This window comes from Lepisma saccharinum, chromosome 1 (genome assembly GCF_977018435.1).
Source record: "Lepisma saccharinum chromosome 1, izLepSacc3.1, whole genome shotgun sequence".
In the NCBI taxonomy this organism is placed as follows: Eukaryota; Metazoa; Arthropoda; class Insecta; order Zygentoma; family Lepismatidae; genus Lepisma; species Lepisma saccharinum.
This window is the reverse complement of record NC_139229.1, coordinates 144,620,095-144,692,183: the sequence shown is the minus strand read 5'-3', so window position 1 is coordinate 144,692,183 and position 72,089 is coordinate 144,620,095. Positions and strand designations below refer to the sequence as shown.

Below are 72,089 nucleotides of genomic sequence, written 5' to 3'. Positions count from 1 at the left end.
TCTTCCTTTGAATACATAAATGTCAAAGAAAGATATGTTGTAATATGTGAAAATTCAGAGTTAGAGCATCGATTTGTATAGTTATTAATGTAAGTGTAGCCACAACCAGCCATTCTAAGTAATTACATAAATTTCCTGGAAGAATATGACTGTACTTGAGAGACCCAAATTTATTTCTTGCTGACGCGTACTTTACGATTTTGTTACGCCACTGCGTCAAATATTTAATATTACAAGAACATTAAGACATAACAAAATGAGATTCACAATTATTATTATCATCTAAGACCTAAAATTCAAAGTTAACTGGTACAATTAATGTGCAACAAAGTCAAAACTGCAAATTACAAAAATGTCAAATTAGCTGTATCAATTGAATACACCCAAGATTTCACACTTATGGTGCAAATGACTATCGTTTTAAGATTTGTTGATGTTGAAACAGATTGTGTCGAAAAGCTTGTAGGTAGATACTTTGGGCCCCTAGACAGGATTGTGGTTTAGCGCATCCCTTTCCCCCCGCTCTATCAAGCACCAACATTTTATGTGCGTCCTTCGATATTTTCTACTTAAGCCATGGTTTGTGACATTTACATCCTACAAAATTTGAAATGAGGAAACAAAGAAGGACTCATTAAATAATATATAGGTTATATTTCAAGATTCTTACTTTGTATTTCTGATTTTTTTAAAAAAAGTTTAACACATTTAAGGATATTTCAGTTGTCTTACTGACTAAAGAACATCGGGACTGGGCCTATAGTTTAAAGTGGGATCCGAACCACCATGTGCTTCCACCGGGTATCGAACCTGGTACCCCTTGATTACAAGGCGACGACACTACCACTGTGCCATAGGGGAGCACCCTCCAAAAAGTATAATGTAGAACCACCACCAGTCACACAAAGTTCCAAAATATTTACGATGGCACTTTTTGCGAGACTTGGTTCATACTCCTTTACAGGTGACAGCAGTGGCAGCAATTAGGGGCGGGACCGAGAGAGTGCAGTTGCCCCCACCCCACTTTTTGCCACTTTTGCACAATGCTAACCTCATGTACCAAGGGAAATTAAACTGTCCTTGCCTCCCCCCCCCCCTACTTTTGCACGTTGGCCCCCTAGTTTTGGAACCCAATCGCCGCTACTGGGTGTGAGTGATACAAATGTTTTCTAGCAAGGAATAAATGTCAAATTGATAAAAGTGATGCACATTTTAAGTGCTACTTGACCATTTTAGAATCTAAAAGTTGGCAACGGTGACTGCATGACTCATGTATCTGGAGACGGTGCAAAACCAGTATGAGTATTCGCTGAAGATAAGCAAGCTTGGTCTTGCAAGGCCTTCCAGTTACCCATGGGCTTTCGATGCTTGATGGGTCAAAACCCAGGTATATAGTTTTACTTGCCCGCCCGACCAACCAGGCGGGCCTAGTAAGTAATTCTGGCCACTGTGCAGCTCTCTGAACAAGAAACACAAACAAAATGAAGTAAAATATATCACAGAGCTTGATGTTATGAGACAGCATTAATTAAAGCCCTGCAAGCCATTACTTTCTTGATTATTCACATTTGCCAAGTTCCTGCGGTACCTGCATATGGTATCACCGCAAAACTTCTGAATTTCAACTTTAAGGCAATGCATAACTAGGTAGTGGTGCTATCTGAGATTTTCCACACGGAAAATCCTACTGTCTTTCTGGCATTCTCCCCTATATTTCAAAATCAAGTAACATAACCCGTAGCGAAACAGGTCGTGAGGGCCAGTCTCTACCACCTCACGCCCACCTGCTGAGCTCATCCAACCAGTTACGAGGTGAAGTGTGGTCAGCAGGGTGAACTCCCAGTCATTATTGTAAGTTTCCGTGACCAGGTTATGTTACTCGTTTGGAGCTCCCCAATTTCCTCATGATGGTGGGTTCCATACATAGGCCGAAATCTTAGGAGAAAATTTGTTACACTTCCTACCAGGAGACTTGAACCTGCACGCATCCCGTAGACGGACACCAAAGTATTACATCTTAGATCACACGGGCATGGTGTGGGACTTCAAAAGAATCAAATGCTTTTGTTAAATATTAACCTGTAGTAAACAAATTCTTGGCCAAAATTTACATCTACATTCCTATTTTTTTTTTAATTTTCTTTTTGCAATCATGGAAGGAATGAATCAGAAAACTATTGCAAATAAAATTTTTGTCCTCATGTCCACTAGGTATATGCTCACTACTACAGTCATTTATTTTTATTTAATTAATTTATTTACGCATTTCTTCAGTGCAAGAAAATAAAATTGAAGTTGATTACAACATGTGGACCAGTATCAATGATATTTCGAAAACAGTGAAAATTGCTTTCAGTTTGCTTGAAATACTCACCTTTATAGCAGCATAGCTGACATCCTTGCTCTACATGTATATTAGGCAACAATGGTCCGAAGATAACATGTTATTCAGGGAGTGGAAACTGTATCAGGACAAATACTCTGACCAACTTTCACAATTTATTAAAAATTTCACAAGATTTATAAAATGAACTAGAAGCACACTACGCAGCAAAGACAATACTAGGTAAATTGTACATCACCATGTTAATTTCCTTTGTTGTACACAATGCAAGGTTTGAGAATTGAAAGAAAATCACCAACAAAGCACAGGAAAACGTCTGCTTCAGCAGCAGTACAATTTCTTCATCTAGAAACAAGCGGCAATGGTCACTTTGCAGCCACTTGTACTTGAAGACACAAGTAACTTTCCAATGTGTACATTGTAAAAAAAAAAGTTGAGAAACACTGACTTACACTAACACACAGCCAACCTCCATGATGGAGTGGTTAACAGAGTGTGCTAGTGTTACACATCCTAGCCTGAGCATGGGTGTTCTTGTGAGTGCCCCTTCTTCAATTCCCCATCATCACAATTAGACAAAAGTGGAAGAAAAGTGATGTTAGTAAAATAATTAATTCAATCAATCAATCAAACAGTAACATACTTTAGTAAATTAACAGAGATTGCAATTTGATTTCACATACCTTAGACTTTAAGCGACTCATGTGTTTTATTTCATCTATAACAAAGTGTCTCATGGTTACACCTGGAAGCTGGGGAAACAGAAGACAGGAAAAAGATTCTTCATTTTCAATTTCCATCGTCACCTGACGATCGCTCGAAGTTCCAACAACACCTGGAGAACCAACTCCTAGAACAGTGCATGACTTTGGCAATTTGCATTTAATGTAGTTTATCACTGGAAAGTAACAAAAAACAAAGATCGGAAAGATTTTCATAAAATCAGATCTATTTGTAAACCTAAGCTTTGCATATTGCTTGCTGAATCACAGTTAAGCATCAACAAGCTATTTTCTTTGACAGTACCTCACTTTTGAAACTGTTGTTGATAAAGGGAATTGTTGAATGTAAAATATCGCCATGATGAAAGCACAATGGAAAAACACACACATAGAGGTTCCTAAATTATTATCTCCCTTTGTATGAAATTTTCAAACCTGTTAAAAAAAAAGTCATAATATTCATATTTGACCAATCACTGGTCACAATTATCAAATTGTAACTTCTGATACAAGAATTCAGTGAATAAGGGAAAAAAAATCGACTGGTTCCCCTCAAATAGTCCTGAATATCCCACAACATAGGATTAAAACCCTATGCACACAATACTACTACTAATATATATGTATATATATGAAAAAAATTACATAAAAAAGAAATTCCTTGCACTAAAGTTATATCAGTGATGTAACAACAGGACTCCCCATTTGGGCACAACCTGTTGCTCAGTATTGCCCCAATTTGGGCCTATTTATTATTTAGTGAAAACATGAAGTAATAAATAAACAAGAATATTATATTGAGCACCAAAAAATTGTTGGCATTGTTGTTGTATGATAGTTATTTCAGTGCACTTTTCTATGAAGATGAATTATGATTTTATGAGTAATTTAGTGGAAAGGACCTTTCTGATATGGGTTTGAATCCTGAATGCTGGATGATTTTCACAAGATTCATGTTAGGATTAGGGAAACGCTTCAAAATAACTACAAATTTAACACTTTCCGTGGCAACCCTTTTACACTGTAGTAACCTAAAATGCATGCAAACAAAAATTGGTAACATTATAGTATAGGGGTGACAGATTTCTTCAAATTTACAGGACAAAGTACTTACAGAAATAATTTTCTGTAGCAAGTGCGAAATATATGATTTATAGGTGTCACCCCCATACAATAATAGTACCACTTTCTGCACGAGAGCACAATGTTCCCCGTAGTCAGTGTTTTCACTAGACGTGTCTAGTATTTTTTATTTTCTTTTAACTATGCTTGCCTAACCTAACTTAACCTAACCTTACGGAAAATGGTTTTTGGGGCTAACGTGAATGGTTTTTGGGGCTAACGTCAATGGTTTGTGAGGTATTAGCATAATTTCAAATCTGGGCACGAAAGTAGGTATTTTTCGGTGAACGAGGTTGCAACACTGCATAAATTGACAGAACACTTGTATCATGCGCCCTGAACCAGTACGCTATCGCCCGCCATAATCTGTTACAGAATCGAAATAACAAGTAACAGTAAGTACTCGTAAATGTAAGAAATAGACATTATCTTAGTTAGAAATGCATTATTTCACCGTAGGAAATGTTCCGCATTCCAAAATAGTACGTTAGCAATGTAAAAAAGTGTGAAATATATGATTTATAGGTGTCACCCCCATACTATAATAGTAATGAGTTCTATTCATGCAGGGCCACTAACAGCGAAAATAAGATTAAAAGGTACCTTATGCAAATATTCACACTTCCCATCGACAAGGCATTCCACAGACTACAGCCGACAAATGGCTTGAAGGGGTGTCGTGCTTGAGACCAGGTCCAACATGATGAGATGGTGAAAGCTTTTAGGGAAATTATTGTAATGCTAAGAGTCCTAAACCTGATTTGCCTAACCTAACTATGAAACCCCTTTGCACCTCACACATGTGACCTAGATGGCAGCAGCAGTTCAAGCTGGTGGCAAGAGAAGAATCATATGAGACTATGGAAGGTGAAAACCATTCTAAAGCTCCGAAATATGTGCTAACAGACATTAGTAGAAATCGAACAACGTAAAAAATGGCCATGTACCATGATAAAATCTGAAGTAAACAATTAGAACTTGGGCCGAGAAAAGTACATACCATAATCACGGGAAGCACTTCCTTGTTTGGGGGACAATCTGTACTGATCTTCTCCTCCAAATCCATTGTTGAACATGAACTGTTCCTGATTATCCAGTAGTGTTGTAGATGCAAAAAGCATACATAAATTAGGTTCACTGTACACATCACTCAACATGTCTTCAACAAATTTATTCACTGGTACAACCTTAAAAGACTCTGTCTCTTCATTTTCTCCATTCCCACTCCTAGATTCCTTTCTGGTTCGGCCAGTCTTCTTTTTTTCTTGGCAACAAATGTACCAGTGTAACCAATTCATGGAGTGACGTTCCCTTTTGATAACTTTACATGCCTCGTACCAAGATTTGCACACACATGCCGCACTGTTCAAGTCTTGCATTGGTAGACAACTGAGGATAAGATACAGCAATTCATACTGTGTAGTCAAAAAACCAAAGTTGCTTGAATGCTCTGACGATGTTGCAGTGTCAGTCTTTTCATCTGATGATTCTTCCATTTTGACACAGTGTATTACCATTCACTATCACCCAGTCATTCAAGGATCTGAAGAAAGAAACATATCATACAAAAATTAAACAAAAACTTCACCCCTTCAACTTAAGGTTATTTTTGCATATGCCAGTTGCTTCCACCCCATTTGCAATGTTTATGACGTTAGGCAATAAGATTTGGTATTCCTCCAAAATCTTTAATAATTTCTTTGGTTGAAATGGTGCTTATGTTCAGGAATCCTTATTAAATTATAGTTATGAACTTAGGGTCTTGTATACATCCTCTCCATTACATTTGCGGGCAACGGTTTCAATTGTTTTATGATTTTTTTTCAAATTCTCCTAGCAGAAGGACTAATTATCATAGAAGTTTGCAAATCATTGTCACACAAAATTTGAACCTTACTTAAAGTACTGAGCACTGTTTGGATTTCGAAAAAAGTTACTTATGTTGAAAAAAAAACTTTAAAATTATCTTACGCAAGCATGCACGCTTCCCATGGACAATGTATTTTTCATTGACAAGCGACAGTAAGTATCGTAGACTAGTGGGAGTGAATGTAGAAGTAACCTTAGTAGAATGCATTTAGGAAGTTTATTTTTATGCCAAGAGAACCAAACCTGACCTGCCTAACTAACCACGAAAGCATATATTGAAAAAAATCTTAAGGAATCGCTAAAACTCCGCAGTATGTGTTAACAGACATAAATCGAAATCGAACCATGTAAAAATTGCATTCGTAGCAAGATGAAACCACAATAAAAGAAAAGGAACTTGGGCCCATTTGCGATTTTCTTTATATCCATAAAAAAACAAAAAAAACATGACATATGACAGTCATGCTTCAGATTCAAGTAATATTTAATAATCCTTTGTGCAACAGCCCTGAAGGGCCTTGGCTTACCTACCGACTGCTGGTCTCCCTCCCACGCTTTCCTTCGTCACCTCTAAGTGTGGAGATCTGCAACCAGTATTGGAATAGACGGGGGGGGGGGGGGGTCAGCCCGACGTATCCCCAGCCGTTATAGTAGATTTCCGGGACCAGATTACGCTTGCTCATTCAAAGCTCCCCAATTTCCTCACGATGGTGGGTTGCCACCGGCCCTATACGTAGGCCGAATAAATTCCGACCAGAGAAATGGAAATTTTCCACTTTTGTCATGTGGGTAACAGTTATGAATGTTTAATGATTTGTTGGGTTTTTTTTTCAAATTTTATAGGAGTATTGGGAAGTCCTTTAGAATACTGGAAGCAATTGCAGAAACCACAGAGAACATAGGAAAGTAGCTATGCTGGTATTCGTACACAGGGTTCAGGCATATTTTCATGCTTCAAACCAGATATTATGCGCGATTAGGTGTTGGAAACATGTAGGAGCATTATATTAATTCCAAGAGTTCACTTAATGCACCTTACCCAAGAATGAAGTCATTTATGAATATTTTATTAATGCTGAGTCCCTCAAATTTGACTCGCCTAACTACGTGAAGTAGACGGCAGCAGCAAATTCGTATCCAAGACAAAAGCAAATGAAAGGCTGCTCACAATGAAAGAACCATTGAGGGGTATACCGAAGGATTAGTTCGTACCTTAGTTCGGAATTAAACAATCGGAACTTGGGCCATTATGTGTGTGTATAAATTGACGGGCGATCCTTGTTGCAAAGAAAACTTATTTCAGGCTAAAAATCCAATTGTGTTGGGAGTCAATAATATTTGTACCACACGAAATAGTTTTCTATTGTAATATGAAGTATGTCAAATTAATGATCAATTCTATTTGCAAAATGCATTTAGGACATTTCATATGCATATCAACAAAAGTTGGAAAAAATGTATTTACACATCCTGCAACCGTGAGTATCCCGAAAACATAAACACTGCTATGATGTCTACACTTACTTAAACAAGAATACTCAATTACAGGTTTTCGTTAATAATAGAAATAATAATTTGGTGAATTACTTTGCAGCAAGTTTCCAATCTCTATTGACTATCTAGTTTCTTCTCGTCACTAGCGTAACCAACAAGCACATTGAATTGAACCATAGAGTAAGATCTATGATTGAACTGCCATAACAATAACTTTCCTGCTCCTGGCCAGATTGCATCAAAGCGCAAAATGTGACTACGTTGTTAGATTAGGTCTGTTACGTTTGGTTCTATTAGCATAAAAACACTGCAAATTTATTATTTATGCTAAGAAAACTAAACCTAACCTAACAGCTTGGTCATCTAGCTTAAAAATAACATTAGTCTCTAGCACAGATCAAGTGACGTCAGAACGCAAGGTTGCACAAGTGTTGTGCGATAAAGGAGACACCCAAAACGGGGCCATGTTCGTGCGGCAACAATTTTTCGGGGCTCAAGTCTTTCCGATCGGCTTTTATTGAGTGACGCGTCATTCCAATTGACCTTGTGATGCTGGATCAACATCGATTATCTAGCGGCCTGGTTCAACTCACAAAACTGAAATGGTAAGTTTGCCTGAATATATTGTGAGCGATTTCTGCTTTGAATCTTGATCTGGCGCAGCCAAGGGACTGAAGCCCTAACATCCTCAAAGTCCAAAAGAGGAGTGTTTACTCTCCTTTAAAAAAAATCCACAAAAACAGTATTTGTTTTAATATCTGTGTATGTAGATGTCTAACCTATTAAAAAATATATATCAAAGCGTTGTAGGCAAAATAACATGCATAAAATATTTAGCCACATAAAGCTCCCCCACCCCCCACCTCCTCCAAGAAAGAATCCTGGCTGTGCCACTGCGTTGAAGTAATAGAAAATATTTCCAATTTCCCCTTCCAGTTATTTATCAGAGATTCAGAGCCTATCATGTTTTACTTTTCAGAAGCTACTACACTGATATGTAAGTCGATAACAAAAACTAGGAAGAGAGGGTATTTGAGGCAAAAGTTAATGCCTCAAATTTCTTGTACAACTGTGTGTGTTCAGGCGAGGAGCGTCCATGTAAGCCGGGCTTACACTTTATTAATTCTAGTAAAATGTATGTAATTATATGGCAAAATTCGTAAAAACTTCAAAGTTCATCTCGGCCTGATACCAGTCTTCGAGATCCTGTTTGTTAGATTGCAACACTTCACACCAGATGGCACATGAGAACTCCCGCCTTTTGCTTGGGGAAAGTTGTAAGCCGTCTGAATGTTGCCTTACAAATTTCTGACCGCGAAGGAGCAGTGCCTACCGTCGCCCACCGTATCTGGAAGGAGAAGAACAAGGAATATAGGGAGAAGAGCGCGTCGAAACCCTAGGTGTGTAAACCTACGGGCAGAGGCTTACAGCAGCGTTGCAAACCTCATGTTTAGAAAAAGTGTTGTTCATGGACGTTCGCAGTATTTCTTTCCACCAGGGAGGATTAAGCAAAGTATTTTTTCAGGGGTTGGGGTAAACTAGGTATATTTCCCTTCTCAAAATATACTAATTCAATTTGAAGTTAACATTTTTCTGCAACGCCCTTACAATAATTAACAATTTGATGTGACTGAAATGAAATTATATGTGTGAAAATGGTTGACATTCATTTTTCAGGAAGTGCCTCCTCCCCTTGCCCCTTCTGGACATACATGGTGTCTTTTAAACTCCGAAATTATGCTACATACTACTAAATTGTTCTGGGATTTTCATATTATAAATATTAATTTATAACAAAAACAAATATAAATTTGAATGGTTCAACCAACGACATGGGTTCCACGTTATGTGAAAAGTTTGAGAAAATTCAACCACAACGAAAAGCGGCCCTGTTGTTTTATTTATATCTCCAACTTACAAACAACTTTTTAAACTTGTGCGAGATTTAGCACCATTATGCTTTGGTTGGCTTCACTGAATACGTGCCAGCGAGACACAGGTCCTGTAAGAGGAGGGGCTCCAGCGTTGTCCGGTATGAATGGTTGACTGTAAAGGAAATTTGAGCCGGTGGTACTTCAAGGAGGGTTTTTTTTCCCCAGGAACAGGGAATTCTGAAGCAAAAAACTAACAGGAAAGGGAAAAAGGAGAAACCTAGAAATGAGCGGGATACGGGAAAACTAGATACACATTGATGTGCTAAATTCTTGTTGTTTCTGTTTTTCGCTTGTAGGAGAGCATAAACATTAGACATATTAAGACTCTGTTTTCCGTTTATGTATGAACTCAGCTGGTAATAATTGAGCTAAAAAGTGAAATAAATAAGTAAATAAATAAATAAATGTTAATGAAAACTGAAGATTGAACCAATTTTACAAATTTCATGTCAAATGTGAACCAAATATTATTAATGACATAGTCCGTGATTCAAACACTCTTCGAACAACGTACGAAAAGCCTGTTTATGATCTTTTAGGTGCTAGATTTGCTTTTACACTATCCTAAGAAAACACTTACATGTCCTTTGATAGAAATTTCTGGATATATCCCTACAATTTGTGAGCATTTCTTTTATATTTCATATTGTATTTTTTTTTTTTACTAAATATAGGGAATTTTAAGGCAAGAGAGGGAATTTATTTATATCCGAAAGGGATATTCCCCTCACAGGCCGAAAGATCACTGCTTTGAGCAGTGACCGATTTTGGATCTGGTTTCTTTTTGTTTTCCCCTTCTTGCTGTGTGTTTGTTAAAGTCTCGAGGTATTGCTTTTGCTAATTCCATCTATTGAAAAGCGGACTGTCGTCCCTGTGCTGTGGTGTAATACAGTAGTGAAGTGCATTATGGAATAAAATTAGTGTGATTGTGCGGTGGAGGGGATAACTTGTTGAAGACGCCGTTGTCCAGCAAGGATTTTGCTGCCAAGAAGAAACTTGTGGATATAGGTAGGCCCACCCCTTCCTTCTCTAGCAGACATAGTAACAGAAACGAAAAATAAAGTGCGCCGATTTTGCGATTCATGATACGGAGCTGATACTTGGTTATGCGGTTGTAAAAAGTATTCAACACTTTTCTGTTTCCTTCTGTTTTCGTTTGTTTATTATTATTATTATTATTCATTTTATCTAACTTTGCATATTTTTTATCGTTACGTTACTCATTGTGATAGGAATAACACTGACTTAATTATCAGATATCCAGAATTTTTAATTTGGTGAAAAATTCCAGGGAAGTGTTCTGAAAAAAATTGGGGGGGCGGGGGTCGATGTGTGTGGATAAATCACTAACCATGTCAGCCCAAAAATAAGCACAACGGGAAATAGCCTTCGTCATGCTAGGCTTACACTGTTGGAAAGGTCACGCTCCGCCACTGTGTGTATCTATGGGGGGGGGGGGGCTAGCTTACTATTTTACGCCCGGACACCACTCTGGCATTATCGACGGCACGTAAGTTATGGTATTCTCTTATATATATATATATATACATATATATATATATAACAGAGGGATGCAGGCAGTCGAGGGTAAACGCCATATAATCTCTGGTTAACCTTACTCGTTGGCTTCATCTATTTCATCTGTTCATCGTCATCGTCGCGATTAGACTACGAGGTAGAAAATGGGCGTAAACTAAACATAATAGAAGTGGATGGAAATACTTGCTTTACATTTACAATATCATAACATAATCAAAAATTTGATTTCGCAGTTTTTGCACTTTTCACCAGGTACCCATTTATTTAAGGCTCAATGATTGTGCTTGTTGCAATGATTCTATTGGAAACTAAAATTTGGTAAGCTCATAGTATGCATATAAATTTTGGAAAAATTGGGCGCAGTTCGAGAAAGAAAATCCATCTCCCAACAATTCCTGCACTGATGATCACTAAAACCCAAAATTTGTCAGGACATCATGTGAACAAATTTCTCAACTTCGCAGAAATAGAAAGGTTGATGTGGAAGTGATCTGATTAGCATTTCGGAGAAAGGATACTGAAGTTTCCTGTTTTTATGTCAAGAGCACGTAGCGCACCCTTATCTGCTGCTGCATTCCTCTTTTCCTGTCCTAGATTAGTTTTCCACTGTTCCCTGCTGGAGCGAACATGGCGAAGAAAACCTACACCGTCCAGCATGGTGTGGAGGGAGACTCTGCAACTAATCCTGGAAGTCCGTATGGAGCGTATCTCCTGGCCGTGATGGTCATCTTATTCCTGTGCATCATAATTCTGACAACGACATTGTTTGCTAGGCAGAGGGAGGGGCGTCGTGGAACATCGCTTAATGTAAGTCTGATTCTGCTTTGTAACAAGTGGTAAGGAGCTTTTTTTTTTTAGCATACGAACTTGAGAAATTGAAGAGAATTTTGAGATTAATTTAATTGGTATTTCTAGTTTGCTTAATTTGCGTCGCTTTTCTACCTCTCTATGCTTAAAATCGCGACGATGGGAATGAATAATACACAAAAATATAGACAGTTTTACGGCTCGTAACTCACCAAATTTCGTTATTTTGGGCTGTGATCAGTCTCGAAGTGGGCAGAACGTGGAGGAATGTAATCCCCCAGTTCAAGGAAATTTTTGTAAGGAATTTCTCAAGCTAGGATAATTTGTATAAGCATCCCCCCCACCTGCGTCATTGTCTATAAGTTAAACCATACAAGCATCTCCCCATCTATCCCCAAACTCGATCACAAGCATCCTCCCAGCTAGAAATTTCCACTTCGAGCACTGGGTGTAACTGATCTGAAATCATCCATAAAACTGGTCTGGGTTTTGAGGAAAGGAAATTTATCCTGAAGTAACAATGAACGTAAGCAAAGTGAAATAACACTTTAGTTTAGAAGGATCCACCAACGTGACTCACAATTACTCTAATTAGATAAGTTTGAAGCAGATGGGATTTTCGAAGATGTCAATACGCAGCGTTCCAGAGGGCCGTAGACATCCATGACCTCCACAAGAGTAAATTATATGCTAAAAACTTACTGAATGGATGATGCTATGCATCTGAGAGAATTTTGGGGGAAGAGGGGGAGTTTTGTTTCCAGCAACTCCGATGTCAGTGCATATCCAAATGAATTGGGTGAAGATGTAGCGACGAATACGTTCACAAGATATATAACCACAAAACTACATGTATGTTTATACTTATGGACATAAATCCAAGATGACGATTATGGCACAAAACCGGAAAGAAAATAATGGATTGAAAGCAGCAATTGAAAGAGAACTGGCCCAAATAACATAAGAAATCATTCGTAATGTTTGCAATTTCATTGATTAATATCATCAGCAGTGCCTGAATCAGAATGCCCATCACTTCAAACATCTCTGAATTACTTTTTAAAAATACATATGTTTTCTTTTAGTTAGAATATAAAACTTATGTGTATGGTCATAAGTATTGCCTTTGTGATTATTCAAAGTGCGTATATATTTTAGTCACACCGTGCATGATGATTTCTGCCACTTTTGGCTAATCGTGAAGATGAAGATGAATGGTGATAAGATGAAACGGATGAAAACACAATCACAAACACAGAAGGACAGCACACAACACGAACCTCACGGAGGATTATACTACGTGGAAGAGAGTTAGTGTACTGAAATGCATAGCGGGGAGGCTATAGTTGGTCCCTAATATTTCCACTTAGAAATTTAGATCTTCTTCGCCGTTAACCAACAATATTATACTCTTTTCTTTAAAATTGAAGTTTTTTCAAGCCCGTCAAAGTTCCAAGCAACGAGGGGATGGGGGGAGGCGCATTACTTCTTATGTAATAATATGCGTCAGTGACAAAGTAGAGGTGGTAACAACCTTTGTGGTGTGACGTGTATCACGAATTATTACGCGATAATTTCGTCAGAATTTTCTTGGGCGGAGATCTCGATATTTCCGCACCCTCGCCTGTTTGTTTAGCACGCTGGCGTAATGAAAGTACGTCTGGCGAAAGCAAAAGCAGCATCATCTGGAAAGGTTTTGGAGGTAACTAGACTTTCGAGCCAGTGAGTACCCGATCGACGCTTACGCGAAACAGACTTGTAGCAGCCGTTCCCACTTCAGAGTCGACGATGGATAATGGTCCAGTACTGGGAAAGTGAAACTTGGTCGAATGAATACGGAAAAGTGGTTGGCGATCTAGAAGTTCTCAGCCAAGAGTGTTTCAGTCCGGAACGAGACCTCGTGTGTTGTGTTATGACGGGTAGATCCTTATCAATGTTATCATATCAGCGAGGAGAATGTGTAAAGGACTGATGATAGGTGAGTTTCACGTGACGTCGGCATGTTTGGGAGTAGACTTGTAAACAAAGAGGAGGAAAATAAGTATGCGTGCATTACGTTTGCGGGCTTTAGTGCAAATTGAACAGCCGCTTTACTTGTGTGTGCGATGTTGGGAACCTTGAATGTAATAGAAAATATTTGGTCAAAGGTTGAAATGACAGCTACGTGTACGTGTGTGTGTGTGTACACACACATAAATAAACATATATATACACACACACACACAGCACATACACATGCGCACAATAATCTCATCCATTCCACTTCCTAATGTTTATTATTAATTACTATTATCTTACTGTTCTTGAAACACTAATTTACATTACGTTCATCGTAAAAAGAACACTGTTTTCATTTTTTGCCTTATGGTGTAGCGGTAACGCCGTCGTCTTGTAATCAAGGGGTCTCGGGTTCGATACCCGGTGGAGGCACAATGCACAGGAGTTCGGATTCCACTTTAAACTGTAGGTCGAGTCCCGATTTACCTATCCGTGCATAAAGTGGACTTAACAACAATAACCCACAATCTTTACCTTTTGAAGTAATTGATATTAGCTTTTCAATAAAAATGAAATTTCATTTACATTTTTTGAACACGTTAATGTGTCCCACTTGCACTGGCTGACGTTCAAGAGAGAGCGAGAGTCGCATTCCTGTTTCAGACTCGAGGATTTCAGACAGCTGTTTTTCGACCCTGTGACCATCGTCAAAAAGGAAAGCGCCGACCGTGTCTGTTTCAAGAAATTGTAGAACTATTCCGGAGTCACCGAGGTCATCACCGCGGCTCTCCTCGGGGAAAGAAAAAAAACGGCCGATATAGATGCGGCAGATCCCGGACCAACAATTCCTGCAATCCAAAGAAAACCTGAATTGGATAGTGGCTGGCGGATGGGGTAAAAGAGTTGGAATTAACGGCAGGTAATTGCTCTGTTACAATACTTCGTGTGAACTAGGCGAATGACTATAAAAAAATCATCAAATGGACGGAATTTCCTCGAACTCTTAAGGGGTGGGAACAAAAGTAACGAACCCCCCCCCCCTTTTCATTGCTCAGTGTTGTTTAAAGACGGGGATCGGGGTACCGGCGAGATTTACTGCAGACGATGTTTCGGTTCATGTCACATGGTACTGGGATTTTGTTTGCAAGGTGGGCGTGCGTTTTTAGTGTGGTAAGTGCTATTCATTGAAAATGCATATTGGGGAGTGGTTCGACATTTTCAGTATCGTGGCGTTCTTCGGCCGGGCAACCACGTAGCAGAAAGTGCATTGTTTTAAGGTTAGTACGTTTTAAAATTATTGAGCCCGCGACTCATTAATTACAAGGTGACGACGTTTCGGTGGTGGTGTTGGGCAGGCACGTATCCAGAGGGGGGGCTTAGGGGGCTCGAGCCCCCCCCGAAAGTTTTAGGTTTACACTAGATAAAATGAGTTTTTTTTGTTTCTTGTGGTGTGAAATAAAATAATGTGACAATAATTTAAGGAAAGAAATAATTATCGAGGCAAGACGGAGAATGTTCCGTAACCCTGTTATTGATAATAGCACGTATCCAAGATGGGGCACAGGGGGTTCGAAATTTTTCACTTTACGTTAGATAAAATTAGGTTTTTGGCTTCTTAAATAATGTGAAAATAATGTAAGGAGAGAGATAAGTATCGAGGCAAGACGGAGCATGTTTTATACCCCTGTTATTATTAATAGCACGTAGCCAAGGTGGGGATGAGGTGGCTCGAGCCCCCCCCCCCTCAGGAAATTTTTAAATTTACACTAGATAAAATTAGATTTTTGGCGTCTTGAATAATGTGAAGACAATAAATTTATAAATCTGAGAGAAATAATTATCGAGACAAGACGGAGAGTGTTCTATAACCCTATTATTGTCAATAGCACGTATCCAAGGTGGGAATCGGGAGGCTTCAGGATTTTTTTCTGTTTACACTAGATAAAATTAGGATTTTGGCTTCTTGAATAATGTCATGATAATTTGGGAGAAATAATTATCGAGACAAGATGGAGAATGTTCTATAACCCTGTTATTGTTAATAGCACGTATTCCAATCGACATGTATCGCGTGTCCCTTCGGTCTGAAACCTTCCTAAGTCTTGAAAATCCAAGTCACAAGGATGGAAAATTAGGGCCTTGTTAAGGTTAGGTGTGAAGGCAGGCAGACGACAGCACCCTAAAGGATCATATTCAAACCTGCAGGAAGAATGCATCTTACTTCAATCTCCAATACGATGATAAAAACTTCTGGTGAGTTTATTTTAAAAAATGTGTCCGAGATAAAGAGAGGCGTGCCCAGGATTTTCGGAAGGGAGAGGGGTTACGCATACTATTTTTGGTAGTCAGTCCTGATTTTGCAATTTTTTCCCTGTCTTTGACGTTCCTCTTTTTTTTTCTAAAAAAAAAAGGAATACTGGGTCAAATGGGGTTATTACCTCACCAACCCTCCCTTGGGCACGTCACTGGAGATAAATGAGTAAGCATTTCATCATACTGGGAGACGAAACATTAGATGTGTTGGGAACGGAAGGGTTTTCATTATGCATTAATTGTTTCGTGATCCACCTGTATTCGAGAAGACTTCCTTTGTTTCGTGCCGATATATGACAAGACAGCGGAAGCTGTGACAGGCATTTTTGAACACTTGTGAGTGCTAAGGCCTGAATCGGAACAATTTGGTGGGTTTCGGCTTTTATAAGAGCTGCAAACATGGGAGGACAAGACACGTTAGTGGTGTTCAGGCTCGAATCAGAGAGAAATATTCGAGAGCTGTCTGCGTCCAGTTCGCAACCCACAATTTGAATCTCGCGTTGTCGAGTAGATTGTCCATCCCGTGCATGTGTAACAGCTTCGTAAAAACACTCAAAGATACCATAGATGTTTTTATACCTGATGAGAAGAAATGGACAAACACACATACTGAGATGGTTCCGGCACACATTATTAATGCATGGAAACAGAGGAGTCGAGTGGTAAAAAATGTTCCGATTTCACGTACTGATTAAAATGATAGCCTTACAGTGGCAACGATTTAAGGAATAGTTGCTCCCCAATTTTTATTTTTCTGCTTCAAAATTATGGCCTCTTAATGTTAAGCCTTGGCTACCAAGAGAAAGTAAACTTTCCTTGAAACGCCCTCCGGACCCCCCCCCCCCGTTTTGGAACCAAATTGCCACCACTAGTCTTAAACATACAATTGTGAGGTTCTTACTATTTTCGTTCGTCCAACGTGTGGAGATTGTTTCTGCACTCTCTTTAGAGTTTCCCAAAAGAAACTGTCCGGGGTGTCAGATCTGGGGATGGAGGTGACAAGACTCCTTTAAAATTTAGTATGTTATTGAAGAGACATGTGAGGAATCGCACTGGTCTCTGAGAAATGCTACAGGTTGAACCATCTGCATGTGGTGGATCCATTCGCATGCACGTTTGTAGTACATGAAATACCCAATCATACATATGTACGTATATTAAATCTATGAATTGGATGTGATAGTTGTACCCAAAACAGAAATAGTGCCTATACATGCATTCAAATGTTTTCTTCGCATACTACTACTTGAAACTTTTTTGTTTCAGGAGGACACCCGAGATGGAAAATCATTTGGGGATTTTCTTGTTGGAGACGACGTTGTTTCTCAAGAAACCACGACGAAGCAGCAAATAGTCACTTCTGGTTCTGCAGTGGAAAGAACAGGAAGTACCACGGAAAAGCATATTTCACCGGATTTCACACAAAATGAAGAAACAACCGAATACCTGGAAAGTACAAAAGATGTCACACCTGCAAGCAGCTCCTCCACGAATTTGGAACGGTTTGATGGCGAAAGTGACGTAATAGGAACGGAATCTGAATTGCTAGTTAGCGGGTTCGTTCCAAGTGAACAAACATTGGGTTTATCCGAACAATCCTATCTTATTTACGAAGTAGACAGCACAGATTCAACTCAGGTTACAAAACAGAAAGAAGAAACGGAAGTTCAGAGGCACAGTTCAACCATAAAGCAGACAAGAACTTCGGTATATGTTCCAGAAACCACGGACCCATCAACAAATGCTTTTGATATATTCATAGAAACAAGTAGCATTAGCACTGAAACGGGCGCTAAAGTGGAATGGGGATCTTCCAGTACTACATTGAGATCAACTTTAGATTCTACTGAACGCACGCCAACTTCTTATATCTTCCGAAGCACTACAATCGGGGATTTAGAAGTTGAAGGAAATGCGAACACAGCAAATACCTTCAAACAGCCTCAAGATACTCAGACTACAGAGGGCTCTGACGACGAACGTTCCAATCGGGAAAAAGAAACAGGTAAAGAGGAGCAAGCAATGGTAAATATATATATATATATATATATATGGATCATTTTACATGTCAAATAATTTGTCTACAATAGTAACAAAAATTACTTGCTACTTTTGTATATGGAATAAATACAAAGAAGAAATAACTAACGAACTCTCACTATGATTAGTCTGGGAATATTCATGAATTAACAAGGATCGAAAAAGGTTTATTTCTTTAGTCTATTTTAATAGTTACGTTATTATATTTGCATTTATTATTTCGAGGATCTGGATAAGATCAAACCGAAACTAGAACGAGATTTATGTTTAGATATCGAGACAAGACAGAGAAAGAGATAGTACCACGGCTGGTTTAATTAAATGAAAGCTAACTTTGAATCTGGTGTTATATTTCAGAGCCAGTGTGCAGCAATCCTGATTGCAAGGAGCTTGTTTCTCGAATGCTGAGTCTCGTGGACGACTCAGTGGATCCTTGCGACGACTTCTATGCTTTTGCCTGCGGAGGGATACGGAGGATCGATTCGATCCCTGAGGATGACCCCAGTTCGGATGTGTGGCATAGGCTGTCAGGTATTTAGTGCAGGGTTGTTAAAGGTCCAGGAATTTTAAATAAATTCAATTCCAGTCCAGGAGAGAAAATCAGCAAGCGTAAACGGGTTCTGGACCGTAAAGAACCTTTTTATCTGTAACGTATTTCAATTCGGTCCAGGAACCTTTTTTCCCGATCAATTTCAATACGGTCCAGGAAACTTTTTTCCCGAATTAGTTTAAATAGGGAATGAAACAATACGCAACTTGGATCGATTACGGACCTGACGATAAACAATTATCCACTTGTGAAAATGAAAGAATAATCCAGGTGCTGACTGCCTCGAGAATCTAAGGTACAGGTAGAAATGAGCGAGACGCAAACGCTGCAGTTACGTTACCCCTCTCCATTTAGCCCCATTCTCTCGCGCGTGTTCCTTTACTTGGTTGTAGCAACACGTCTGGCAACACTACCTGTCCCTGTTGTGATATCTACTGGGCGGCTCCTATTGGCTGCAGTTCATGGATCGGATGCCGGAGCAACATTCGACGGGTTTGTTTGAGCTCAATGTGACGCCACGCTAATATAGTCCATTGCGTTATGTACAGTAACTCTTCGACAAGGGAGTTTTTGAACCTGGCCCACGAGAGAACAACAGCGTTATTATTTATTCCCTGTGCTACGCTTTCTACAACAGCAGCGTGACATTCCAATGTAAAATGTACTCGCGAAAAGTTTTAGAAGGCAACTTTTAATCGGTCAACCCTGGTCCAGGAATTGTAAATAATTTCAATTCCGGACTGGGAGAGAAAATCAGCAAACGTAAATTAGTTGTAGACAGTGTATAACCTTTTCATATTTAAAGCATTTCAATTAGGTCCAGGAACCATTTTCCAGATCAATTTAAATACGGTCCGGGAACCTTTTTTCCGGATGAATTTCAATTCGGTCCAGGAAATTTTTTCCCCACATCAATTTAAATACGGTCCAGGAACCTTTTTTCAATGAAACAATACGCAACTTGGACCGAATTTAAATTGTGCGAGAAAAAAGGTTCCTGTCCTGCAGCGGAACCCAATAGAACCCATTAGAATTTATGGGTTCATGGGCCTTTAACAACCCTGATTTAGTGTACACAGACGTCCTGAACTCGTTTTGTAAACTAGACTCTCGTCTCGATCTCGTTCGAAACTTAGGCTATATGTTGTTGTTGACCGAGATAGGCGTTTATAAATCGAGAAGAGAACGAGACACTGACAAATCTCGTCTCATCTTGACAAAATCCCTAATTTAGAATGTATTAATTATTTGTACCATATTTTAATACTGAAAGAGGTCATATTTACTCACATCCACCAAAGTTCCATACAAGTCCATACGAGATGAACCATCATAGTAATAGAGTGTGATGAGTCTTCGATTCTCGACAGTGCGATGTCTGTAGAGAGAGCTGAGAACCCTGTTTTAGTTCACATTTTGTGTTTTAAAAATACGCCATATACACGAAATATTGTAAAATATAACCCCGACTACTAAAAAGCAAACTGCAACTCTCTCCCTTACGGATAGGCTATATCATGAGCAGATTAAGGTAGTTCCTAGAGTTGACGAGCTGTATCTTTGCGGGTGCCTGCCCAAACCCGGCTGCGCAGTAGCAAGGGGGAGGAGCTACCGGCTGCGCGTCATTATCCTTGCGTTCTGTCCTTGTTGTCGACCACCCAAAGGGAGATTAGGTGGCAACTACATAAACGAATCTCTCTCTCACACTGCGCGGAGCAGCCACGGCGACCCGCAAAGATACAGCTCGTCAACTCTAGTTAAGGATTAAGACTGTCCTACGTTCGCGCACCTGTAAAGGCAACCAACCCTTCAATTCGTCTTACAGCTGGAGAACACGAGCACCACTAGTAACACCAGGAACATTTTAGGATGCGGTAGGGTGGTAGGTGGAGGTACATAAAAATTCTCAGAGGTTCGAAAGTCAATACAAAATACAATGGAATCCCGATTTTACGTTCCTGGATTTTACATTTCCGGCATTATACATTCAATCTTGATGGTCCCAACATCGAAAAATATTATAAAACATCCCTTGATTTTACATTTTCCACATTTGAAGTTTTTCCAGCTTGGTCCCCGGAAAAACGAGAAATCGAGGTTCCACTGTATGTATATGACAATAACGATTTCATTATTTATTAAGAGTCAAAGAATTTTTATTAAAACTTTTCAGCTTCTTCCCACACACAGAAGAACCCAAACCGTGTCAATTGACACAAATACATCTTTTTACTCAAGTAACACATAAAAGTACCCAAATTGCATGTGATGGTGGGGTGTAGGACGAAGGGCAAGCAGACGCTAAGAAACTTAGAACAAAACAAGATACAGGAAAAGGTAGAAATGGAACAAAAAGAAAAGAGATAAAGGCAGAAATTAATAAAAGAAAGAATGTAAGAAAAGAAAAGAACTGGATGAAGTAAAGTGGAGAGGATTAAAACAAACTGAAGAGAATTAGTTAAATTCGTCGCCTAACTTTCGGCGTTTGTGGGATAATTATTCATAATAAAAATAATCTGATATTTATTTTGGCACAAAAATTTTAAAAAAAATATCTTTATGCCGGAAAAACACAACAATGTATGAAACTCGAAGCAGGTCTTGGTTTTCTTTTTCAGCGGCTATCGAGTCGATAAACGCAACAAGTGCAGAGCCTTTCCGTAAGTTCAAGACGTTCTACCAGAGCTGCTTGGATTATGAGGCTGTAGCAAAGGAAGACAGGATAAAGAAAGGTTAGTTCAGCCCGTGTGTCGTGCTTTTGGATTTAGGGGAAAATCACTATATAGCACACACACATACATACTTTTTTATTTTTTTTTTAAAAAAAACTACATTTTATACGAGGTCTGTCGAAAAAGAAAACGAACTTTTGAAAGAAAGTGCCAATATATCGATACTGGCGCTGCGTAGTGGAGTTCTCTAGAAGTTTTTCGGTTTCTCGCATCACTCCGCGTTGTTTCATTTCATTTTCATTGCAGAAAAGTGTTGCGGCAATTTTCTGATGTAAATAAAATGAAGATTTTTGATGAGCAACGCTCCTTATTCAAGAGTTGGTGTTTTAAGTCCACTTTATGCACAGTATGGCTAATCGAGACTGGACCTACAGTTTAAAGTGGGATCCGAACCACTTGTGCCTCCACCGGGTATCGAACCCGGGACCCCTTGATTACAAGGCAATGATGCTACCACTGCGCCATCGGGGAGGCCCTCCTTATTCAAGAGTTTCTGGCGAAGCATACTGCGAACATCTATCTGTTTCCTATTATGAAATCCACACAAACGGCTCTAGGTGATAGATTAAAGAAAATTCGCTACGGGATCTGCAGGCTATTCCATAAAACGTGTACTAGAACGTATTCAGACAGTAGAAGAGACGCTGGGAGCGGTGTTTTAATCGTGGAGAGAATTACCTTGGAGAAGATAAATCGTAGTAATCTGTATAATAAAATGATTTTTAAAAAATCTGTTTCTTTTTCGACAAACGTTGTATTCCACTTCATATACAGAATAGCATTTTATGCTTTACTTTCAATCTCTCTGTCTCTTGCTCTTTTTTTTTTTTTTTTACAATTTAACTAAAAGGGGAAAAAGAACATTACTACGTTGTTCATGAGCATGTATCAGGAAGAGACAGTGAACAAAAATTCAGATAAAGAGAACGGAAGCTGACATTGCAACCCACCGGCTCCAGAGCAAAAGGCATATGATGATAATTGGTGGTCGTAGGTTAATGGAGATAACACAAGTGCACAAAACAATTTCCAAGGACAAGTTGTGATGAAAAACAAGCCGCTTCCGTTCGGCCAAATTTACAAAATCATCCTGGGTAGACACGTCCTTAATTTGTAATTTTTAATGGCCTACTGCAGTGGTTCTTAACTTTCTTGAACCTCCTTGAAAGATCTTCAAGCTCGATCGTATTTAGCTCATAATTGTATTTTTCTTCTGCCAATATTTCTTGCATTTTCTCTCTTAGTTCCTCTGTGTTTGTGTCCTTACCTCTCTATTTCTCTTCCACTGTGCCACCTCGTTCTTTTGCTTCCTTTTTCTCTGCTCTAATCTCTCTTCTTCTTTCTCTCTCTCTTACCACATTTTTATTTCTCAATTTCCTCTTGCCTTCTAGTCTGCATGTCTCTTTCTTTCCCTTCTCTGCACCTTTCACTTTTCTCCTTTTGTTGCTGTGCTTTTTCTTCAGTGCCTCTTTCTTTTGGTCTCTCTTTTTTTGTGTGTATGCCTCTGTTTTTTCTCCTTTTCTGTTGCTGTATATTTTCTGCTGTATTTCTTGTCTCTTTCACTGTCAATTTCTCGCTCTCACTCTTCCTTTGTCTCCGTTTTTACTCCCCACAGTTTCTCCTCAGCTTCTTCCCACACACAGAAGAACCCAAACCGTGTCAATTGACACAAATATACATTTTTACTCTCAAGTAACACATAAAAGTACACACATTGCATGTGATGCACTTTTGGTTTGTCCATACACATGTGCACGAGGAGAAATTATTAGAGAAATGCGTCAAAGGGTGCTTTTTTTTTTTTTTGGCTGCTGTTCCGTTTGAAGTAGCGAAAATGTGTCAGTTGAATACATCAGATATGGACACTTCAAAGAAATCAAAATTACCTACACTATGATAAAAACTTAATGTCTTCATAATATTTCTGAATTATGTGTCGTGTGTTCGTCTCTCGGTCACCTTTGAAGAGTTAGAAATCATGTTGTTACGTAGGTGGACTAGAGAACGCAATGCTTAACTCCAAACAAGGAGTTAATAATCGCTGCAAACCATAAACCTAGCTGTAGGCTTTTCTACTCTAATGAAACACCAGGTGTACATTCAAAGGGGTGCAGAGGAGCACACCCTCTTCCACTGCCAGCAATCGAAAACTATGCATACATTTTTAAGCCCAAATATGTATTTTTATATGGTGCTTAAGAGGAGAGTGACTCTAGGCAGTAATATTTCCAGCTACATCCATGCACAAGCGGCTTTGAAACCCCCTCAGAAAATATTCTCGCCCTTCCTCCCTTTCCCTTCACCCATGAATTACTTAAGAATTGCTCGGCCAATTCTCCATGACTATTTTCATTAACTTTTCTCTTGCATCCTACGTGTTTTTAAGGAATGTACTTTTACGTATGTTGGTGTAGATGTCGCGAGACTGTTTGGAGTCTTGTTTTAATTTTTGACTCTCATTGCGTGAAACAGAGAACAAACATGGTGATGGACAGGGACGGCGACAGGGGTGGGCACAGGTGGGCCAGCACCCACCCAAAAATTCCTGTGCCCACCCGATTGCCCACCCAATCAAATACAATTAGGGAAATGTAAATGGTTCTGTAAGTATAGGCTGGTCCTCACTCCATGTATATTTTACTTGTGAATATTGTAGATACTAGAAAGTTCACAAGTTTCATCCCATAACAAGCTTTGCTATCATTGGCGAAACTTTTCTCTAATAAGTAAGTTTACAAAGATTAGAGCAAATATCTTGTTGAATGAAATTAATTTAAGCTTTTCTTTCTGCTTCCTTAATTTTGTCATTGGAAAGCTAAAGGCACTATCAGAACTCTTTTTTAAAATGTAATCTAATGAACACTGCTATGATTACAAGCAATCAACAGGCTTAGTAAGTTTTATTGTATATTCACAATTATGAGGTATGCTATGTGATCAAGAGTTAATCAGAATTTAGAAAGAAGGATTTGGAGGGTTGCAGCTCCCAGCCTTCAATGGAGAAAAATTGCTTTGAAATCAGCCATATATTGAAGAAAAAAGATAGGAATGTGGAAGTATAAATAGTATAACTAACCATCTGACATGACTTGGGCTAAAGGTTATAAACTAACTGAAAATGTGCATAGATGGGAGTCAGTTCTTAATGTTGTCAGCACCGGACCTCTACATAAATCTCGGCCTGGGTATGATCAAAGTAATAAATAATAAACAAATAAAAACATCTTATTTGCCTTAATCGCAATGATGAGTATGAATGATGATGCTGAAAGTGATGAAGGAATACTCACAAAAACACCCATGCTCAGACCGGGATTCGAACCCGGGACCCCTGGCATCATAACGCACTGCGATAACCACTCCGCGGGTAATTTGATGTGCCACTTTCTTTATTCTATCATAGTTTTTTTACATAACTGTCATCTTCAAATAATGCAATGTTTCAAAAATTACAATTTTTAATTTCTTCTAATTAATAACGAGTAATCACAATCACTACCATACCGATGTAACCAAATTTTAATGTAACAGTTTTGTAGGTTTGGAAAAAATCTATAGAATTACTGAACTGATATTATTAGTGGATAGCACTATTTACAAGTTCTCTTCCAACATATACATTTTCACTATCAGTTATGCAGTTCTTATGATTAACTTGCATGAATTTCAAAGAAGATGAAGGAAGGGGTGCAAAGAAACCTTGACTCAAGGGTGTCACAGACCTATAATGAGGCAGCCAAATTAAAGAAAAAAAAATCAGGATAATAATCCAGGAGAGATTTTATTTGTTTTTTTTTTTAAAAAAAAAAAGGTCCACATGCTCAAATAGGCTAATCGTCACTACATCTTCAATTTAAGCTGTATTCCTAACGAGTGTATATTGGGCTTCCACTGGGGATTGAACCCAGGATCACTTAATTATAAGACGAGAGCTATATGCAATCGGAGAGACGATATACAGAAATAACTCCGTCAACCGTATCATTTTATCATAACATAAGATGCGTCCATTTAAGAGGTGGATTACACTATTATTATGATTGGCCCATGGACGTCCGTAGCATTTTCTCCAGGGAGGGACAAGCATGGTAATTTGTTCTAGGGGAGGCAAACGAGACATATTCCCACCCCGATAATAGTGCTGCCCCCTAAAAAAAACAAAGAAAACACACTTATTAAAATTGAATCGTGTTGCTGCAGCACCCTTCCAATAATTAACATAAATTAGTAAAATTACTGCGAACGAAATGAAATATATGTGTGCAATGTATAAGTTTATGGTAAGACCCATTTTCCAGGGGAGCGTGCCCCCTTGCACCCTCTCCTTCCGGACACCCATGAATTGGCCTGAGATTTAAACTACTTCTTTCACGTACGGACAAAAATATTTGAGATTTGGATAAAACCACGTCGTTGTTCGCGGAGCTATCTATTTTGATAAAAATGAAGCATTGTGGAGTTGAAATCACTACCTCAACTTTCAAAGTGCTATAAACTATTTATACCCTGTTTGTGGAAAGTAATCGAGACTGATTTGACTCATTGTTATATTTCAAGTCGATTTTCTGCTAGTTTTGATAAACGGTGACGGTGAGGTTGAATGGTAATTAGATGAACGTCATGAAGAAACGAACACACACACGCAAGGAGACACAAAATACCAAGAGGGTTATCTTGACTGCGGTTACAGGCGCCAGAGATTCATTTGTCTACAAGAATACAGTTTCCAGGGTGTACTATTCAGGAGGGAGGTTGACATTTGTGTGTGTTCGAAAAGGTCACACTTACAGCCCAAATGATCTGTAAAGAAGATACGAATTACTGGATACGATGATTGGGTTTGATGAATTCCTTGTATCCAAATCGCTTTCTACACAAGGTAAGAGGGAAATCTCAAGTGAAAGAGAGGGGGGAATACGTGTTAGTCAAACTCACCTAATGCCTTACGTTTGTACTGCCCACCCTAATTTATCAATATACAGCTTCTGCCCACCCGGTCGAAAATTTCTGGCGCCGCCCTTGGTGATGGACAATTTGCTTTGTAATATTTATGTCCAATTCCGCTACAATTGCGTTCTCAACAATTTACATGATATCCAAGATAGCTTAGTGGATATCACTGTCAAATTGCAATCAAGCTATCGCCAGCTGAAGCATGTTCGGATCCCACGTAATGATTAGCCTATCTGTGCATTACTTTCCAAACTCTGTATTACTGTTCACAATGTTTTCTTTCAGTTAGAGAAATAGTGGAAAGCGCTGGTGCCATGTATGATAAAAGCGAATGGAAGGAGGAATACTTCAATCTCACTGGCTTGCTCGTCCGGATGCTCAACTACCACAGGCAAGTATTTTAACTAGTGGCTACGATTATGGGTGGCGGTTGACCCCCACTTTTCGCCACTTTTGCCCCTGCACTATGCTAAATCTTATCTACAAAGGGAAATATACTGTCTTAGCACCCACCCCCGGTTTTGAAACCCAATCGCCGCCGCTGATTTTAACGGTCTGTAATCAAGTGGTTCCCGGGTTCGATATCTGGCCAGGGTGGAAGGATGGTACGAAAGCGAGACAAGACAGTTTTGTGAATGTGAAAGTTCGTCCCCGATCTCATTCTCTCACAAAATACACTAAACAGCCCGAATATGGTCAGTCGGTTAGGTATCAGATCCAGGTTCGACTCCCGAGACGAGTGATCCAACAATATCCCTGAACAAGCGCCTCTGTGGCTCACCCAGCCTCTCATCAATAGATACCTTGAGGGTAACTGTACAGGGTAGAGGGAGAAGTAGCGTTGTGCTGATCACACCATCTTCATAACGCGGCGCAATGAAAAGAAGAGAGGGAGCATTATAGTATTTATAAAAGAGCTGAACTACACAACACAGCAGCTTTCGAAGGGCCAAGGCTCCCAAGCGGATCTTCACTGCGCGACGCGCGGTCAGCGCAGAGTCCTGTCGCCCCTGTTTTCTGGCTTTCGAAACCAGATTCCGCCACCTCTTTGCAAGTAACTCTCCAATTGTCCTCTGCTGAATCAACACCAAAGATTTTTATGAGCTTCACCATTGATAGATAAACCCGGTACCGCTGGCACCAAACGCGAGAGCACCCACCACTCTCCTACGTGGGAGCTCAACATTTTAATGTATCTGTAAATAATCTTTGGCCGCTGTGGCTCAGTCGGTAACGCGTCTGACTACCATGCTAAAGGTCCCGGGTTCGATCCCCGGTCGCTATGTGTTCAAATCCGGGAAGCGGCCCCGGCGCCCACCCAACGTCGAATGACATGGGTACCTGGGGGGAAGCCCTAGGGGGTAAAGGCAGTCAGGGGCGTGATGCGATAACATCACCCCCACTCACGACCGGATCAAGAAAGTGTGGGGCGTTACCCCCGCACCCCCTATACGCCTTCATGGCGTGGTGCTAAGCACAGGGGAGCACTTTACCTTTTTTTTATACCTATAAATAATCTGGCAAGCACCCCCTTCTGTATGTCTGAAAAAATCTCGTAGTTCACATTTACGTTTTGTCGGTTTACATAGATCTACTAATGTCTCTCATCTACACAAACCTGTCTCGCTTGGACGTCGACAGAATTTTTTTTTGCATTGAAATAATAATAATAATGATAATAGTTTATTTTAAGTGTTGAGCACAGTATGAAACCTAATACAGCACTAAGTCAAATACAAAAGTACAAAGTTACACGAATAAAATACATAAGCTGCAGAATAACATAACATAACAAGTTAGCACATTTACACTTCAAGTTACAGTTTTCAATGAGATCTATTATATCTCTGATACTAATAATTGTTTATTGTTATATAATATTGTGCAATTAACTGTGTATTGTTCTAATAATAATAATGATCATATTTATTGAAGTGATGATAACGATTAAACAACCACTGTGTTATACAAAATTAAAAAATTGAATACATAATTATAAAATAAAACAGTAGATCCTACAATTTTATACATCAACATAAATTCAAATTGTAGGTTTCAACAAGATCAGCTACTAAACCTCTTGCCTTGTTTAGGCATGTGAGAATTGAGATATACCTATGTGAATATCTGGGAATTTTATAAGCTATATTTTTCAAAAAGTATTCACTGTCAACTTGGAAATTTAATATCTTCTCTACAAAATTTATCCTTTTCATTTTTCTTCTTTCTTCTAAGGAAAACATATTCAACTGTGATAACCATTCAGAGTAATGTTGGTCATAGTAATTTTTTTTAAACTTTGTGCATAATAACCTGATAAAAAGTTTTTGAACTGATTCAACTTTTTGAAGGTGACTGGTTGCAGTCAGAAACCATAATTCATTTGCATATTCAAGAATAGGACGAACTATCGTTTTATACAGGAATATTAAGGTATCTACCTTTTTAAAAACTTTCCATGAGAAAAATATATAACCAAGCATTCTCTTTGCTCTTTTGCAAATTTCTGAAATGTGCTCATCAAATATGAGAGAGGAGTCTATTACTATTCCTAAGTCTTTATGACTGTCGCACACTTGGATTTTATTATCATAAATAAAATAGTTGGAGACTATATAATGAACTTTCTTAGTACATCTTAAAACTTTACACTTTTTCAAGTTAATTTCAATTTCATTAATCTTGCACCAATATGTCATTCTATCGAGATCAGCCTGAAGTTGAGCGACATCATTATTTGTTAAAATACTCTTAAAAATTTTTATATCATCTGCATATAGTAAACATGTGCTAGATTTAAAACATAATGTAACATCATTGATAAAAACAGCGAACAGAATTGGGCCGAGTGGCGACCCTTGAGGTACTCCACAAAGTATTTCTTGTTTAGAAGAATTTGTTTCACCAATCTTAACAGAGAAACTTCTATTTACTAAAAAGTTGGAAAACCATTTCAGAAATCGTGGTGATAATCCCATTTGGTCGAGTTTGTAAATTAATAACTGATGGCTGACACTATCAAAGGCTTTAGCCAAGTCAATAAATAAAATATCGGTCTGGGATTGCTTTCTAATGTTAGATTTAAGAGAGTCTATTAAAACCAATAAATTTGTGATAGTAGACCTTTTTCTAAAAAATCCATGCTGATTTCCATCAATATATTGTTTAAAAGAAAAAGACAAATAGTCAGCAATTATGTGTTCAAAAACCTTTGCCATGGAATTTAATATAGTAATTGGTCTATAATTATTAAGATCATTGGCTTTCCCATCTTTGTTTTTAGTTACAGGTACAATAAACACATTTTTCCAGATATCTGGAAATATTCCAGAAGTAAGTGACATGTTGTAAATTTTAGTTAACAATGGCACAAAAACATCTTTGTTTGCTTTCAAAATAAAATTAGGTATGCCATCAGGGCCTATTGAAGACCTGTCTTTTAGTTTGTTAATTGTATCACTTACATCCTTTTCCAAGATAACAGGTACATCAATTAAGTTGGTGTATGAATGAAGAATAATATTTTTAAAATTTACATGACTTCTTTTTGAGAAAGATTTGTGAAAAAGCTCACTAAAAGCATTAGCAATATCATATTCATTGAACAGTACATCATTATCATAAATAATTTCAGTGATAGTATTTTCTCTCTTCTTTCTATTAAAGTGAAACCAAAAAGCATTCTTGTCACCATTAACATTGTTTTCTAAGGAGGAGTAGTATTGCTCCTTTACATTAGAATATTCCTTTTTAACATCTTTCCTTAATTGGGAATAAGTAGTGTAATATACACACTTATTTGTAAGTTTAAATTTATCATGATACCTTCTCTTTTTATTGATCATTCTCTTTAGTTTCCTTGTCATCCAAGGCAGTTGATTGTTTGTTCTTTTAACTTTTGAAGGAATATTGTTTTTTAATATTGCATACACATTTCTAGTCAGTTCCATAACAGATTGTTGTACATCATTAGATATTTCAACCATATATGGTAAATGCAACAATTCATTATAAACATTCACATAATCACCTCTGGCGAAATTAAGACATCTATAAATATTATTTTCCCTTGTATCTATATTGTCTTTTTTAGACCTATCCAATTCAAAATAAAATGAAAACGGTGGATGAAACTTATCAATTTTAGATAAAGGATGTTCATTAAAACTAATGTTACAAGTGGAAATGTTAGTAAGTAGAAGATCTAAAACATTAAAAGGCAGTGAAGGGTCATATGATACATTGTGCTGAATTAGATTAGAAAGTGTTGCGATTTCAACAATTTTTCAGCCTTTCTTTTAACATAATAATTAGAGCAATACAAATTTCCAGTAGCCCAGTCAATTCCACCAGCATTAAAATCTCCAACTAAAATTATTTTATTGTGTTTCATTAACATCTCTTGAACTACCCAATCAAAGTAGTTTGCAAACAAGTCACAGTTTAAATCAGGTGGCAAGTAATGCAATCCTATTATGGTTGGATCAGAATTATTTGACATTAATTTTACCCAAATTACATCCAATTCTGTAAAAGGTGATTCCAAGATCACAAACTGAACCTTGTTTTTAATAAATAAAAGACAACCACCACCACCAGATTTCTGTTTGTTTAAATCCAGGTTCCTATCTTTTCTTATCACCCTGTACATTGGATCTAAATCTATAAAATAATCTCTATCTTGTTTACACCAACTTTCTGTAAGAAAAATTATGTCATAATTTTCAATATTTATATTGCTTACTAATGTTTCAAATTTGGTGTTAATTCCTCTAACATTCTGATAAAAACATTTAATCATATTATTACTAAGGAAAGACAAACTTAGTTTTTTGAAGTTGAGTTTTCTCCAGACTTACTGTTACTATTTGTATCAGATACACTTTTGTTTTTGTTGGCAACTATATTGTCATTTTTCAATTCGCCATAAAACCTTGTTACTAATACCCCTTTAGGCCAGATATTTTCATCGAATAGTACATCATAGTCATCCTGGGAAACAGCTACATGAAAAGAAGAGTAAGAATCATATTTAGTTTTCAGCCTTGTACATACCATTTTCTTTACGGAAGAAGTTTCAGCAATATATTGCTGAAGGTCAGAATTTGAAACTTCAGGATGAAGTCGAGTCACAAATAGAGCTCTCTGAGGAAAAACTTTGCGTTGCACTGCTAACCTAGTAGATGGATTCTGACCTTGCACTGATTTCTTCACGTCGTTCACCTGTTTGTTTACATTTTGCAAGGTCGAAGCTTGATGAGTGTTTCTGGAACCAGATGCATTTAAAACCTGGTTGTTTTCTATCGAATGCACTGATTGACCCAGAAACTTATCAGATCCCTTATCTGTGTGAGTTTTGTGAGCTACTGTAGATAAAGGTAAACAAGGAGTACTGCGGGGCATTCCGATTGTGTTTTGTTTTTCTTTCGGAAGATTCGTTTGAATTACGTGTGCATAAGTGTTTTGTAGAATCTTTTTTTCTTCTGTTTTCATTAGTACTTCATTCTGTTCTTTCAATACAATCACTTCGGCTTTAAGAGATTGAATTTGATCACTTAAATTCTGCACTGTCGAGATCAATGTTGACATAATGTCTTTAACATGGCAGCAACTGAAACAGTTTACATTACCTGGCTTTTGTCCTCCAAATTGATGTTCTTGATCAATATCATCTTCATCACTATTATCACTATGTATTGCCATTTCTTCATTATTTTCTCTATTTATGTCCATGTTTTCATTGGCACAATCGCGAGCAGCTACACGATTCACCGGAACGGGTCGTGGCGTCACAGGCGTTTCATCGCTACGCAATAATAATAATAATAATTATTACCATGATTCGGATTATTATTATATAGTAATAACTATTATAAACTAATTAAAATAAACAAATTGTATTCCAAAATCATTATCATTATTATTATATTCTCGAAGAGATTTTTCTAGTGTTCTGGAAAAAGTTGTTACTCTGTTTTGTTGGTAACTTTTACATACTCATTCAAGAGAAATCTTTAAAAATTAAGATAAACTTTTAGTCTTAAAGTTTGTTGTTTGACTTCGCACATGAAACTCTCTTTGGAATTTTGAAAATTTCAATATTATATTTCATTGGTAAAATATGATATCACAAGCTGATTCCTGTATTTTACACTCAATTTTTTTCGATCTAATGCAGTACTTACTTTGGTTAATGTGGTCGAAAACTAACAGAACTTTTTTTCTGTTATTAGCAAATAGAAATAAGATACTTTCTGGTCTTTCGTAACTTGAAATGAACGACTTCAAATTCCGCGAAAGAACGACGGATCTATTTGATCTCCCCTCTCCTTTTTATCACAAATACTATCTCGTTCTCGCCTCCGTAAGTCTCGTTCTTCTCTCGATTTTTATATGTTGGTCTAAGTTTCGGTATCATCGCTGTGGGAGTACATTTCAGTGGTTCCGATACCCACTTCAAGGGATATATTTGAAATGTATTGTGGTTCTTTCAGTTCCCCACTGTTCAACATACTGCTGGACGTCGACGGGAGAAACAGTTCACGGTTTTCTCTGAAGCTGACGACTCCTCGCCATAACTCCTTCTTCCGCCGTGATCCCGGAACCCAGAGGTGCGCTAGCAACTTGGAAGACTCGCCAGAAGCAATCATAGACCTTACCAGCACCTTCAAAAAATACAGCCGGTGTAAGGTAAGTTTACGGATCTTCACATCCATCAGCAAGACAATTTTGCTTTTATTAAGATCTCTTGTATTAACACTAGAACAGCAGACGGTGCTGATTGATGTGTAAAACTGTGAACGTCGTGATGACATGGTAATGTTGCCGATGGCATACACCACATTCATTGTTAGAAAATAAAATGAAAATGCCACTGTTGAAATGCGAATAATGCCTACCGCTGTACATACTAGGAATGGCCAGATTCGGATCGGTTGGTTCCGGATCCTAGTGATCCGGATCCTAAAATTTTTCGGATCCGGATCCGCGGATCCGGAATTTTCAGATCCGGATCCGGATCCGGTACTTTCAGATCCGGATCCAGAACTTTCGGGTCCGGATCCAGAACTTTTGGATCCGTTTTGCCATCCCACATGCGCTTCTTTGGAGAGTAAGAATGTGCTTATAACATATTGTTACCTGCTAATATACATATATATATATACACACATATATATATAGTGTGTGTGTGTGCGTGCGCGATTTGTAATGGATTAATACACTTACAAGGGAGGTCTAAGTCTCCCCCTCCGATTTACATGAAACTTGGCAGGTGTATAGAGCCCCCCCTCAAATGTCAAGATGAGGAGAAATTGAAACGGGGATCTGACTCCGAAACCACTTAAATATGGCATAGGAAGAAACAGGGGGCATAAGGCCTCTCTATACACCTGTCAAAAATCATGGGAATCGGAGGGGTACACAGGGGTCAGATGATCCCCACGTCAATTTGTCCTCATCTTGACATTTGAGGTGGGTTTTGCCCCCTAAAATAGAATTTTAGCTGAAACAAAAAAAAAACACGCATTTCTTCCTTTGGGCGCCTCTATGCACCTACGAAGTTTCATGAAAATCGGAGGGGAACACAGGGATCAGATCCTTACTTCAATTTGTCCTAATCTTGACATTTGAGGGGGGGGGGTTGCTCCCTAAAACAGTTTTTTAGCCGAAACAAAAAAAACACGTATTTCTTCATTTGGGCCCGTTTATGCACACACCTGCCAAGTATCATGGAAATCGGAGGGGAACACAGGGGTCAGATCCTCACTTCAATTTGTCCTCATCTTGACATTTGAGGCGGTTTTGTCCCCTAAAACCGTTTTTTAGCTGAAACAAAAAAACACGGAATTCTTCCTTTGGACCCCACTACACGCCTCCCAAGTTTCATGGAAATCGGAGGGGGACACTTAGATAACCTCCCTTGTTAATCTTACAGTTTGTAATTATATAACACTGCATATATTATAATGTTTTATTATAATTTGTAAAACTGTAACTGTAGAACAATTGTATAATTTTTGTATAACATTTCTGTCTTGTTATATGTGTTAAAGGTTTCATCCTGGAATGGAATGTCTCACATTTATGTGTGTTTTCATTTCCAATACATTCGAATGAATACATATTCGTTTCAATGGCATTTACAAAATCACCTCTGACATTTTATGTTAAACAAGTAAGATTATTTTTGTGCACGAGTGTGTTAGCCGATGCGTAGCAAAGTATTTTAGGAACAACACTTGAAAAAAATTCTTGTAGGACTAACGAAAAATTTCTTTGTAATCGAAGATCATAATACCTTTTTAAGGTGTGGTAATATTATAATGGGATTGAGATACGAAACTTTCGGCCAGGATCCGGAACTTTTAGACCCGGGTCCGGATCCAGATCCGTAACTTTTGGATCCGGATCCGGATCCGAACGGATCCGGATTTTTCGGATCCGGATCCGTTTGGCCATCCCTAGTACATACTACGTATATGGTCGTCGATATGTTACTTTACGGTGTGGGACTAAGTCATTGACTGATTAAAGGGGAGGCCAGAAGGGGCGATCGCGCCCCTCCCCCCTCCCCGGAGATGTCTAACAGCACAAACAATAAGTTGCCAATTAACGTGAGGTTTTTTGTTTGTTTTAAACCCACTTTATGCACAGGTAGGGTAATCGGGACTTTAGTTACAGTTTAAAGTGGAATCCTAACCACTATGTGTCTCCATCGGGTATCGAACACGGGATCTCAACGTGAAAGTAAATTACAGTCGACCGATCAACCCTAACTGTTCCCCAGTGATGCTGTCAGAGTGGGCGGGGGTTTGACAACTCTCGATCGACTATTCGACCAATCTGACAAACAAGGAAAACTAGATAAAAGAAACCCTTTTTTTATCTAAAATATGCCCTCTCGGACTATGTTAAGGGGTATATCAAAAGGACATATTATTTAACCTGTAATTGCTTTATTATCCCTTATTTTTAATTTTACTTTTCGGAGATTGTAATTGCAAGTAAATCTTTGCAAGGAGTTGGTGTAACCACATTCATCATGTAATTAATAACTTTCCCCATAGTGGCTGAAATTCTTTAATATGCTCAACATTTCGACGTATTGCGCATACATTTTTTTCAAGAGGCGATAATACAATAAGATTTTTTCCAGATCAAGAAACGTGAAGGGGGGAGAGAGAAGCGGAGATGAGAAGAAAGGAACAAGACAGACAGCAGAGAAAGGAATCTTACAAGAGAGAGAGAGGGAGAGAGAGAGAGAGGGGGGGAGGGAGAAAAAAGGAAAGAGTGAAGAAAGAAGAAAACGAGACAAAATAGGAGGAAATCAGAAACAGAAATGATCCAAAAGAGATGGGGAAGCCCAAGAAACAGATAATAAGACATAAAAGAACATGGGAACCTTCAACAAAGATGCATGAAAATGTAACATAGAAGTTACAAGTAAAAAGGAGGATTGACGAAAAATTATTTGCCTCTCTTTGTAGGTATTCTTGTTATTTAGCTTCACATTTTACCACTTCTGGCTAATCGCGAAGATGAGGATGAGTGATATGATGAAAATAGTGAAGGGACACCCACAAAGAACATCCACGCCCAGTCCGGGTCTCGAATCCGAGAACGTAGGTGGAGAAATCGAAAGTCTGCCACTAAAATTTTATAGTTGTAGTGTATGTTAAAGCGTGGATTGCTACAGGTAGCTCTGGTGAGCTCTCGATCAGCACTCAATATTATTCGAAGACTGAAATTTTCTGCTGAAACCTCAGCAGATCTGGATGAGTTCCAGATGCTCCTACAACGCAATTGGACAGATTGCTCGAGCTTTGAGGACCTTAACAGAACGCCGCCCGCCTACGAGGGAAGGTATCATTGATAATCGCCTGGAGACGCTGCACAGTCGTCTGTGCAGAGAGTGCAACATCTACTCACGGAATCGATCTCCAACTGTTCATTACGCACATTCCATGTTTACCCTTGTTGCCTGATTAACGTGGAAATATCCACGGGGACTTTCAAGCCTTGATGTTATCTTTGGCATGGCACGACTGAGAGACTATGATGGATTATTTATCTGTCTGCAATGAGCAAATGATTCTTTTCTGACAAATTTGAGAGAAATATCCTGGTATCCACTGTATTTAAAATGTAACCATATCCCCTCTTTTCAATTTAAGAGATGGGAAGTCGATTCATCTCTATATTGTTCATTATGACATTCCGTACGTTCTTTGATTGATGTTAGTACTGTAACAATTATACACATGTTATATTTAACGAAATGTAAGACTATGTTGTGTTTAATTAGCCTTAATTACTCTATGGAAAGAAAATCTTGAAGAATCGACATTTTAGTTGGCTCTCGTAGAACAGTTTTTCAACTAATTTTTATGGTTATTTTATACAATGTTTTTTTTATTGCTAATTTGTGTGAAGTTTGGTGCATAAATGTGTATAATTTGCCTTTCAGAAAGATCCTAGATCCTACTTAAATGAAATAGAACATGTTTTGGGAGAATTGAAAATATTCCATAACGGGAATGGAAGGGCCGACGAAAACATAAAAAGAACCCGCTACATCATTGATCTGTATATTATGACTGCAATGGAGGTGAGTGAGCTATGCATTTGACAAGCAGAGATTTTTTGGACAGTCAAAATGTTAATCGCTGCGGTATCATTTAAAGATAAAGTAAACTTATAATTATTTTATAAAACAGATATATTTCACTTAAAATAAGTATATGTATACGATGATACCGTTTGGTATTTAAGGTTATTTTGTTGTTCCAATGGATGGAACATTGCAACGAATATTTCTAAATATTATTGGTAGGGCATGCTATTCAGTATTGTAATAAGTAATTTTCAGCTTGTTTTCACAATTTTATTAAAATGTTTGCACACATTTGTTAAAATGTATAAATACACACTCAAAGTAGTCTTTATCTATCAAGAAGATGAATGTAGGAATAATTAAATCTGTATTCTATCTACCTTGATTAAAAATTATTCTATTTTATTTTTCACAATTTTGTGGGTAATTCCGTATTCATACTACATGAACAACTAATCTCGTAAAGAGAGAGAAATTTGAATTCGCAGCGTACTAATGCGTGCCATCCAAATGACCTGTGTTAAATATACAATAGTCGTATAATATAAACTATTACTTGCATAGATATTATCGCCTGATTCTTAAACAGTGAAAAATTCTAAGGTTTTAAGCAATGCTCGAAGTGAGGGGGGATGCTAGTAAAATATTCACAAAGCATCCCCCAGCTGTTTCATTGCCACCATGTTAAACCATAGAAGCATCCCCCTAGCTAACCCCAAGGCTCGAGCAAACATCTCCCCAGCTAACATTTTCCACTTCAAGAGCTGATTTTAAGAATAGAATGACCACTTATAAAACGAGACAACTTTTTTTTACATTTTTTTTATTTTTTAGAGACATTTACATTGCTCCCTATGTGCAGGATCATGCTATTAAAACTGCACCATGTTTTTTTGGTCTATCACGAAATGTAGAAAAGGTCTTTAGTTGTAAGCAAATTTAGCATTTCTTTTATACTCTAGTCTAGTTGTGTGTTAGAACAACTCGTAAAATCTTATTTTCAAAATATATCTTGTCCATCCAACAAATTTAAGCTGAAAGTCACGAGAAAGTGTAACTGTGTTAAAGTGTAGACTGCAACATACACAACTTCCATGGAAAGAGCATTCTCGTGCTGCAAAGAGTCGTGAATCCTACTGAAGTACACTTTTAATAGAGCACATTTATACGTATTTCGTGGCTTACCGCTTAAATTTGTTTTTGGACAAGAGACGTTTTCAAAATAAGCTCATATCATAGACATGTAACTCATTGAATACTTTGGTTTGTTCTGTTGCAGAGACTTCCTAACAAAGGCCAGACTAGGAAAGCATTTGTTGGTAAGAATTTTAAAGAATATACATTAGAAGACATTCAACGGAAATATCCTCTGGTAAGGAATTTCATCTTTTTTATTTACATAGTTTTAAAGTTTATTTTCGAGATAACGAATAAAAGTAATTGGGAACTTATTTTCTTCTTGATTGTAGTCAATCATAATAAACATAAGCATAAGTACGAAAAGAGAGACAAAATGATAATAAAAATAGAGGGAATCAGCCAGAGAATTCTCGATAGAATCTGAAAAATAAAACCGAAAATGTTAGATTGAAGTTTAAGCACAGACAATGGGTCATGCTTTTCAGATCGACTGGCAGCTGCTTGCATCGGAGCTTTTAGGAACGAGAGTGGATCAAGGGACTATGGTGCAGGTATACTTCGAAGTCTTCTTCGACCATCTCTTCGCCAAATTATTTGATTTTTTACGTTCCGGTCTCACCGATGATCCTCACAGCAGGTTAGTAGTAAATTCAATTATATAGTAAATTGTTAAAGAAGGTGCGTTTTTCTAACACACACCATGGCTAAATAAAGCAGCACGTCACCATTATTTCAACAATTATTTTACAACACATCAATAAACTAAAATTTGAGTCAGTGTCTGAAGTGGAACAAGTTAGCTGGGAGAATGCTTGGTCGAATCTTTGAGTCAGCTGAGGGGAGGCTCCTGTGGTGACAATGAGACAACTGTAAGAAGGTTTTGCGAAAATTTTCCTAGCTTGGGGGAAGGGATGTGTATTGTGTACCAGCGAGCACTGATTAAGAGTTCTTATCAGTCCACTACCATTGATTACTGTTGACAGAGATTAAATATTCTTGCCTTGTCCTATATTTCTACCCCTTGTAAGCAATGGCTCTGAAAAAAAAATCACCTTCAATCATTGAGGCAGCATTTTCTGTACTAATATAATTGTTAGGGAGACAAATTTATGGTAAATAAAAACTGAGGAGAGCGGTAAATAAAATGTTACATCAGCGGTATATACCAGCGGTGAAAAAAAAAAAAAATTGGCACACACTTTTTCATCATGAGAGGAAACAACATACAAAAGAGCTATAAGTTGATAAACTACTTCATTTTTATATACTGTACACATACACAAGTACTTAGCTGTCCAACCAAAAATAAAACATCAACACAAAATAACTTCATTTCTAAATTGCATATCTCAAGTGATTTATTCATTGTATGTATTTAAAGGATATCCTTGCTGTCCAACAAATAAAATAATCACTACTGCACATACACAAACAAATGTTGAAAATCACATCATGACAAACAAAATTCATTCATGACTGAACACAAATGACACCATTGTTTCCCTTGATGTGCGGGAACAGACTAATCTTATCGCTGCTACAGCTAGCAAGTTCAATGAAACTGGAAGTTGAGTAGACATTCGGGGGAAGAAAGGAATGCAGCTTGACAGGGAGCGAAGTTTTCGAACTGAGATTATGTGCATGGGATATCCCAATTTGCAGCGTCTTCCTGATGTGATCGAAGATAAAACGTTCTTCAGCTGCAAGTGGTAGGAAAATTTAAGCAAACGTTTCGTTACAAATCGACAGTTTGCGCGCACAACCTCGATTGCCGGTTTTTGTGTGTTTTCTACTTATTTTGATGATATTTCACGGTTATTTCGCAAAAAGTTTTTATTTCGTTGAAAAGCACACATTTCGCATTACTTCGCGAATAAAACTCATGCATATTTCATCATTGGGGGTGTACTTACGTGCAGAATGTTCAAAATTGCATATTTTTTCCACATTTCGCGCATCGCGAAAATTCAATGTCCCTAATAATTGTTTTATTGTTTATGATTTGCTTTTGTTATTTAACGCCGATTTTCACATACTTTTGGCAAATCGCGATGATGAAACCAAACGTATGATGAAATTTATGAATGGATACTCCAAAAGATAAGCCATGCCTTTGCTGGGATTCGAACCTGGAACTCCTGGCGTCGTAGCGGGCTGTTACTGAGTTTATAAATTAAGATATTCCAAACACTCCTCACATTTACATGTACATAATATCTTTGAGTTTTCATGCACAGTATTAGAGTACTCACCAGTAAGTTTGGTTCTATTGGTTTATTTATTTATATGTAAAAATGGTGAATGATTTCTTTGTATTACACATACACTCTTGTATCTCTCACTGAGATAACTCTCAGCTGGGAAACAGTTGTCCAGACACTTAAAACTGAGCGTCGGTTCAACGGTTGCTTGAGTCAGTTGCGTGGATAGTCGAAGAAGTTGCAGTCGGAGAATTGTCGGCTAAGGTGAGACAAAAAGTAGTCCTTTGTAAAGGCAATCGCCACCAAGGCAAGAGGAGATCTGTACTGCTGAGGGAAACCAAGAGTGGTCAACTCAGCCATAAAATTAAGCGTATGTAAAGACATTGAGACAAAGGAGGAAGGGAAAAACACAAGGCTCGACTGACCGGTATTCTCTTGAAAAGTGTAAAGTGACTCCAGATCATTTCATCTAGTATTCACTTGACAATAGACTTACGGTCATGTGAGTAACTTAGGTAACGAACAAATCCCCCCCCCCCAACGCTTCCAACGTCGTGTAAATAATGTACTTAATTTAGTTGCAATAGCCCCGTATCCGAATTGTTTGTCTTCAGCACCCATTATGAACCAAGAAAACAGTATGTATACCCACCACCACCACTACTACTACCACTATTATTAGTAGTAGTGGTAGTAGTATCAAATACGTTATTATCCTCGTAAATTACGCAAAGGGGGAAAAGATGTCGGTGCTAAAGCATTTGTGTTCCAACAAACTATATTTGAGATTTTTTTCCAAAACATTCAATTTAACATTAATGATGAAAAGCAAGCACACAAACTGTATTTTTGAAAGACGGAAAATGCTTGATAGATGTATTCCGAAGATAATTATTCCGAATATAATTATTTTTTTTACATAAGGTCTATAACATGTATAACCTTAATGCATGATATGTCATATATGTTTTACATATATGACAATATGGAGCGACGTAAAATAAAAATAATACATATGCAACATGCTAACACTTAATTGCGTACGTATTCAAAGTTTCTTTAATTACATATATGGGCCATTCCAGCGTTACGTGTGTGAAATTCTAGACGTGATATTGGATTAAAATCTTCATAATGAACTGATTTCATAGAATTATGAAGTACTTCCTGGTGTCTACTAACAAGTGAAATAAACTTGAGTATAATGGCATAGGCTGAATGCATAAAAGCATTAACGAATGTGCGTTATGTGTGTGACGCTTTAAGAATGTAGGAAATGTTTACTTCATTTGTCTGTGAAGCATAAAGGCTGCAGGAGCTAGTAACGTTTATTGGTGAAATGTGTAAATTATATGCATTTACAAACATCTAAACCTTAATGCAATTAAAACAATAAGAATTTCCACATTAATTGATTGTTATTTACATTGAGTAGGATCACTTTTCGTGGAAGGCCCCATATGTACAACATATATTATTTAAATACATTACACAATCAATTCTTACATCTCATAACAAACCAGCAGCAAAAATTACATAAATTGTCTCTCAAATGTGCACGCCCCTTTTCCTCGAAACAATTGTTCATGCATTAAAGACAAAATCAATTAAGATTGATTGATTGATTTAGTTTATTTTACTTCGCGTTTTGTGCCTCTTGGCTAATTTGCGAAGATGGGGATAAGTGAAATGATGAAATTGATGAATGGACATTCACAAAGAACCAAGCCCGAGCGGGATTCGAACCCGGGACCCTTGGCGTCGCAGCGCGATGTGCTAACCCCTCGGCCACAGGGTCCGGCAAAAAAATCAAGAGAAGTCTTACTTCTCTCTCTGGTAATTTACAATGTTTTACAGAAAACTACGAAACATTACGAGCGAAGCGAGCAAGAAAATTTTTAGATCTAATTATTTTGCAAACTGAACACAATATTGATTTAATAGGGCTCAAATAATTCATGGAGCGCCATGGCATTCTCTCTTTTACAACTTTGGAATTCAGATAGTTTCTGAATGAACTCAATCTTTGACAATCGAGCTCCACAATTCCCAACCATATTCAAAAATTGCTTGTACATTGTAACATATACAGGGTGTTTCTAAAGGTCGTTTACAACGCTTGGGAGGTGATTCCTCACACGAAAACAAGCAAAAAGTGTTAGTTCCATTTTTACGACTGAGGCTTCGTTTCCGAGATAGGAGCCTCGCAAAAGGTGACAAAGTGAACGTCACACCTAACTGGGACGAATACTATCACAGATAGAGAGGCGGTTCCAAGGGAATCATAAAGGAATCGTATGTGCTTAGTCCGGAAGTCACTATGAAAAGTTCACTGCACGCATGCGCAATGGAGTCCTCAAAGGAATTGGGGATATCCAGCAAGAACAATGCATGGATAGGGTATGTAACGCAGCAAGGAGGACCGTGACAATGAGAAATGCGTTAAAGACAACACATCCCGACCTCAAACATGAAAACATGAGCATGGAACACAAAATCCGAAAAGTTGAGCACGGTTGCATACCCCAGTTACACGAGAGGAATGAACGAATCATGTCATGTGGCATACGAGAGACACATTACTCCACCAGGAGAAGGGAAAGAAAAACACAATATCAGATGATTGCGACAACGTGTATTTTTACACACGACAACTACGTAATATCCTCCCCCCCACACACACAACAAACAACAAATGCTCCAATGTCTTACGCACAGACAGTACGTGTCACTGTACACAAACTGAAGGTGTCAAGTTCACCACACAAAGGGGGTGGGGAGCAATACCAAGAGTGTTCTCACTGGGATTTGCCAAGGGCGATAATCACAGACGGTTTTCAAAATGTCTGCTGTTCACTTCTACGCAGAGATGACAGCGACGAATCAAGAATTGGCGAGTACGAGCAAACAAGCCAGGTGTATCTGCTACCGTCGCGGCGGCGACGTTGATGCGAGCAACGAGGTCCTCAGCTGATGTGACAGGTGTGTTGTATACGAGGGTTTTCATTTCTCCCCAGAAGAAATAATCGAGAGGGTTGAGATCTGGCGACCTCGGTGGCCAAGGCACAGGCTCATCCCTACCAATGAACCTATTGCGAAACACGCCATGCAGGAAATGTACATTACTATCGAAAAGAGCTGGTGCCCCATCTTGTTGGTACCACATTTCTTGCCGCAGTGCCAAAGGGACGGTCTCCAACAGTTCAGGCAGAACCTCACTAAGAAATGCATGATACGTGCGACCATTCAGGCGAACAGGGAGAATGTATGGTCCAATTAAATGATCATGTACTATCCCGCACCACACATTAACTGAAAACCTGTGCTGGTGATGGGCCACAAAAAGTGCATGTGCGTTGTCAAAATCCCAGACATTACTGTTTCTATTATTGAAGACATCCATCCTGGTGAAAATGGCTTCATCTGTCCACAATACCTTTGCCCCGAAGTGAGGGTTTGTGTCCAGCTGATGCAACAACCATTGCCAAAACTCCATACGAGGGCGAAAGTCACGAGGTAACAGTTCTTGTACTTTCTGCAGTTTAAAAGGGTGCATTCCTTCCTCTGACAACACTCGCCAAACGTTCACATGAGACGTGTTTCGTGCCAGAGCGAGCACGCGCGTACTGGTGCCAGGATGTTCTGCGACCGCTGTTAACACATCTTATGCAAACTGATGTGTGCGTACACTTCGGGGTCTTCCAACTTCTTGCCGCGGTGGTAACACTGACCCTGTTTCACGCAGTCGACTGTCCACAACCTGAAAGAAGGCGTGAGACGGTAAACGTCTATGTGGAAAGCGTTCTCCATAAAGACGCCTTGCCTCACGGCTATTACCGTGTGCCTCCCAATACATGAGATGCATGTCTGCTAGCTGCTGGGTCGTATACGCAGCCATCTGTGTAATAGGGAGCTGGAACCGCAAAATATCGTTTTTGTTTAACATTGGCACACTGCACAAATTGGCCGTATCACCGTACGAACACCACAGACCAATTGTTGCCATACTTGGCTTGCCCACTCCACCACGTCAACTTCTTTCAATACAAAATACTAGTACTCTTCAATGCGTATGGCAACCTATAGCGAACTGCTGATCATATCCCAGCACCTGCAACACGACTGGGACGACTGCCGGAGAGACCCTTCGAGCTCCTCTCGCCGGTACAGCAGTCATGAAAGTCAAACGTAGACTACGAGAGCCAGACTTGCCAGCGCAGCGCTTCCAAAACTGGTCTCTTTTACATCACAGTGATCGCGTGCGAACACTCTTGGTATTGCTTCCAACCACCTTTGTGTGGTGAAAGTGACATCTTCAGTTGGTGTACAGTGACACTAACTGTCTGTGCGTAAGACATTGGAGCATTTGTTGTTTGTTGTATGTGTGTGTGTGGGGGGGGGGGCGTATTACGTAGTTGTCGTGTGTAAAAATACACGTTGTCGCAATCATCTGATATTGTGTTTTTCTTTCCCTTCTCCTGGTGGAGTAATGTGTCTCTCGTATGCCACATGACATGATTCGTTCATTCCTCTCGTGTAACTGGGGTATGCAACCGTGCTCAACTTTTCGGATTTTGTGTTCCATGCTCATGTTTTCATGTTTGAGGTCGGGATGTGTTGTCTTTAACGCATTTCTCATTGTCACGGTCCTCCTTGCTGCGTTACATACCCTATCCATGCATTGTTCTTGCTGGAAATCCACAATTCCTTTGAGGACTCCATTGCGCATGCGTGTAGTGAACTTTTCATAGTGACTTCCGGACTAAGCACATACGATTCCTTTATGATTCGCTTGGAACCGCCTCTCTATCTGTGATAGTATTCGTCCCAGTTAGGTGTGACGTTCACTTTGTCACCTTTTGCGAGGCTCCTATCTCGGAAACGAAGCCTCAGTCGTAAAAATGGAACTCACACTTTTTGCTTGTTTTCGTGTGAGGAATCACCTCCCAAGCGTTGTAAACGACCTTTAGAAACACCCTGTATAAAAAATGAAATTCTCCAATTTCTTAAAACAATTCTAACTCTTAAAATATAAAACCTTTGATTATAATAAGTACAAGTGACAAATTGTTTTGAAAGGGACACAACTTCCTCTCTTCATTTGCAGGTTGCTACACAATTCTATTCTTGGAATGTTTGCCCACGACATGTATGAGGACTTCGTGATCAGTCACGGTGAGTTAGACCGACAGAGCTACTGCCTGGGCTTGTCTTCGAGTCTCATGGAGGATGTGTCTTCATCCATGTACCTCAAGACCTTCGGCAGGAACGAACTCCTGGAGTTTCAACAAGAGGTACGATCATCTCGTCAAGTTTAATGCCGGTTTTATTTACAGGACTCTAGAATGAATTTGTCTTTTTGATTATTTTACCTCGATTTTCTACCTCTCTAGGTTAATCGGCCCATGACGATTAATAATAAATTGATGAAGAAAGAACACAATGAAATTCGCATGTTTGATCCTGCACTCTAGCCTTGGTAGGCTGGTTCAGATGTGATTTGAGTAACCTGCGCATGCCTAGGATTTGTGACTTATTGATTTCTCTTTTCAGTAGTCAGATCCATATTTTGCACGTTCCATGTATATGTTGTTGTTGTTGTTATTATTTTGTTTTTAAAGATCACAATAATTGGGGGACTGTTAGTTTACAACTCTTATAGGTAACATCCATTTCTAGGTTAAAGTCTACATGACCTTTAACAGACATGATCAAGATATAAATAGGAAATCATGACTGCATCTGACAGAAAAGGTTTGTTTTCTTTGTAGATTACTCACCTGTACGTCCTGCTGAGAGAAGTTCTCCTGAAGGAACTGGCGGAGAGTGACTGGATGGACGAACCCTCAAGGGCTGGCGCTGTCCAGAAGTTGAAGGCCATGTCCTTAGAGGCCGACGGTGGAGCAAGGATCTTCCTCAATGAAACCTTCCTGGATTTCAAGTCGAAAGAGGTACTCTCACCTTCCAATAGCGAAATTAAAAAAAAATTGGAACATTCTTCTACTTATACTAACATAATTATGGTGTCTAACATAGCATTATTATATTAAGCTGACATACCAACGAATGACATGGGGAAACCCTGGGGGGTAAAGGCGGTGAGGTGCGTGATGCTGATCACATCACCCCCCCACTCACGACCGGATCAAGAAAGTGTGGGGCGTTACCCACACCCCCTATACGCCTTCATGGCGTGGTGCTAAGTATAAGGGGAGCACTTTACCTTTATATATATACACGTATATGTATATATATATATATATATATATATATATATATGTGTGTGTGTGTGTGTGTGTATATGTGTGTGTATATATATATATATATATATATATATATATATATATATATATATATATATATGTGTGTGTGTGTGTGTGTGTGTGTGTGTGTGTGTATAATATGGGGAAATGTATGGGAGAGGGTGGTTACAGAAATTTGCTCATATTGCTAAGAAATGTTGAAGAACAGCATTTTCTAACCTATATGTATACAACCATGTGACAAATATTTGCTGTTGACCCTGACATTTGTTTCTGTCAGAGAGCGAAAAGAAAATTGTAGGATATGGATAGACTGCATGTATGTATAATACAAACAATTCAAATAGTCTACGAAAAGCAACATATGTGTGTGGGGTTGATAGATAAGGGTTCACACCCATCTTGCAAAGTCCCTGACTTTTCCAGGTATTTTACATCTAAAATTAAGAGTTACACTTCAACTTTGTAAGTTAATCAAATTAATCACGTTTGTTGAACATTTTTTAAAATGAATGAAAGAACGTTTTTGTAAGCAATATTACCCAAAAAGGAAGATTGTTGGGAAGATAAAACGAAACGTGTTTCCGGTTACAAATTCTGCCAAGCAAAATTCATTTAATTCCCCTGACTTTTCAAAGCTTTTTTGGAAAAAAATCATTTGTTTCCAATGACCTCAGTCCTAGCCTTGTTTTTCTGACTCCTCCAGTTGTCCAGGAGTTTGGAGTCAGTGCGAACCCTGTAAATAAATTACCTGAAGGGAACGGCTAAATGACTTCATCCTGGCAGTGTGTCTGCGCTTTTAGAATCTTATTCGACAGTAAAAATAAATGCCAGTGGCAACCAAGAAGCTATTAAATGGGGTTGCATACATTACATGTGGGATAGAAAATGCCATTTTCAACGGCTTGTAGGATCGAATTTTTTGACGTTGATGTTCTCTGCACACTGCGAGAGTTGTCTGTTGTATGATCACACCACTGTGTATTTATGTTCAAGGCAATTAAAAGTAGAGAAGAAGAAAAGTTGCAGTAAAACAAATTCCGATTGACAGAATTTCGTAAATAATAATGTACTTAATTTCTTGGCTATTTTGGACAAATAACTAGGGTGTGCGGGATCCCGAAAAGTCGGGACCGGAATCGGGAAAAAAATTTACCGTCCCGATCCCGAATTCGGGAAATGACTTCCCGACTTTTCGGGATGCCGAGCAGTCGGGGAAATACCAAATGTTCATTTTAAAAAGTCGTTAATTTTCTACGTTTTCTGCATTGAAAGTATCTGGAACTTATCGGAAATTGTTAGTATTTATTCCAGAAATGCAAAAATAATCACTTAAAGTGAAAATGATCTGTAGAATTTGAGATTTCCAGAGCCTCGGGAAATTTCTATTTTTTCCCGTCCCGAAAATTTCCCGACTTTGTCGGGAAATTGGATATTTTTCCTGTCCCGAATGTCGGGATTTAAAAAATTTCCCGTCCCGACCAAAAACACTCCTACAAATAACAATATATGTTAAACGTACTTCAGGCAACTTTTTCCCCAAAAATCTAGCAACGATTCTTCTGTGAAGTGGAATCCTATTTACATAATATTAATTAACCCTTGGAGAAAGGGTTAATTAATATTATGGAGAAATAAGGGTTAGAGAAAGAAAACAAAGTTTTTTATTCTTCTGCTCAGTGGTGGCGAAAAGGGAACACAGACCTTACGGTGCGGGTGAAGAGCTAAATGCCCCTTATATGATTGGTTTTGTTGTATTGCAGTCATTGAGGAACCTTTCTTCTATAATGTAACGAGTATAGAAAATTCCCCTCTATTCTAATTATGTGAAACATTAGTGACACTGTAATAGATGAAACCATTCAACAATCAAGGGGTTCCTATTTGTCGAGTGTCAAACAACTGTTTTTGACTCATAAAAAGTTCATACAATTTTAATAATGTACACAGTATTCTACAGAAAGTCCTACATAACCAGTAAAATGTCTGTAGTGGCGAAAGAGTCTTTCTTTCCTTTAGCAAGCAGTGTCAGAGCAGAGACGAAAAAGTCGGGACATAGATTAAAAGGAATGGACTGTTCCGACCAAATTGGAATGCTGATAGCCTTACATCAATGGTTATAGAACTAAAATAGCCCAATATTGCAGACTGCAAACTTCTAGAGCCTGCCTCTGTCCAGAAACAACCTATTCATTTGCGAAGGACAAAATCGAAATTCATGCAAAATTTGAAAAGCCGTCAACGTAATTGTTGTAGGTTTTTATACGTTCAAATTAAATTTTTTCATGGCTCGAGGGGGCGCATGGCCGCCTGCACCCACTTTGGGTACGGGCCTGAATATGCAAGTAATCAGGGATTAGCTATATTGTTGTTTTGTTTACTGTACTTGATAAAAATATAACATATATATTCTGTTTGTTTCAGGTGAATATCACTGCAAGTTTCATCGACAACTCACTTGCTCTTGTGAAAAGATACCAAAGAATGATGTTTGAGGAGTATTTCTCGGACCCTGCGGATTCACAACAGATGTAAGTGACGTCACTCTTGCATGCTTTTAAACCATATGCATTTTTGTTTATGCTATCCTCTCAAAGACGCATACGAATAAACTTTCTTTACCACACAAGCATGAACTTTTCAATAAGTTATTTGAGATTACAGGTAGAATTTCAGATTTATGTGAGAGAACAAACTTGGTAAAATATACTCGCTTTAAGTTATCATTGTATATTGATGTATATATTGATATTTTTTTCTCATGCCGAATAATGACGAATACAAATTAAAGCTGAGACAGAAACAAACAAGCTAGAACCCATATACGATTATTCCACCTGTTGTTGTAATAGTTGTCAGTCTCTTCAGCGTTTAGCTTGAAGCAGTGAAATTTCTGGGGAAGAAAGCTAACATTATTTAATTCCTTGCACAAATATATAGCCTATTATATTTGTCGTCTCTCTGAATAACATAATATTATTGAAGAAGTTAGTGCACGTTACTTAGTTTCTTGCTGGAAGCTAACAGCATGCAATGTATTAATTTAAAGTTTTAAAAATCTAATGACGTAACATATTTCATGTAATCATTTAGTCTTGCTTTTCCTTTCAGCTGGTCGCATTTCATTCTGCCTTACCATACACAAGGAATTGTAATTTACGGTTTAAATAAAATAGGTAAGAATAAATTAATTACGCATTGTTTATCTCTTAAATACATCGTGCAAAATTAAGTATATTTAACACTGTGCGTGGATGTAAGTTAAAAGAATATCGAGTTCTGTTGAAGCTCATTGAACTATTCTGTAACAGCAAAAGAGACAACAGTTAATCAGTCCATTTGAAAGAATACTAATTTGTAACTCGACATATAGTTTCAAGTGTTTTTGTGACTTTTGTATGATTTTGTACGGAAAGACGTTGTCAACCACATTTTGCTTTTTTCATTAACAGTTATACCATTTGGCACGATGACGAAATCGATTTACAACAAGAACTTCCCGAAATTTATTCTCCTCAGCGGTTTGGGAGACACTATAGCACATGAAATGTTTCATCATTTTGACCCAACAGGTGAGTCGCCATTGCGGTATTTTTGAATTCTCCTCTTTTTAACATTCTGAAGGTTCATCATCGATTAAGCAAAAGCTTCATATGCCATGCATATGATAAACAAGTTCCTTTGAGGGGTTATTGTGTTTTCATATCATGAGCAAGTAATTGTATTTTAACTTTAACATTCAGTTTAAAATCTCCGTAATTTCCTAATATCCGTATATTTATTTTCAATAATTGTTTAAAAAGATGGCTTAAAAAACATGCCTGAAATGTTTCTTCTTGATAATTTAAAAAAAACAAAAACATTTTCAATGTGATGCAGAGTATGTACCGGATGGATCTAATTATCTGTAGATTCTTTGGTTCTGGAAGTCAGATGATTTTCGATTATCCGTAAAAATGCGACGCTATATTTATTTCATTATTAGTATTATTACCCTTTAAAATGTATTTAATTTCCTGTAGGGATTCGCTACGATTCTTCAGGAGTAAGAAGAAGCTTCCTGTCTGAAGTTGATTCCGAAACTTACGATGTGTTCCATCAGTGCTGGATGGACCCATCTTTGCTGCAAAGTGAGATGAGCATGGATGGAAACAGGACAGTAAAATTTCGGGTAAGAAGCATTGCCATGACGTCACTTGCATGTCTACGATATCGGAGAAGCCTGTGGCTCTCTCTTTTTCATCTTCACGAATCGGGCTGATGCTGGAATGTCCTTGCGTTTGCAGGTGAAGGCGGATCTGTTTCTGAACGAGAGAGTAGCAGACAGCAGCGCTCTGAAGATAGGTTTCGCCGCACATAAGAAACTACAGGAAAAGCTACAGGAGGAAAACCTTCCCAGGTTTCAGATGACGAAGGACCAGCTTTATTTTCTCTTCCAGGCACAGGTTAGGTTCGCTGCTTTTTCTTGCCCTAATGCCGAACTTTGGAGTTTTATACTGAATTTGGTTTTAATTTAATTTTCTTCAAGCTCTTTATTTTTTTTCCATTTGAAGAAAATTGTGAATGAACGTTAATTCAATTTCCGTTGCCTACTCTAGACTAATGTCAATATGTCTCAGACTGTTTGCGTTATCTGCCTAATGTCACTTTCCTCGCGTCCTGTTCTTCCTTTTGGCTATTCTCATTTGATTCTTCTCTCTACTCCCTTTTCCATTTTGGTCTCATTTTATTTCCTTTTTTCTGATCCTCTTCTGATGTAATTAGTTGTCTTTAGTATCAGATTCCTGTTTTTCCCTGAACTTTTTCTGTTATTCTCCTCTTGCTGATCCTTTATACTTATTTTTTCTCGTGCGTCTGGTTTCGTTTCACAACTGACGACAGAGAAAATACAAGAGACAGGGGACAGACTGCAGAGGGGAGGGGTGGGGATGTACACACAATTTTTAAAAGCTCGAAAGTTGATACAGATTATTGTAGGCAGTAATAATAATGCCATTGTACAGTGAGTTCGTTTTGGCCCTAGGCCAAGATAGCGCGTGACATGGCGCAGATGCCGACATTTTCATCCCGTAACTTCTCACTTATTTACGCACATATCTTTAGCATGTAGACAATTATGCTTATATTGCATAACGAGTACTGACCTGTGTTATAAGAGTTGTTCAAAGTTATTCACGTGCTATCTCGGCCCAGAGCCAAAACTGTACATTGGTAGCCTCGTTCCCTGGCGTCGCCAATGTATGCCTTATTTATTTTTACATTATCTTACTTTTTGATTCCCCAGCTTCTTCCATCTTTAGATGATCATGCATAAGTTGTATAACTATTTAAAGTCAAAATAAAATATAAGGAAGTCATTTGGCAGAAAATCAATTACATTTGCAGAATATGATGACACATAAGAAAAGAGTAACATTTATTTTCATTTTAAAATTACTATTCAATATATTCTTGAAAATTACAGTGCTATAACCAATAGCATAAAGAGATATGGACTTCAAGCATGGATTTTAGTTTTATTTCTACCTAAAATGTATTAAAGAAATTTATTTTAAAAACTTTAATCTGGTAAATGGTAATTTTTAAAAAGCAATCTGAAAACGAAGTAGAGTTACATTTTATTTCGATAATTCTAAAGGTTTTCTGACTAGATTAAATGTGGAATATCTCTGGGGGGAAATAGACTGTTTACCCTATTATTAGAATAGTAACATGTAAGAGTAAAATCATGAATTCAATTTGCAGGTCCACTGCACAAAATCAACAATTCTTGACTATAGCATTTCTCTGTTTGAGGATGAACATCTCCCGCCATTTCTGAGGTAAGTTGAAAGAAAATGTATTAGAAAAATTACTAACGTTTCATACATAAACACTTACATTTTTTCTCATACCACACTGAAAAATGGCAGAAAAGTGACTAAGATAACTAAGATGTTTTACTAGGGTCTACACATGTCTCTCCCTCCTAGTCTTCCACTTTTTAAAATTTTATGTGTATTTTGTGAAGCATATCGCTCTACGACGTCAGGGTTCCCGGGTTCGAATCCCGGCCTGGACATGGATGTTTGTGAGTGTCCATTCATCAATTTCATCACTCATCCCAATCTTCACAAATTAGCCAAAAGTGGCACAAGAAGCGAAGTAAAATAAAGCAAGTCAATCAATCTTTTGTGAAATTTTTCTCATCGCGATCATGAGGATGAATGTAATCCATAAAGAGACACACCCATACACAGGACTCGATCCCGAAATATTCGGTGATAGGGTTGTGAGTCGAACAGTCAACGAGCTTAGGTTTCCTAACGATTAATTATTAAAAGCGTTCTATGATGCTTTCGTTAATTGTTCTCGTGCATGAAATGAAAGTAATGAGATGTTGCAACCTTTGAAATTCAAAATGTTTGTAAATTGTATGTACAGTTGTGAAAACATTGTATCACATCTACTACAACAGCATAAAATTCAAACTTGTATATTCATTTATTATTGTATATTTTTTACATTCTATAGAGCGTAATGTATATATTCGAAGCAAATTAGAAAAATACCCTTTTCAGAATCAAGCCTTATATATAGGGATGTGCCGAAGCCGATTACAGATGTATGAAAATCGGCCGAAATTGACACATCGGCATCGGTATCGGAATCGGCAAAAATCCGATATTTAAACCGGTACAGATTATACTAGAGTTTTTACCTTCTAATAAGTTTTATATTCTAGTTTTGTAAGATTTATTGAAAAATTTGTTATGATTCGTCATTATTGTAGAGTTTTTGTAATAAAATTATTGCAAACTCTCATTAAGAGGATCAACCTAACTATAAATCGGAAATAAAACAGTACACTGCTGAATCAGGATCTGATGTTGTATTGGAAATTCAAAAATGAATATTCAAACCTGAAGCAAGTGCTGAGAAAATACTTGAGCATACCTGCTGCATCAGTATTCAGTGATTGCTGAACAGATTTGCGATAAGAGAAGAAGTAGGTTACTTCCTGAAGTGCTTCCAAATCTCATGTTTCTGAAGTTGAATCTGGCAGAACAGGAATTCATTTTGCATTTGAAAGAACTGCTTGTGTACTAATGTTTAATCTCTTGAGAATCCATGTTCTTCTTAAAGGTTCACATAACATTTTGTTGATGCAAATGTACATTCGCATCTCTTGAGAATACATATGTATATACATATGATATGCAATAGAAATGTACATAGCAAATTTATTTTTGTCATGCTGAAAATAACATCCCATTTCTGTTTAATAATCTTATGTATCGGAATCAGTTAAATATCGGCATCGGTATCGGTTCCAAAAATTATCGGTGAGTACATCGGCATCGGTAAATTTTCAGCTTCGTCACATCCCTACTTATATATATATGTTCACACTCTGTTTGCATATTATAGAGATATATTTGAAAAAAAAAAAGAGTGGTCAGTAATTGTGTTTTTCTCGAATTTCTTTTTTTCAAGGGTGAACGACTTCGTTTCTAACTTCGAAGATTTTGCAGCGACTTTCAAGTGCGAGAGGGGCACCAGAATGAATCCGCAAACAAAATGTAATTCCTTCCCATTTCTGGAATCCTTGGACTACGAATATTATGAACAATCCAGTGATTCGTAGCGACTATCTTAGGCATTTAAGTGGAGGTGTAATAACATTTGAATATTCAGTGAGAATATCGTATCGGGATTTCCAGAGATCATCGTTTGTACTAGAAGCAAGGTACGGTCTTTACAAATCAAAGAGAAACTTCCGTCGAGATGTGGTGTTGGTACATGATTTGTTAGGGGCTAGGGCCTAGAAGTAAATTAGTGTTAGAGGTGGTGGTATAATAAAAGATGAAAGCAATAATATATATATGTGCATTATAATATTCTTTCTCGTGATTGCTCATTAATATGACTTTAAAAAAAAATCCCACGTTGGAATAACTCCCATTGTCCGTCCAGGAGCACACCACTGATTTATAAATGCACAATATAATAATATGGTCTTTTAACTATAGGTAGAATGCTTGGAAGGAATTATTCCTTACTAATTCCAGTATTATGTGCAGATGGCAGTCTAGTCGTGAAAAACTTCTTCCATCTAGCGGAAGTTAAGAGAACTAAGTCGAATCGCAGGAGATACTGGTTTGCAGATTCTCCTTTTCCCAGCATTTCATTTGTAACATTTTCAGTTTTCTTTTACCAAGTACCTTTTCTATTATCTTCCTCGTATACTAGTTAGTAATTTGAAAGTAGTAATAATGGAGAGATAGAGGGCTACAGTTTAGGAATTCTTGTTTGTAAGAAAGTTTACGAGTTTGTCCTCTCCGTCTCTCTGGGACATACTATTTCTTAAACTTCGTCAAATTTCATGAAAATCGTGATTGCCTAATATTTTTCAAAAACTCACGTATCTCCCTACGTGATGGCATCTTTCCGCAACGATTGTTCTCACATTACCAGCAATCGCCTCACCTGCATGCATCCGTCTTGTTCAGCAGGAATGATGGGTAGCCAGTGGGAAATTTTACAAGTCCAAACAAGTCGTGAAAAAATTTCAGCAATGTATAGCAGCCCTGGCCCAAAACCATGGTAACGGTTGAAGTTTTTGCGTGCGATGACGTCTAACCGGCCAAGTGAATGCATCACTTCAATGTGAAGTCACGTGAAATGACAAAACGACAGTGTTGCAGTATGCAGATATTAAACACCAGAACAAGAACAATATCTAGATGAGGATGTGTACTACAGGCTGTGGAAAAGGAGATGCGATAACCACTAACGCCGTCAAACGGTTGGGAGGGAACTTTACGTCACATACCATGAAGAAGTAATAGGATCTGAGCTGATTATGTCCTTTGCGATTAGTCCACTCAGAATTAAATCACTTCATCAAATGATTTACTAAATCTCATCAATTTACGTTGTCGAATTCATTATTTGAGGTTTTTTTTTTGTTTAGGTTCAACATCTTCACCGAAGAGAAAATTATGCTCATTTCTTTGTTTTCCTTGACCCTGTACATCCAGGGTCAAGGAAGTCAGTAATAAGGTGTGTTATATGCAGTGTACGTACAAATATAGATTGAATTATACCTTCTCCAAATATGATGTATAAAGAAACGAACTGCCGGAGAACTAAGTGAAGTGAGTGTACAATTTTATATTACTATTATAGTGGAACCACAAGCAAAGAAACCTGCGCAGACTCGCGACTCCTGTGCACCGTACTCCAGTGTGGAGGGGAGGGGAAGAGTGGAGCATGCTCTCTTATAGTCCGAGTTGAATGGAAGAGGAGGAAGGTTCTTTTTCTTGTGGTCGCTCTTGTAAGTAAGGGGAACTGTGATTTGCCATTCATCTATTTTATCACTTCTTCATCATCTCAATTGACTTAAATGGCCGGAAGAGCAAAGTAAATTTATCAAATATAAATGCAAACACGTACCGTTTAATAAATAACCAAAATGGAATGAAAAGTTAGCAGTTTGTATTTGTATTGCTTTATGTGAATATGTAGGGAAAAAGCGAGAGAGAATTGTACACCAATGGCAAAGAAATGGTAGGCGAAGTATTTACCAGGATTATACTCCCTACATTCCTGCTCATAATAAGGATCCGAAGGGATCTTGCTTAAGGATCTTTCTTCGATGTAAACCTAAAAGTTGACTTTTCAGATTACGTACATAATCTTCTGGACAGAAATGCGCACTGCAGATTCTAGCATTAGCATGATTCACGCTAGCGTTTCCACACGAATCCAAAGTTCGGTGACCGAAGAATCCTTTTGAAAAACGTATATAACGTATATATTATGTTCAACGTACTTGAAAGATGTATCTTGTGCTGAACTAAAATAAATAATAATAACAAGTGGTGTGCGGTATCTCGAAAAGTCGGAACCGGGATCGGAAAGAAAAATTCCGTCCCGATCCCGACTTCAGCAAATGACTTCCCTACTTTTCTGGATCCCGAGCAGTAGGGAAATACCGAATGGTCATTTTAAAACGGTATTAATTCTTGACGTTTTCTACATTGCAAGTGTCTGGAACTTATCGGAAATTGTTAGTTTTCATTACAGAAATGAAAAGAAAATCACTTAAGGTGAAAATGAGAATTTGAGATTTCCCGACTAGTCGAGAAATTGCGAATATTTCCTGTCCTGAATGTCGGGATTTAAAAACAAAATCCTGTTCCGATCAATAATATTCTGTCCCGCATAACAATAAGCACCTATCTATATTTATTTTCAATTTGTCTGAAGCCACAAAATGTAAATGGGTGGAAATGCTCATTTGTGTACTCGATTTCGTGTGTTCAGTTTCTGGCATGGTTTCCTATCTGCATAGTGCAACACTAGCGCATAGATTTGGAATTCATTTCATGAATAAATTCACCTCTTACCGTCGTTTTGTCATAACGAGTAAACAACGGATTGGCCCAACCTATACTTCTAATAACCTTGATGTATAGTGCCTTAAAACTAATCAATAGAAGTAAGTGTTTACTAGGATTGTATTGAAAGAACGGTAGAATATAATGAACGACGAAGTCGTTCTCGATGCGGTAAATGTAATTATAGTTGTATCCTCTTTAGCCTCTAGCTTAATACTGCTCAAGAATGTCAAATGAAGTAAACCTTTGATATAATTATGCTATATACCCATGAGAAAGTGGGCAGTTAACAATCTGATAATACAATCATTATTTAAGAAACTATGGTAACATTATTTACAAGTGTTTCCAGTATCGTGTGTTGATTGTGTGGAAAATTGTGATATATGTAGCATCCAGCTTTGAACCCAGCCACTTTCTTCCGGGGGTTATCCTTTACGGGGGGGGTCATAGGCATGAAATTATAATAGTTATAAAAAATGCTAATATTTCTAAATTGCCCTTTACCCTTAAAAGGTATAAATTATGTGTAAATTTCGATAAGATTGCACAATCGCGTCACTAATCGCTTACATTACACCAATCCTGCCGCTCTACCCGTGTCCATAGGCGCCGACTTTGAGGGGCAATCACTTTCTGCCCCCTAAAATTCACGTAGAATGTCACATTTTATGTATGTTTATATATATATATAAAGTATTGTTTATGCCGATCTTGCACCCCCAAAATTTACCTTGTCTCCCCAAAATTTATCTTAAGTTGGCGCCTCTGCCCATGTCCATTGCTGAGTTTCAATAAAATGAAATTTTATTATTATTTTATTATAAATTATTAGTTAGCAGTTATCAAAACGGACGATAATATAAATCTGTTCAGTAATTGTACTTTAATTATAAAGAGGACTGAATCAGTGCTTATAATTACGAAAAAACCAGATAAAGTACGTTAAGTTAAATTACAGTGAACTTGGTTGTCCAATTTATTTGCTGTTGTCCGAATGCTCTGCTAGGTTATTGAAGTTTTCAGGGTTTTTTCTATTTCGGAGGGGATTTTCACCCAGGTCACGCCCTGAATCCATCACTGCTGGCATCTGTCTGAAGGAACTAGGAAAACCTGTTTCAGTTCTAAATTAGATTGTTAACGTTCTTACTTCTAAGCTATGATATCATCATTTCTTGTGGTCTTTTTGCTCTGGTAAATGTTCAGAGGGGAAAGAAGATTGGTAATACTGCCAAAGAAACCAATAGATAACAGTTTTTGTCTCTTTTTATCGTGTTCTGCAGTAAGATGATTAGTTGCAAGGAAAGAATGATTCTGAACAGATATAAAATTAAATTATTATAGCATGGATATTTCGTTTGTTAGTTTGTGTTTTGTGTGGTTTTATCTGCAACTGGAATGGAAATTACTAGTTCATTAAGTAGAAAGATGATATTTTCCGATTATTAAAAAAGAAATGGCAGTACCGAAGAAAAGATGTGCTAATCTAGATGTGTTACTTCATTACTGTTGATTATGTTTTGCATACTATGAAGGTATTCCCTATTTGCAGATCGTATGTTCATTCTGTTCTTTGTATTTACAAGGACACAATTAGAAAAACTTTACTATTACATTTTTTTAAAAATAATGTTGCCACTAGTTAGATCATTTTTTACTGTTGTACGAAAAATTCCAGTTTTTGATGGGTAAAACTGAGTCCAGCCGAGTACACTTTCCCCCCTGAGATATCTAGGAAAATTCATGTAATTCGAAAGATGAAATTATAGCAATATTTATATTGCTATCCGAGACTTACAGGCTGTAAGTTATTGCAATTATTGCCATGCTCAACAAAATAATGAGTGAACGTTTTCACCAGAAACATCAAGAATCATGTTGACTGTCGTCCGAGACGTTCCCGAACTCATCGTCATTTCGTGAGACTGGAAGGACCACAAACCTCTAATTAGCAGACTGGTAACGATATGCTTCTGTTTGAAGCCGTGCATCTTCGCTTGCACACATCCCAGGGTGATAGAAATATGGCGGAGATGCGTATTCTGAATTCAGCATGTAGAATGAGCAACCATGGGTTTCAACATGTGAAAGGTTTCATACTACTCATATTACTTTAAATTCGTTGTTCTTGCATTCACTGCTTATTAAAATGCTATCGGAGTTTCAGAGCACATATGATAAGTAAAAAATTAGGTATACTCTAATCTGTAAAATTCAAATTATACATATAGTACACCCAACGGTAAAAGAAACAGTAAGCGAATTGTCAATCACCATTTTCATTCGGTCTGTATTACACAATGATATGATAATGAATTGAAATAATGACGCCAATAAGCAGAGGGCAATGACTGCTTAGAACTATCATAGTTTCATTTCATAAAATAACCCAGGCTGTGGAATAAAATGTAATCAAAATATTGGTGGACAATTTGCTTAACACTTATCTTTGCCGTTGACTGTACAGTCACGGACACTGCCGGCTTGTAACGATTCCATTGAAAGTCAATGTATTCATTACAAGCCGGCAGTGTCCGTGACTGTACATTGAAAATTCCGTGTCGATTATGTTATAAGTTGCACAGGAGGCTGAGAGAGGAGTTAAGAAAACTGGTAATTAATATGGGAGTAAGTTTGATGGAGCAAAGTATATAACAAGGAATAGCCTATTGATGTGTGCGTGAAACGTGGGTTGAGTAAGTGGTCGAGCCAACGAAGATTTCGGCTAGAATCCCTCGTCTTGCCATGCGTGTGTCTTTAAGAGTATCGCCTCATTATTTTACTTAATTTCTCATCATCGTAATTAGCGTAAATGCAAAAAAATGACGGAAAATATGAAAATACAAATAGAAATACAAGTGACCATCCTCGTATATGTAGCTATTGTGTGAAACTCTTTTCAGATTATATCCACGCACAGGAGAGGAAGAAAAGTATGGAAATACTAAAATAAATCAATCGCAACAAACCGAACCTACTCAAAACGCACAAATTTTAACACCGAGAGCTCGTTGGTGTATTTGATTGTAATGCCAAGAGCACCATCCACTTAAGCACAAGGGGCATTACACACAGGAATTTGAGTCCTGAAAATGACGAGTGTATGTGTATGTAATCCACAGTACTTCCAAGCTGTCTTCATTACTAATATAATTTTATGAATAATTATGTGTGTTTGGCTAACTTGACTACACAAGGCAGTTATTGTAATTTTAGAACAATACAGTGGCGGCGATTAGGGGGCGTGGGGGGAAGTTGCCCCTAACTTTTTGCCACTTTTGCCCACGCACTATGCTAAACCTTATCTACAAAGGGAAGTAAACTGTCCTTGCCCCCCCAGTCTTGGAACCCAATCGCCACCACTGGTACAATATTATTAATTGAATAATATATATAGTTGTATTTCCTGAAGCAGATTTCACAATATCGTTACGCACATCTGATAGTAAAAGTAAAGGTAAAAACAAGGATCAGAAGTGCCATGAAGGACAGATTAAGTGGTCTCTTTGATATCTGTGCATCCTGAAAAAGTAAAAAAAGAGACAGATGCTTATGGAAATATAGCAAGGCGAATTCAGTTTATATTTAAATAAATACTTTCAATTCAATTTAAATTTTATGATTTATGAAAAAATTCTAAGGTAAAATAAAGTTTATAAGTTTCTCTGACTGAATAGCAAGACATGAAATCTTACTCTGCCTCCCCATCCCCCCCCCCAAAAAAAAAGAAATCCTGCTGGTGCCCTTGGTTGGAGATTTGGAATAGAGTCCAGCGCAGATAATTCTGCCGTGCGATGCGCGAAACAACTAAAGAAGCAGTGTTGCTAATGGAGCAGATAGAAAAATCGCTGCAGTGCGCCGATGCACAGCTGTTACGTATAACAATAAAATTAGAGAATGCAGGTCTATCTAACGTTGAGTTTTAAACGTCATGCATTATACCAGGACTAGGATTAATATGTACTAACAAGTGGCTTTGTATGTAGCTACATACATATGGACTAAAAATTCGCAAAATATGAACTAACACATAAGTAAAATTACCAAAAATGCTGCAAAGAAGACTTCTTCATACGATTCCTTATTTGAGTGATTTCAAACAAAATAAAAAAATATATATATTATTTTTCATTGCATTAATGCACTGGTGGCGTTCTAACTTTTCACTCCCAAAACCCGTATACACTGGTATGGAACTGCAACGGCAGATAAGAACATGCCAACGTGTTAAACCGCTACAATTGCACCATAACACTCCTGAAGCAGTATTATTATTTCCTCTCTGAGATCGGCGACAGTCGGTTGCCTTTGTTGTACATTTACAAAGGATGCCTGCTTCCACAACAATAACAAGTACATATACTGCCACTAGACGATAAGCTGCGCGGTTTTTCTTTTGTTATGAACCTGCGCTAGTCATTTTGCCTCCCTGGGAGGTGGCGGCAGATGCCGCTCTATTTCGACCCCCCCCCCCGGTCATTACGCAGCAACGGAAAATTGAAAATCAATATATTCCTAACTAAAACATCAAAATATAAAATAAATAATGAGACTTCTTATGCTATTTCAATACTATTCAGCGCAAAAGAATATCTCGCTCGATCACAGTTTTCAATAGGCTTATTTTTTTCTTCTCTTCAAATTTTGCCGCTCTGGGCGATGGCACGGTTCGCCCTCCCCTTCCGCCGGCCCTGCTATGAACTTGGTCACCCATCAAAGCATGGCAATTTTAACACAGAAAACAATATGTATCGCATTAAGCAGCAAAAATGACAGCCTCCTCTATGCAATTTCTACAAGAACACGTGCCGGAGCCAGAGTTGAAATGATGTGCCACATAATTTATTTATTTTGAATAATTCCAAAATTATGAAATATGAACAATTTGTTGCTGCTGTTCGCTGCTCTCTTGCCAAAATGCTTTATTGGGATGCTAACACCATGACTGGCTTCCTCCTTCATGAACTCGTGCACGTTGCTTAGAATTTCCCGAGGTTGGCTATGCAAGGTTTTTGATTTCAACTTCGACAGAACTGGAGGCATTATGGAATTTAACGTTCATTAGCAAACACACACTTTTACATACATACACGCAATACACGCACACAACGTCAAACCGGTCAAATACTTAGTATAAAATAAAAATATGGTGCTTCCAATCCAACAAAACTCACCGCCACTTTACCTGCCTTTTCCCCTTCCGTGACAGAAATAGTGCTTCATTATTACAGTTGGCAACACTAGTTACTAGCTAGCCAATGAACATGCACTGCATAAAAGAAGCAAGCACTACGCCGTGCTATATTGCCACATTAGCGTCCCTACCGAACGGTGGGAACCGCGAGCTGGAGCGCTATTCAATTGTTTTCAATGATGTTTGCGCGAGTGTGTCCAGGAATGGAATGACAATGTGGCAACAATAGCGAAGGTTTTCGAGCAGGGTAGAACACATGATGCTAAGAGAGAGGGAGACGAAACGAAAATTCGTTTCTACGCAACGGCAAATTTACGTGTGTGGCACTCTAACTCTGAACACAGGCGTGTTCTCAGAGGAGCAGGTTAATTCTGCATTGTTTGTCGTAGTCGTACCTGTTCAGACAGATGGGCCCATGCAACTTGACGCCTGAGGGTCAACTCAAATGCAAAGGAGACTTATTCATTCATGAGAATATTGAGAAACGTTTCATGAACATACTTACATAACAAGTAGGCAGAAAATGAAATGCACACACCCATACTTTCTCTAGTGTAATGTAATGATATGAGGTCGTTACTTGATCCTTTTTATGTATTTTATTTATATGTATTTATTAATTAGACCTGTGATTTACTACAAATCCGAGGCGCTGACCAACTACTCCAACTACGCTAACAACGATTTGCTCCCTTCTAACTTTACTTCCCCGTAAATGTGCAGTTTGACCATGTTGTGACGTGATACGTCACATCCTGCAGAATAACTGTCATAGCTCAAACAGTATTTGTCGTTCTAAACTAAGAGATGTGTTTAGACCGCCTTCGATATTTTTAGCATCGATATTTTTACCTCCCTTAGCACCTAGTGCTCGTCTTTTTCCTACAATTCCTCGTCTCTTGGATTAATTTTTCATCGATAAAGAAGCTTCTTATTCTTCCAAATCTCGTTTCTTGCGCACTTTTATAATAATATAAATATACTTTAACACGTTCACTGCCGGTGACGCATGTATACATCATGTGAGGCTGTAGCTGTGTGCCTTTGACACACATGTGCACAGTCACGGATTAAGGTGGGTGCTATTGATGCTGCAGCATTAGGCCCATTCTTGAAATAGTTTCAGATGAAAACAGACGAGAATTTTCCGAAACCTAACAGTCTTCTTTTGCTAAATGAAATTTGGAGCCCCAATTTCGGACGCCTAGACACAGCGTTACTTATTATACAGTTACTATAGTCTGACAAGTTAAGTCCCGATATGCGCAGATCGCTGCGGAGCACTTCGTATTACGTCATCCTCCCCACCACTCTTCTACTCACTGGTCTGGCGTTGAGAGTACCAGTGGTGCCAACTCAGCAAAATTAAGCTAAAACAAATATGACAAACAATTTTCACTGTTTAGCGTGCCTGTGCATGCAGGCTCCTATTATATCAGTGGTTCATTTTATTTAATCCGGCCTTTGAAAATGCGTGCGGTGAGCCGATCGTAAACTGTAGTATTACGCACGTGCGTTAAGGTTTATAACGAAGAGAAACTACAGGGCGAATGACTTCATTTTCTGAATGCGACATCGAGAAGTGGCCAGTTTTTTTTTTATTTTTTTTTAACCGAGTGGGGTGGTGGTTCGTTTGTTTATTGTACAACAATCATCACGAGAAGGCAATCTGATAACACGCTTGCCTGTGTTCTTTTCTAAAGCATCGAAATGTTCATGCTCTTTACTCTTGGCTGCAAGATTCTTACTTTGAAAGAGATGGACTTAAGGACGAGCGTGTAGATGAACTGATATTTAGACTTGGTGAAGCCGATTCAGACACGGACACATATTTATCGTTAGACACAGACTCGGATGAGTGGGAGAGTGAAACTGAAGAAGGAGAACTGGAAAACATTTAGAAGGTGAGCTCAGTTCCATCGTTTATATATTTTTCATTTTTCTATCGTTTTATTTCATACATTTCTTATGCTGGTAAAAAATATCACTAATATAACTTAATTCATTTAAGGTTTGAAGAGAAAATATCAAAATGTATTTAGAATTTAGCGCAATCAATAGGTAGCGTAGGTGACGGGATACTATTCATGCCTTTCACATTCAAATTTCGTTGAAAATTCTCAGAGGATTCAGCTCCCTCCAGTTTGCAACACTGCGAATGAACGTCGCCGCAGACAATGGAGTGGGGAAATGTGATGTGAGGTGCGCAAACAATGGACTGCAGCGTCTTGTTTTTAAACTTGTCAAGTTATATTATTCTTTGCGCTGTGACGTAAATATAACGTCGTTGTGTTTATTGTTCACCGAAGATTTCAAGTTAATGCTATCAATTTTACGTTAAACAGTTTACTTAGTAATTTAGCTGTGTTCTTTGCAATATTTTGGCGATTGTTGCCACTTCCAGCATCAGGCCCAATTTCACTTTAATCCGGCCCTGCATGTGCATCATACGTATTACCTTCTTTGAATGCTTGCCCATCAGGGGCACTGAACAGCAGGCTTTTTACGTTTTTCATGGCACATTGCTGAGGATCATTTTAAATAAACCTTATCTTGGTTTCTCACTTGCGCGTCTATCTTAGCATTGTTGGATCGAATGGCATTATGGCATTGTAATTCCCTTTGTCATGCATCAAGGCATCGTTTGACAGCAAAGAAATTGTTTTTTTTAATTTTTTATTCTTGGTATCATTGCTACAATGTTTTTTTGTAGTATGAAACATTACATTTTTCATTTCCTGTACCAATAGAGAAAAACACTGCATTTCGTTGTTTACAATATCCAGGAGAGACAGGACTTTGCATTGAATATTGTTTTGCTCTTTACATAAGTGAAGTATATGTATGGGAACTTTCGAAATTTATCATTGGACTTTCACAAGCAAACCTATAAATGTGACATTGTTTTTACAAGTGATTCTGTAATGTTTCATCAATACCTAAAAAAAAGTATTGCTGGCCTCCGTGGCGGAGTGGTTAGCACAGCACGCTACGACGCTAGGGGTCACGGGTTCGAATCCCGGCCTGGGCATGTGTGTTTGTGAGCCCCCTTCATCAATTTCATCACTCATCCTCATATTCGCGATTAGCCAAAAGTGGCAGAAAAGCAAAGTAAAATAAATGAAATCAAAATCTAACAAAGTATTGAACCAATTATGCATCAATATATCCATTTCAATATATTATATACTGCGTTGTATAATAAAAATGCATGTATGCATGTAATATTCATATTCATTTCCGTTGACCCTTGTCCATAGGTATGGAAATCGTCATATAACAATACATTCAGTAATAAAATATTAATACAATTTTAGACAAGGATTACAGTAATGATTTGAAGAACTTCTACATGAAGGAATCCAAATACATTAATAAAATATTAATACAATTATAGACAAGAATTAAGCAATGATTTGAAGAACTTCTACATGAAGGAAATCCAAATAAAGGAAGAATACACTATAGGAGTGAAATTACATACAATATTTAAGGCGAGCACAATAATAAGCGAAGAAACTTTTTTAGTGTAAAAATAAAATATAAAAGTAAATATGTAACTTATACAACATGGAGGAATGCAATATATATACAGAACCGATTAATGAACATTTAGGCACAATAATAGCATATAGTGAATACTTCGTACATGATAATATAAATAGTACGTATAATTCCATTTTCTGTACAATAAAACTCTCTTTGTTGACAATTTATGTAATTTAATATTTTGTATATGTGTATAATAACACTATCACATTGTAATACCATAATTTGTCTTATGAGGAGGCACATGGAAAATAAAGAAAAAGATAATCATGTAAAAATATCACACGCTGTGCGAAAGTAAAAATTATCTATGTCAATAAAACATGACGCATTTGCTCGTCATGCGGCACAGAGTAACAAAAATTCATACTATGTGCCCGTGACGCGCATGTGCGCTATTGTAAAATTTACATAAAATTGTAAATTTACAATGTGTTTTATATAAATCACTCCATTTTATGCTACGAATAAGCAGACTTACATGAGAACCTTAATCGGCCCCTGACGCAAATAGTATGCCATTTTTAAGGTGGCAGCGAACGCGTTAATACAGATAAGAGCCTCGTTATCAGTAGCTGTGAAAAAAATCATCACTACTTAATAAAATAGGCCACATCATGGACAAAAGTGATGAATTCAACATATTTAATTCTTCTATCTATATCTTCTCGATTTCGAGTAGGTCCCCCACGATGGGCGCTAGGTACGTCACTGATTAGAATAGCTTCACTTGTAGAGAATACTTTCTGAACAAGAAAGATTGGTGTCGGTTTGGAAGCAAATACAGTTTGCTCCCCACTGAATATGATAATTTCTGTTCAAATACCGAGAACAATGAAAGAAGTTGCAGTAGAGGCACTTGATGGATGAAGATCTAGGGGGCTGAAAGAAGGATTCGCGTTGCGGTGCGGTACGTCTAGTAGTCTTCTAATCGCTTCTTATCTATTTACCCGGCTCGTCGAGTCGCCTTAATTAACCCAGCTCATTACCACCCTCGCCGCCATATTGGCAGCAAGCGAAGCGGAAAGAGCGAGCGACTCCTTGTTTATAAGGTAATTTTACAGGGACCGTCGCGTCCTGCTGTTCGATTAGGTTCCCTGTTGTCAACCGATGATCCCCTCTTCAAGTCGAAGGTGGAAGATCCTTCTGGTTGCTCAAATATCGAACCTCCACGCACATCGCTGAGCTTGGTAAATATCTGACCTTCCATCTTCCACCAGAGGGAGCACCCTATCTCTACGACGACGGTACACACATTAAAATTCAATAGTGTGCCTTTTATATTTGTGTCAATTTATGCATATTAATGAGGCTACCCTCACTTCGCTTCTTTCTTCTTTATCACTTTCATATTCTATTTGTTTTTCGTGGAGGCTGAGAGATGTGAATCAGTGCTTGAACATGAGATTTTTTCTCCCCTCTCTTGCGTTTCTTAAAATTCCAGTTAACTAAAAAAGAATCCTCCCCTACTCCAAAGGGTGGGAGGGAGAATATGAGGAAGAGTCAACTAGATTTTTGCCTTCCTCGATTTCACAGGCACCAGCACCATCTATGAGTGGGAAGTAAAGACCGAAAATTGTCACACTTTCCCGCTCTGCAGCGAAATGAGATGGCTGCAGCTATTAAACCAAGATGGGGATAGATGACGCTCGGAGGCAGAAAAGACAAGAAACGTGTTTCAGTACTTCCAACCCTAGTAAAATAGAGGTAAACCTTGTACAAATTGGAGAGAGTTATTAGAGATGAAAGCAAATTGTCAACGAAAGTCAAAAACAATCTTCTGGTTTGCCGTGGAAAGAATTAATGAACAAACTCTAAATAATACGTGAGAAAAAAGAAGTAAAGTTGAAGAAAATTACAAGAAAATTAAGACTGGATAATCACAATAATATTGTGTTGTTCATGTAACTAGCCTTTTGAACAGGTGTATTGTCTGGTATTTAGCGATCCATTAACTGATAAACATGATCTCCTAAACAGTTAGTAGACAATAGACACGTGGGTGTAGAAATATCCAAGGTAACTCGAAACTTTATGAAAAATCATCTTCTCTACCCAATTTATTTTACGGTACAATCTTGTTTAATTTCACGTTATTTATAATAAGTATGTGCTTTATTAACACGGAACATTGAGAGAGGGGGGCGGGCACTTTCTGTCCTCAATGGGGCAGAATACGTTTTTCGCCTTCTAACGTATGTTGGCAGTTAATAGTGTTTACTTTCAATGGATAAAGATAAACATAAAAATGTTGGCAACCTTTGTTTTTCTAAAAGAAATATTAATTTTAGTAGGTAATATTGCCAGAAGGGCTCTGGGGTTTACCCAACCTTTACCTTAGCTTAGAGTAAAACCTAGTGGAGCGTAGTGTTGATCACATCACCTCCACTATGGCCGAGATAGAGAATGTGTGGAGCCATACCTCTGCACATTCTATGTATGTGCCTTCAAGGAATTGTGCAGTGCACAGTTCTATTGTTGAACTTTCTTTTATACTGAATGATGAATGATTCACTAAATCAATCCTGCACTTCGAAAATCATGTTGACACAACTGGTTCTATTTATTTAGCAAATATTCAAACCTCAACAAGTTATTTTTCTATTCGTCGAGTTGGTAACTCTGACTTGTATATAAAAGGCTGGAATTCAGTTGCGAAGGAACGGAGGAAAAAATGGAAAATATAAGAAGGACTCTCTGTATTTAAATGACTTTAAAGCCACCGCACTTTCTCTCTCTCACTCGCTTTTTAACCTGCATTATTCATGAAATCAGGCCATTGCTTCAAGATGGCGGACGAGATACGAGTGAAATACTCCAGAGGGCGGGCGCCTCCACTGACACATGTAGCCGTCACGGCTGTAGCGTCAATGACTTTCTTTAATCCGAAAATTGAGGCTGCCTGATAAGGTTCTGCCGCCTCCCTCCGGTTCTGGGAGAAATTACAAATTGCGTTTTTATGGGGTTGCAACGAACTCTCAAGCTGAGAGTTTCTTTTAATGAAGTTACTGCGACAACAATCTGCACTAAACGCACGTCATGGCATTCCAATTAGATGGGACAACTCGAGCTACAACCAGTGAATTTTTATGTTAATTCGCAAAAAGAGAGATAGTGGGATAATAAGATACGTTTGAGTTTTGGTTTTTAAGTCCACTTTATGCACAGGAAGGCTAATCGGGACTGGACCTACAGTTTAGAGTGGGATCAAAACAACTTGTGCCTCCACCGGGTATCGAACCCGTGACCACTTGATTAGAAGGCGACGACGTTACCACGATGCCATCGGGTGATAATAAAGATAAGCTGTAGTGAAAGAAACTACAACAGCTGCAAGAGTACAGGAATATAGACTCACGATTATCTTCCGAAGTTGAGCATTGCTAATTTATCCCCAGAATGGAGTACATCGGCGAAATATGCAGGGATGTAAACTGTGTAAACAGATCTTGACAGAAGATTAGGACAATTGGAGAACTGCAAGAAACTATAAGAGGATTGAAAATGAACGTCAGTGACGCATCTCCCTAATTTGAATCCCGGCCTGGGCATGGCTGTTTTTGTCAGTGTCCCTTCGTCAATTTCATTATCATCCCTCATCCTCATCGTCGCGATTATCAAAAAATGTCAGAAAAACGACGCTAAATAACATTAATCAAAATTAAGTCAAAATCAATGGAAGTAGGGAGAGAAGTAAAGGGATGAGAGAAAAGGAAAGAGAAGAGAAGCGAATAAAAGTGAAGTGGAAGAAAGTGAAGAGAATCTAAGAAATGCAAAGTGAAGTGAAGGAAAGGAAATGAAGGAAAGGGAAGTGAAAAGGAGATGAGAAGAAAAGCGAAGGGATGTGAAGCTGAAAAAGTAATAGTGAGCAGGAAAAGTAACTGGGGTATGTATTATTTCGCGGGTGGAAGAATTAGAACTCGGCAAACTAAGCTCGGGATTGGCGAAGAGGAAAGGCAAATGACCAGCGTGAGTATACATTTCGCACCTGACATACGTATCTGACTGGTAACATGGTAACTACCAGTACCCCTCTCCGTATGCAACCCACTCAACGGCAACGTAAAGCGGGTTCACGCGCTTTTCGGGTGATAAAGTCCGCGCGTTTATTATGTCCCCATCGGCAACCCTTTTATAAAACTTAACACTGACAACAATAGCAAACAATAGCCAAGCCGCTCCCGATAAGCGCGTGCACTCAGACGTTGTTGCCACATTTTCTTTACATTTCTTGTAGTTGCAAGGTGCCTCTCGTTATTTTTGCTCCATAACGACGTGCGGGGTTGATTCTTTTAAACTAGTTGTGTTGTGTTATGGTGCTGTTTTGTTGCTTTGTTATAGTGTTGTGCTTTTAGTTTTTCCTTAGACTTTGCATAATGCAAGTTATCACTCACGACTGCTAGTGAAAATCCCAAGTATGAAGACAAAACTGCAGGATATTATTTCCTTCATGGAGAGCAGAGGTGCCCACCCCCTCAAAGCCAATGGCGCATTCCCCCCAAAAATTATGTCATATGTCATGCGTCCCCCCAGATTATATCATGTGCCCCCCCAAAAAACATCATTCGCACCCTCTAAACATATCGTAATCCCCACAAAGTATTTAATTACGACAGCGTGTCTACCGAAAGTAACTTTTTTCTTAGCTTTACAGAACACTATACTTGATCTGCCCTTATTCCCTAAACAGGGGTGCCCATCACTCAAAACCACCCCTAAAATCGTTCATAATCGCCCGAAAATAGTTTGGATGAATGTGTAATAGTTGATGTCTATTTGAATGAAATAACATGTTACATTGTCCAAATTTTTTGATTGTTCGATTTTCGAAAAAAATTAAAGCTAGCACATTGCTTGGTTAAATATAGTAAATTAAAATATGTAAATATGCATATGAATAGTATTTTTGAGTGAATTTATAAAACTCTATTTGAGTATTTAACACAAATTGTTACACTTAAGATAAGAATAGAATAATTCAACCTTGGCAAACCAAATAATATGCTCCAGCCATATGACAGATTGAATTTGTTTCACGAGACATTACAGGACCCTAGCTAGAAATTCTTAAGCTCAGGGTGATAATATAACAGGGTTCCTCTTTCAAAGAACTCACCCCCACCCCCGTTTTCCTAGGGTAAATATAATTATTTTAGTAACAAACCATAATCCATAACAATAATTACTTGTGTTTTACCTTAAGTGCAAATTTAAAATTTTCCTGTGACAAGTTAGAAATGCGGATTCGATATATTTTTGACCCAAATGATGCACATGCTTTAAATTAAGCAGTATACCAACACTAAGCATTATATTTTAAGAAGTGATGTTATTAATGAATACCACTTATGTCTTGTAATGCAGCTATAGTATGAACTTCACATTCATCTCAGTAAAGCGCCAAACACACATTCTCGCAACACATGATTGCCAGTGAAGTGAGCAAGAAAATGTTTACACCCATTTCTTTGCAGGCTTTTAAGAATATTAATTTAATGGGGTGTCAATACTTCCTTAAGATCCCGAGATATTTTGTCTTTTCCAGCTTCTCTTTTGGTACGTTTGGGGTCGAAAACGTGTATTACATACAATATCGCTAAATACAGTCTACAAAATGTAATGTTCGAACTCTCTCTCCACTACAGAATTCTCTCTCTAAGGTTTAACACTTTATCAAGAGCTTCCGATTTCCTCCTTTATATTTAATACTCAATCCTACCACCAAAATTTCCATGCTAATTTTAGACAGCATTGCCTCCTCCAAAATAATTAATTCTCAGTCTCCACACCAGAATTTCCGCAACAGTCTAAGACAATAGTAATATACAAGAATTGGATACCCCTCAATTTAATGTTCAATCCCCTCTAACTAAAATACCAGCCATAATGTAAGACCTAGAGTTGGATACTGCCCCCCCACGTTTAATTCAGAATCCCCCCCAGAACCCTGGTGTCAATTAAGGCCTAATATGTAAGAGTTGGATATTTCTCCCCCCCCCTTTCGATAATACCCTTAAACACTTCCTTTTTAATCTTTATCTGTATTTATTTTCTCTTTCCATATTCTTTAATTTTATTTCTCTTTCTTTTTCTTTTTTCCTTACAATTTCCTACTACTTTTCCTCTTTATCTCTTCAATTTGGCAACATCGCTTTCCTACTTCAGTTTGTTGCTTCTACTTCAAAAGAAAACCGCCAGCTTGGGTGTTTCTTTTAACAAAGAGTACCGCTCCCTTTGTTAACCGCTGGGGATATAATGAATGCGCGGACTTTATATGAGGACAATGATACTATAGTGCAGGAGGCCTTAGAAAGATCGTTTCGCG

At 38.0% G+C, this 72,089-nt stretch overlaps 2 protein-coding genes across 4 annotated transcripts in view; one reads left to right on the top strand and one right to left on the bottom strand.

Annotated features, from left to right (window-relative positions):
* The window catches only part of LOC145989346 (F-box only protein 22-like), a 12,210-nt gene extending 4,285 nt beyond the window's left edge, over positions 1 to 7,925 (bottom strand). Inside the window, exons 1-3 of one of the 3 annotated variants that reach the window (XM_083124690.1) lie at positions 7,582 to 7,925; positions 5,189 to 5,731; positions 3,028 to 3,242 (exon numbers count right to left, since the gene is read on the bottom strand). In XM_083124690.1, coding sequence (XP_082980816.1) covers positions 3,028 to 3,242; positions 5,189 to 5,705 — 732 coding nt within the window. In that variant the 5' untranslated portion in view covers positions 5,706 to 5,731; positions 7,582 to 7,925. Of the gene's footprint in view, positions 1 to 3,027; positions 3,243 to 5,188; positions 5,732 to 7,522; positions 7,542 to 7,581 lie in introns of those variants that run through there. The other 2 variants (XM_083124682.1, XM_083124698.1) reach the window with 2 other exon arrangements.
* A 3,721-nt stretch (positions 7,926 to 11,646) lies between these two features.
* LOC145986394 (neprilysin-2-like) lies at positions 11,647 to 54,486 on the top strand. Its single transcript, XM_083120361.1, has 18 exons — positions 11,647 to 11,831; positions 17,409 to 18,147; positions 18,540 to 18,713; positions 21,351 to 21,464; positions 26,703 to 26,808; positions 32,912 to 33,107; positions 36,886 to 37,026; positions 38,312 to 38,404; positions 38,658 to 38,809; positions 45,481 to 45,667; positions 46,145 to 46,324; positions 49,061 to 49,167; positions 49,748 to 49,812; positions 50,089 to 50,208; positions 50,659 to 50,807; positions 50,923 to 51,081; positions 52,382 to 52,458; positions 54,113 to 54,486. Exons 1-18 carry the CDS (start codon positions 11,652 to 11,654, stop codon positions 54,261 to 54,263), a joined length of 3,090 nt encoding a protein of 1,029 aa, XP_082976487.1. The 5' UTR covers positions 11,647 to 11,651; the 3' UTR covers positions 54,264 to 54,486.
* The last annotated feature ends 17,603 nt before the right edge of the window (positions 54,487 to 72,089 follow it).

What these genes read in the sequence shown, in the direction of transcription:
- LOC145986394 (XM_083120361.1), top strand. Translation starts at nt 11,652, where the DNA reads ATGGCGAAGAAAACCTACACCGTCCAGCATGGTGTGGAGGGAGACTCT. An exon ending in CGGATGCTCAACTACCACAG is followed by an intron (nt 26,809 to 32,911) that starts GCAAGTATTTTA and finishes TGGTTCTTTCAG; the next exon opens with TTCCCCACTGTTCAACATAC. An exon ending in ACCGATGATCCTCACAGCAG is followed by an intron (nt 38,810 to 45,480) that starts GTTAGTAGTAAA and finishes CTTCATTTGCAG; the next exon opens with GTTGCTACACAATTCTATTC.